The sequence below is a fragment of the Lolium perenne genome, chromosome 4 (genome assembly GCF_019359855.2).
Source record: "Lolium perenne isolate Kyuss_39 chromosome 4, Kyuss_2.0, whole genome shotgun sequence".
Taxonomy (NCBI): Eukaryota; Viridiplantae; Streptophyta; class Magnoliopsida; order Poales; family Poaceae; genus Lolium; species Lolium perenne.
The window spans coordinates 158,358,853-158,430,941 of record NC_067247.2 but is presented as its reverse complement, the minus strand read 5'-3'; the positions used below and the strand labels follow the sequence as shown (position 1 = coordinate 158,430,941).

Genomic DNA, 72,089 nt, shown 5'->3' with positions numbered 1-72,089 from the left:
TAAATTGCTTGAGTGCTACCTTTAAAATTCCATCATTCACCTTTGCAATATATAGCTCATGGGACAAATAGCTTAAAAACTATTGTGGTATTGAATATGTAATTATGCACTTTATCTCTTATTAAGTTGCTTGTTGTGCGATAACCATGTTTACTGGGGAACGCCATCAACTCATTGTTGAATTTCATGTGAGTTGCTATGCATGTTCGTCTTGTCTGAAGTAAGGGCAATCTACTCTGAGTTGAATGGTTTGAGCATGCATATTGTGAGAGAAGAACATTGGGCCGCTAACCGAAGCCATGTTCCATGGTGGAAGTTTCAGTTTTGGACAAACATCCTCAAATCTCTAATGAGAAAATAATTAATTGTTGTTGAATGCTTAAAGCATTAAAAGAGGAGTCCATTATCTATTGTCTATGTTGTCCCGGTATGGATGTCTAAGTTGAGAATAATCAAAAGCGAGAAATCCAAATGCGAGCTTTCTCCTTAGACCTTTGTACAGGCGGCATAGAGGTACCCCTTTGTGATACTTGGTTAAAGCATATGTATTGCGGTGATAATCCAGGTAGTCCAAGCTAATTAGGACAAGGTGCGGGCACTATTAGTACACTATGCATGAGGCTTGCAACTTATAAGATATAATTTACATGATGCATATGCTTTATTACTACCATTGACAAAATTGTTTCATGTTTTCAAAATCAAAGCTCTAGCACAAATATAGCAATCGATGCTTTTCCTCTATGAGGACCATTCTTTTACTTTCAATGTTGAGTCAGTTCACCTATTTCTCTCCACCTCAAGAAGCAAACACTTGTGTGAACTGTGCATTGATTCCTACATACTTGCTTATTGCACTTATTATATTACTCTATGTTGACAATATCCATGAGATATACATGTTACAAGTTGAAAGCAACCGCTGAAACTTAATCTTCTTTTGTGTTGCTTCAACGCCTTTACTTTGAATTATTGCTTTATGAGTTAACTCTTATGCAAGACTTATTGATGCTTGTCTTGAAGTGCTATTCATGAAAAGTCTTTGCTATATGATTCACTTGTTTACTCATGTCATACACATTGTTTTGATCGCTGCATTCACTACATATGCTTTACAAATAGTATGATCAAGATTATGATGGCATGTCACCTTAAATTATCTGTGTTATCGTTTTACCTGCTCGGGACGAGCAGAACTAAGCTTGGGGATGCTGATACGTCTCCGACGTATCGATAATTTCTTATGTTCCATGCCACATTATTGATGTTATCTACATGTTTTATGCACACTTTATGTCATATTCGTGCATTTTCTGGAACTAACCTATTAACAAGATGCCGAAGTGCCGATTCTTTGTTTTCTGCTGTTTTTGGTTTCAGAAATCCTAGTAAGGAAATATTCTCGGAATTGGACGAAATCAAAGCCCAGGGGCCTATTTTTCCACGGAGCTTCCGTAAGACCGAAGAACACACGAAGTGGGGCCACGAGGTGGCGACACCACGTGGCGGCGCGGCCCCGAGGGGGGGCCCGCGCCGCCCTATGGTGTGGCCCCCTGCCCGGCTCCCGACTCTGCCCTTCCGCCTACAAATAGCCTCCGTGACGAAACCCCAAAGACCGAGAGCCACGATACGGAAAAACTTCCAGAGACGCCGCCGCCGCCGATCCCATCTCGGGGGATCCAGAGATCGCCTCCGGCACCCTGCCGGAGAGGGGAATCATCTCCCGGAGGACTCTACGCCGCCATGGTCGCCTCCGGTGTGATGTGTGAGTAGTCTACCCCTGGACTATGGGTCCATAGCAGTAGCTAGATGGTTGTCTTCTCCCCATTGTGCTATCATTGTCGGATCTTGTGAGCTGCCTAACATGATCAAGATCATCTATCTATAATTCTATATGTTGCGTTTGTTGGGATCCGATGAATAGAGAATACTTGTTATGTTGATTATCAAAGTTATGCTTATGTGTTGTTTATGATCTTGCATGCTCTCCGTTACTAGTAGATGCTCTGGCCAAGTAGATGCTTGTAACTCCAAGAGGGAGTACTTATGCTCGATAGTGGGTTCATGCCTGCATTGACACAGGACAAAGGATGAAAGTTCTAAGGTTGTGTTGTGTCGTTGCCACTAGGGATAAAACATTGATGCTATGTCTAAGGATGTAGTTGTTGATTACATTACGCACCATACTTAATGCAATTGTCTGTTGCTTGCAACTTAATACTGGAGGGGGTTCGGATGATAACCTGAAGGTGGACTTTTTAGGCATAGATGCAGTTGGATGGCGGTCTATGTACTTTGTCGTAATGCCCAATTAAATCTCACTATACTCATCATGATATGTATGTGCATTGTCATGCTCTCTTTATTTGTCAATTGCCCAACTGTAATTTGTTCACCCAACATGTCGTTTGCGTCTTATGGGAGAGACACCTCTAGTGAACTGTGGACCCCGGTCCAATTCTCTTTCTTGAAATACAATCTACTGCAATACTGTTTTACTGTTTTCTGCAAACAATCATCTTCCACACAATACGGTTAATCCTTTGTTACAGCAAGCCGGTGAGATTGACAACCTCACTGTTTCGTTGGGGCAAAGTACTTTGGTTGTGTTGTGCAGGTTCCACGTTGGCGCCGGAATCCCTGGTGTTGCGCCGCACTACATCTCGCCGCCATCAACCTTCAACGTGCTTCTTGGCTCCTCCTGGTTCGATAAACCTTGGTTTCTTTCTGAGGGAAAACTTGCTGCTGTGCGCATCATACCTTCCTCTTGGGGTTGCCCAACGAACGTGTGAAATACACGCCATCAGAGATCATTTACTGTTCTTGCATGAATTATGCGGTTTATTCAAGTGTGCAGGTATTGCTATGGATGAAGTGAGGAAGAAACTATTCTCTATATCGCTGTCTGGAAAAGCGGCGCATTGGTATAAATTACTGGATAATGGGGATTCTCTTGAATGGAATGATATTGTGCCCCGGTTTTATCCTCCAAGTGAAATTCACAAGGATCGGAATCGCATATATAATTTTTGGCCTCATGATGGAGAGAGTATTGCTCAAGCTTGGGGGAGATTGAAGTCTTTAATGCTCAAATGCCCCATTCATGAGCTTCCTGGTAATGTTATTATTGATAATTTCTATGCAAGACTTTCTTTTGAAGACAAGACCTTGCTGGATACTTCTTGTTCTGGATCATTCACGCGCAACAAGGAAGAGTTTAAAAGGGACCTTCTTAATCGGATCCAGGAAAATACTGAAGGATGGGAGATCGACAAAGATAGAGAATCAGGTATAAATTATGATTATAAATGCATTGAAGCTTTTATGGATACTGATAAATTTCGTAATATGAGTGCTACTTATGGTCTTGATTCTCAAGTTGCTGCAAATCTTTATAAAGCTTTTGCCTCTCATTATGAATTGCCTAAGAAGAATTTTGATAAGTATCATGAACCGTATAAAGATAAAATTGATTCATCTATTAATAAATGCGTTGTAGTTGAAACTGTTGATCATGTTATTCTTGAAGCTTATATTGAAAAAACTCCTTTCCCTGCTAAAATGAAGGAGTACTCTGTTATAAATAGTGCGGTTCATAAAAGTGAAAAGAAACCTATAGAACCTGAAGAACAAATAAAAGTTGAACCTGCTGTTGCAATAGTTAAAGATCTTGTGACTGAAAATGTGGAGGATGGTCATATTATTTTCTGTGAAGATGCTTCTAATATTGTTTCACATCCTAATAAACCCAAACAAGCTAGTGTTCCTATGCTATCTGTTAGAATTGGTGATCATTGTTATTATGGTTTATGTGATATTGGTGCAAGTATTAGTGCTATTCCTTATGAGCTTTACACGGAGATTATGCACGAAATTGGTTCTTGTGAACTTGAAGATATTGATGTGGTTATTCAGCTGGCTAATAGAGAAACTATTTCTCCAATTGGTATTGTTCGAGATGTGGAAGTTTGATACGTCTCCGATGTATCGATAATTTCTTATGTTCCATGCCACATTATTGATGATATCTACATGTTTTATGCACACTTTATGTCATATTCGTGCATTTTCTGGAACTAACCTATTAACAAGATGCCAAAGTGCCAGTTGCTGTTTTCTGCTGTTTTTGGTTTCAGAAATCCTAGTGAAGAAATATTCTCGGAATTGGACGAAATCAACGCCCAGGGTCCTATTTTGCCACGAAGCTTCCAGAAGACCGAAGAGGAGACGAAGTGGGGCCACGAGGTGGCCACACCCTAGGGCGGCGCGGCCCAAGCCTTGGCCGCGCCGACCTGTAGTGTGGGCCCCTCGTGTGGCCCCCTGACCTGCCCTTCCGCCTACAAATAGCCTTCGTCGCGAAACCCCCAGTACCGAGAACCACGATACGGAAAACCTTCCAGAGACGCCGCCGCCGCCAATCCCATCTCGGGGGATTCAGGAGATCGCCTCCGGCACCCTGCCGGAGAGGGGAATCATCTCCCGGAGGACTCTACGCCGCCATGGTCGCCACCGGAGTGATGTGTGAGTAGTCTACCCTGATACGTCTCCAACGTATCGATAATTTCTTATGTTCCATGCCACATTATTGATGTTATCTACATGTTTTATGCACACTTTATGTCATATTCGTGCATTTTCTGGAACTAACCTATTAACAAGATGCCGAAGTGCCAGTTGTTGTTTTCTGCTGTTTTTGGTTTCAGAAATCCTAGTAACGAAATATTCTCGGAATTGGACGAAATCAACGCCCAGGGTCCTATTTTGCCACGAAGCTTCCAGAAGTCCGAAGACGAAACGAAGTGGGGCCACGGGGTGCCCAAACCCTAGGGCGGCGCGGCCCCCCCTTGGCCGCGCCGGCCTGTGGTGTGGGGCCCTCGTGCCCCCTCCTGACTTGCCCTTCCGCCTACTTAAAGCCTCCGTGACGAAACCCCCAGTACCGAGAGCCACGATACGGAAAACCTTCCAGAGACGCCGCCAACGCCGATCCCATCTCGGGGGATCCAGGAGATCGCCTCCGGCACCCTGCCGGAGAGGGGAATCATCTCCCGGAGGACTCTACGCCGCCATGGTCGCCTCCGGTGTGATGTGTGAGTAGTCTACCCCTGGACTATGGGTCCATAGCAGTAGCTAGATGGTTGTCTTCTCCCCATTGTGCTATCATTGTCGGATCTTGTGAGCTGCCTAACATGATCAAGATCATCTATCTGTAATTATATATGTTGCGTTTGTTGGGATCTGATGAATAGAGAATACTTGTTATGTTGATTATCAAAGCTATGTCTATGTGTTGTTTATGATCTTGCATGCTCTCCGTTATTAGTAGATGCTCTGGCCAAGTTGATGCTAGTAACTCCAAGAGGGAGTATTTATGCTCGATAGTGGGTTCATGTCTCCGTGAATCTGGAGGGGTGACAAGAACCTCTAAGGTTATGGATGTGCTGTTGCCACTAGGGATAAAACATTGGTGCTATGTTCAAGGATATAGTCACTAGTTACATTACGCGCAATACTTAATGCAATTGTCTGTTGTTAGCAACTTAATACTGGAGGGGGTTCGGATGATAACCTGAAGGTGGACTTTTTAGGCATAGATGCATGCTGGATAGCGGTCTATGTACTTTGTCATAATGCCCAATTAAATCTCACTATACTCATCATGATATGTATGTGCATGGTCATGCCCTCTTTATTTGTCAATTGTCCAACTGTAATTTGTTCACCCAACATGCTGTTTGTCTTACGGGAGAGACACCTCTAGTGAACTGTGGACCCCGGTCCAATTCTCTTTACTGAAATACAATCTACTGCAATACTTGTTCTACTGTTTTCTGCAAACAATCATCTTCCACACAATACGGTTAATCCTTTGTTACAGCAAGCCGGTGAGATTGACAACCTCACTGTTTCGTTGGGGCAAAGTACTTTGGTTGTGTTGTGCAGGTTCCACGTTGGCGCCGGAATCCCTGGTGTTGCGCCGCACTACATCCCGCCGCCATCAACCTTCAACGTGCTTCTTGGCTCCTCCTGGTTCGATAAACCTTGGTTTCTTTCTGAGGGAAAACTTGCTGCTGTGCGCATCATACCTTCCTCTTGGGGTTCCCAACGAACGTGTGAGTTACACGCCATCAAGCTCTTTTTCTGGCGCCGTTGCCGGGGAGATCAAGACACGCTGCAAGGGGAGTCTCCACTTCTCAATCTCTTTACTTTGTTTTTGTCTTGCTTAGTTTTATTTACTACTTTGTTTGCTGCACTAAATCAAAATACAAAAAAATTAGTTGCTAGTTTTACTTTATTTGCTATCTTGTTTGCTATATCAAAAACACAAAAAAATTAGTTACTTGCATTTACTTTATCTAGTTTGCTACTACTAAAATGAGTAATCCTGAAGTTGAAGTTCGTACGTTTAAGCAACGAGGGGGAGAATGTTTAAGAGATGCTTGGTATAGAATTAGTGATGCCCATAATAGGTGCACTAAGAAACACTCCACCATTATTTTACTCAGGAATTTTTCTGTTGGTATCTCTAGCTGGAATAGATATGTTCTTGATAGTCTTGCAAAAGGTGACTTCCTAAGTACTCCGGCATTAGAAGCTAGTTGCATTATTGAGAGTCTATTTGGAATACCCCCTGTTGATAAAGTTAAAACTGAAATCTCTCTTGAAGATGTTATGAAAAAATTGGAAACCATAGAGAAAAATTTTCCAAGTATTGAAGCTAAATTGGAAATGTTACTTGATAAAACTGATGAACTTGATAAATCCTTAGGAGGAATTGATGAAAGAATTAGTGTCCTAGGAACTTGTGTTGATCATGATGATCAAATCAATAGGATTGATGAACTTGAAAAAGCTATGAGAACCTTGGGTTCAACATTTTCTTCTCTTAAATATAAGGAGAAAGCTTATGTGGGTAAGGAGCAAAAGTTTATGTATGTCTCTAAAGTGCCTAAACCAAAGAAGTATTACTATAGGCCTAAAATTGACAAAGCCCTTAGTACCACTGCGGATGGGGGAGCTCATAATAACGATACACCACCCTTTGATAATACTTGATATACACTTTCTGCGCCTAGCTGAAAGGCGTTAAAGAAAAGCGCTTATGGGAGACAACCCATGTTTTTACCTACAGTACTTTGTTTTTATTTTGTGTCTTGGAAGTTGTTTACTACTGTAGCAACCTCTCCTTATCTTAGTTTAGTGTTTTGTTGTGCCAAGTTAAGCCGTTGATAGAAAAGTAAGTACTAGATTTGGATTACTGCGCAGTTCCAGATTTCTTTGCTGTCACGAATCTGGGTCTACCTCCCTGTAGGTAACTCAGAAAATTAAGCCAATTTACGTGCATGATCCTCAGATATGTACGCAACTTTCATTCAATTTGAGCATTTTCATTTGAGTAAGTCTGGTGCCATTTTAAAATTCGTCAATACGAACTGTTCTGTTTTGACAGATTCTGCTTTTTATTTCGCATTGCCTCTTTTGCTATGTTGGATGAATTTCTTTGATCCATTAATGTCCAGTAGCATTATGCAATGTCCAGAAGTGTTAAGAATGATTGTGTCACCTCTGAATATGTTAATTTTTATTGTGCACTAACCCTCTAATGAGTTGTTCTAAGTTTGGTGTGGAGGAAGTTTTCAAGGATCAAGAGAGGAGTATGATGCAACATGATCAAGGAGAGTGAAAGCTCTAAGCTTGGGGATGCCCCGGTGGTTCACCCCTGCATATTCTAAGAAGACTCAAGCGTCTAAGCTTGGGGATGCCCAAGGCATCCCCTTCTTCATCGACAACATTATCAGGTTCCTCCCCTGAAACTATATTTTTATTCCATCACATCTTATGTGCTTTGCTTGGAGCGTCAGTTTTTTTTTGTTTTGTTTGAATAAAATGGATCCTAGCATTCACTTTATGGGAGAGAGACACGCTCCGCTGTAGCATATGGACAAGTATGTCCTTGGTTTCTACTCATAGTATTCATGGCGAAGTTTCTCCTTCGTTAAATTGTTATATGGTTGGAATTGGAAAATGATACATGTAGTAATTGCTATTAATGTCTTGGGTAATGTGATACTTGGCAATTGTTGTGCTCATGATTAAGCTCTTGCATCATATGCTTTGCACCTATTAATGAAGAAATACATAGAGCATGCTATAATTTGGTTTGCATATTTGGTTTCTCTAAGGTCTAGATAATTTCTAGTATTGAGTTTGAACAACAAGGAAGACGGTGTAGGTCTTATAATGTTTTAAATATGTCTTTTATGTGAGTTTTGCTGCACCGGTTCATCCTTGTGTTTGTTTCAAATAAGCCTTGCTAGCCTAAACCTTGTATCGAGAGGGAATACTTCTCATGCATCCAAAATACTTGAGCCAACCACTATGCCATTTGTGTCCACCATACCTACCTACTACATGGTATTTTCCGCCATTCCAAAGTAAATTGCTTGAGTGCTACCTTTAAAATTCCATCATTCACCTTTGCAATATATAGCTCATGGGACAAATAGCTTAAAAACTATTGTGGTATTGAATATGTAATTATGCACTTTATCTCTTATTAAGTTGCTTGTTGTGCGATAACCATGTTCACTGGGGACGCCATCAACTACTCTTTGTTGAATTTCATGTGAGTTGCTATGCATGTCCGTCTTGTCTGAAGTAAGAGAGATCTACCACCTTATGGTTAAGCATGCATATTGTTAGAGAAGAACATTCGGCCGCTAACTAAAGCCATGATCCATGGTGGAAGTTTCAGTTTTGGACATATATCCTCAATCTCAAATGAGAAAATTATTAATTGTTGTTACATGCTTATGCATAAAAGAGGAGTCCATTATCTGTTGTCTATGTTGTCACGGTATGGATGTCTAAGTTGAAGAATAATCAATAGCGAGAAATCCAATGCGAGCTTTCTCCTTAGACCTTTGTACAGGCGGCATAGAGGTACCCCTTTGTGACACTTGGTAAAAACATGTGCATTGTGATGATCCGGTAGTCCAAGCTAATTAGGACAAGGTGCGGGCACTATTAGTATACTATGCATGAGGCTTGCAACTTGTAAGATATAATTTACATGATACATATGCTTTATTACTACCGTTGACAAAATTGTTTCATGTTTTCAAAATCAAAGCTCTAGCACAAATATAGCAATCGATGTTTTTCCTCTATGGAGGACCATTCTTTTACTTTCAATGTTGAGTCAGTTCACCTATTTCTCTCCACCTCAAGAAGCAGACACTTGTGTGAACTGTGCATTGATTCCTACATATTTGCTTATTGCACTTATTATATTACTCTATGTTGACAATATCAATGAGATATACATGTTACAAGTTGAAAGCAACCGCTGAAACTTAATCTTCCTTTGTGTTGCTTCAATGCTTTTACTATGAATTATTGCTTTATGAGTTAACTCCTATGCAAGACTTAATTGATGCTTGTCTTGAAGTGCTATTCATGAAAAGTCTTTGCTTTATGATTCACTTGTTTACTCATGTCATATACATTGTTTTGATCGCTGCATTCACTACATATGCTTTACAAATAGTATGATCAAGGTTATGATGGCATGTCACTCCAGAAATTATCTGTGTTATCGTTTTACCTGCTCGGGACGAGCAGAACTAAGCTTGGGGATGCTGATACGTCTCCAACGTATCGATAATTTCTTATGTTCCATGCCACATTATTGATGTTATCTACATGTTTTATGCACACTTTATGTCATATTCGTGCATTTTCTGGAACTAACCTATTAACAAGATGCCGAAGTGCCGATTCTTTGTTTTCTGCTGTTTTTGGTTTCAGAAATCCTAGTAACGAAATATTCTCGGAATTGGACGAAATCAACGCCCAGGGTCCTATTTTGCCACGAAGCTTCCAGAAGTCCGAAGACGAAACGAAGTGGGGCCACGGGGTGCCCAAACCCTAGGGCGGCGCGCCCCCCCCCCCTTGGCCGCGCCGGCCTGTGGTGTGGGGCCCTTGTGCCCCCCCCTGACTTGCCCTTCCGCCTACTTAAAGCCTCCGTGACGAAACCCCCAGTACCGAGAGCCACGATACGGAAAACCTTCCAGAGACGCCGCCAACGCCGATCCCATCTCGGGGGATCCAGGAGATCGCCTCCGGCACCCTGCCGGAGAGGGGAATCATCTCCCGGAGGACTCTACGCCGCCATGGTCGCCTCCGGTGTGATGTGTGAGTAGTCTACCCCTGGACTATGGGCCCATAGCAGTAGCTAGATGGTTGTCTTCTCCCCATTGTGCTATCATTGTCGGATCTTGTGAGCTGCCTAACATGATCAAGATCATCTATCTGTAATTCTATATGTTGCGTTTGTTGGGATCCGATGAATAGAGAATACTTGTTATGTTGATTATCAAAGCTATGTCTATGTGTTGTTTATGATCTTGCATGCTCTCCGTTATTAGTAGATGCTCTGGCCAAGTTGATGCTAGTAACTCCAAGAGGGAGTATTTATGCTCGATAGTGGGTTCATGTCTCTGTGAATCTGGAGGGGTGACAAGAACCTCTAAGGTTATGGATGTGCTATTGCCACTAGGGATAAAACATTGGTGCTATGTTCAAGGATATAGTCACTAGTTACATTACGCGCAATACTTAATGCAATTGTCTGTTGTTAGCAACTTAATACTGGAGGGGGTTCGGATGATAACCTGAAGGTGGACTTTTTAGGCATAGATGCATGCTGGATAGCGGTCTATGTACTTTGTCGTAATGCCCAATTAAATCTCACTATACTCATCATGATATGTATGTGCATGGTCATGCCCTCTTTATTTGTCAATTGCCCAACTGTAATTTGTTCACCCAACATGCTGTTTGTCTTACGGGAGAGACACCTCTAGTGAACTGTGGACCCCGGTCCAATTCTCTTTACTGAAATACAATCTACTGCAATACTTGTTCTACTGTTTTCTGCAAACAATCATCTTCCACACAATACAGTTAATCCTTTGTTACAGCAAGCCGGTGAGATTGACAACCTCACTGTTTCGTTGGGGCAAAGTACTTTGGTTGTGTTGTGCAGGTTCCACGTTGGCGCCGGAATCCCTGGTGTTGCGCCGCACTACATCCCGCCGCCATCAACCTTCAACGTGCTTCTTGGCTCCTCCTGGTTCGATAAACCTTGGTTTCTTTCTGAGGGAAAACTTGCTGCTGTGCGCATCATACCTTCCTCTTGGGGTTCCCAACGAACGTGTGAGTTACACGCCATCATACCCCTGGACTATGGGTCCATAGCAGTAGCTAGATGGTTGTCTTCTCCCCATTGTGCTTAATTGTCGGGTCTTGTGAGCTGCCGAACATGATCAAGATCATCTATCTGTAATTCTATATGTTGCGTTTGTTGGGATCCGATGAATAGAGAATACTATGTTATGTTGATTATCAATTCATGTCTATGTATTGTTTATGATCTTGCATGCTCTCCGTTATTACTAGATGCTCTGGCCAAGTTGATGCTAGTAACTCCAAGAGGGAGTATTTATGCTCGATAGTGGGTTCATGTCTCCGTGAATCTGGAGGAGTGACAAGAACCTCTAAGGTTATGGATGTGTTGTTGCCACTAGGGATAAAACATTGGTGCTATGTTCGAGGATGCAGTTACTGATTACATTACGCGCAATACTTAATGCAATTGTCTGTTGTTAGCAACTTAATACTGGAGGGGGTTCGGATGATAACCTGAAGGTGGACTTTTTAGGCATAGATGCATGCTGGATAGCGGTCTATGTACTTTGCCCAATTAAATCTCACTATACTCATCATAATATGTATGTGCATGGTCATGCCCTCTTTATTTGTCAATTGCCCAACTGTAATTTGTTCACCCAACATGCTGTTTATCTTATGGGAGAGACACCTCTAGTGAACTGTGGACCCCGGTCCAATTCTCTATACTGAAATACAATCTACTGCAATACTGTTCTACTGTTCTCTGCAAACAATCATCATCCACACTATACATCTAATCCTTTGTTACAGCAAGCCGGTGAGATTGACAACCTCGCTGTTTCGTTGGGGCAAAGTACTTGGTTTGTGTTGTGCAGGTTCCGCGTTGGCGCCGGAATCCCTGGTGTTGCGCCGCACTACATCTCGCCGCCATCAACCTTCAACGTGCTTCTTGACTCCTACTGGTTCGATAAACCTTGGTTTCTAACTGAGGGAAACTTACTGCTGTACGCATCACACCTTCCACTTGGGGTTCCCAACGGTCGCGTGTTGTACGCGTGTCAAGCTAAATTTCTGGCGCCGTTGCCGGGGAGATCAAGACACGCTGCAAGGGGAGTCTCCACATCCCAATCTCTTTACTTTGTTTTTGTCTTGATTAGTTTTATTTACTACTTTGTTTGCTGCACTATATCAAAATACAAAAAAATTAGTTGCTAGTTTTACTTTATTTGCTATCTTGTTTGCTATATCAAAAACACAAAAAATTAGTTACTTGCATTTACTTTATCTAGTTTGCTTTATTTACTGTTGCTAAAATGGGTACTCCTGAAAATACTAAGTTGTGTGACTTCACAACCACAAATAATAATGATTTCTTATGCACACCTATTGCTCCACCTGCTACTACAGCAGAATTCTTTGAAATTAAACCTGCTTTACTAAATCTTGTTATGCGAGAGCAATTTTCTGGTGTTAGTTCTGATGATGCTGCTGCCCATCTCAATAATTTTGTTGAACTATGTGAAATGCAAAAATATAAAGATGTAGATGGTGACATTATAAAATTAAAATTGTTCCCTTTCTGATTAAGAGGAAGAGCTAAAGATTGGTTGCTATCTCTGCCTAAGAATAGTATTGATTCATGGACTAAATGCAAGGATGCTTTTATTGGTAGATATTATCCCCCTGCTAAAATTATATCTTTGAGGAGTAGCATAATGAATTTTAAACAATTAGATACTGAGCATGTTGCACAAGCATGGGAAAGAATGAAATCTTTGGTTAAAAATTGCCCAACCCATGGACTGACTACTTGGATGATCATCCAAACCTTTTATGCAGGACTGAATTTTTCTTCGCGGAACCTATTGGATTCAGCTGCTGGAGGTACCTTTATGTCCATCACTCTTGGTGAAGCAACAAAGCTTCTTGATAATATGATGATCAACTACTCTGAATGGCACACGGAAAGAGCTCCACAAGGTAAGAAGGTAAATTCTGTCGAAGAAACCTCTTCCTTGAGTGATAAGATTGATGCTATTATGTCTATGCTTGTGAATGATAAGACTAATATTGATCCTAATAATGTTCCGTTAGCTTCATTGGTTGCACAAGAAGAACATGTTGATGTAAACTTCATTAAAAATAATAATTTCAACAACAATGCTTACCGGAACAATTCTAGTAACAACTATAGGCCATATCCTTATAATAATGGCAACGGCTATGGTAATTCTTATGGGAATCCTTACAACAATAATAGGAATTCACCCCCTGGACTTGAAGCCATGCTTAAAGAATTTATTAGTACACAAACCGCTTTTATCAAATCTGTTGAAGAAAAGCTTGGGAAAATTGATATACTTGCTTCTAAAGTCGATAGTCTTGTTGCTGATGTTGATCTTTTAAAATCGAAAGTTATGCCTAATGAAAATCATCATAATAAAATTGTTACTACAGCAAATGCCATCCAAGTTAGAATTAATGAGAATATAAGATTGATGGCCGAATTACGTGCTAGGTGGGAAAGAGAAGAAAATGAAAAGGAAGATAATATAGCTAAAGTTTGGACTATTACCACCACTAGTAATGCTAATGCTACACATGTTGCTGCACCTCCTATTATTAATAATAAAATAATTGGTGTTAGCAATGTTTCCACTTCTAATGCAAAGCGCGAGAAACTGCCCGAAATCGCTAAAGCTGAAATCGCTGTGATAAAACTGCTGAAATTTTTTCCAACATTGGGGATGATGATCCCATTGCTTTAGATTATAATGGTTTGAATTTTGATGATTGCCACATCTCTGAAGTTATAAAGTTCTTGCAAAAACTTGCTAAAAGTCCTAATGCTAGTGCTATAAATTTGGCTTTCACGCAACATATTACAAATGCTCTCATAAAAGCTAGAGAAGAGAAACTAGAGCGCGAAGCCTCTATTTCTAGAAAGCTAGAGGATGGTTGGGAGCCCATCATTAAGATGAAGGTTAAAGATTTTGATTGTAATGCTTTATGTGATCTTGGTGCAAGTATTTCCGTTATGCCTAAGAAAATTTATAATATGCTTGACTTGCCACCGCTGAAAAATTGTTATTTGGATGTTAATCTTGCTGATCATTCTACAAAGAAACCTTTGGGGAAAGTTGATAATGTTCGCATTACCGTTAGCAATAACCTTGTCCCCGTTGATTTTGTTGTCTTGGATATTGAATGCAATGCATCTTGTCCCATCATATTGGGAAGACCTTTTCTTCGAACTGTTGGTGCTATCATTGATATGAAAGAAGGTAATATTAAATATCAATTTCCTCTCAAGAAAGGTATGGAACACTTCCCTAGAAAGAGAATGAAGTTACCTTTTGATTCTATTATTAGAACAAATTATGATGTTGACACTTCGTCTCTTGATAATACTTGATACACACTTTCTGCGCCTAGCTGAAAGGCGTTAAAGAAAAGCGCTTATGGGAGACAACCCATGGTTTTTACTACAGTACCTTGTTTTTATTTTGTGTCTTGGAAGTTGTTTACTACTGTAGCAACCTCTCCTTATCTTAGTTTAGTGTTTTATTGTGCCAAGTAAAGTCATTGATAGTAAAGTTCATACTAGATTTGGATTACTGCGCAGAAACAGATTTCTTTGCTGTCACGAATCTGGGCTGTTTTCTCTGTAGGTAACTCAGAAAATTATGCGAATTTACGTGAGTGATCCTCAGATATGTACACAACTTTCATTCAATTTTAGAATTTTCATTTGAGCAAGTCTGGTGCCTCGATAAAATTCGTCAATACGAACTGTTCTGTTTTGACAGATTCTGCCATTTATTTCGCATTGCCTGTTTTGTTATGTTCGATGGATATTTCGATTCCATTGACTTTCAGTAGCTTTGTGCAATGTCCAGAAGTGTTAAGAATATGTCACCTCTGAACATGTATATTTTGATTGTGCACTAACCCTCTAATGAGTTGTTCTAAGTTTGGTGTGGAGGAAGTTTTCAAGGATCAAGAGAGGGAGATGATACAACATGATCAAGGAGAGTGAAAGCTCTAAGCTTGGGGATGCCCCGGTGGTTCACCCCTGCATATATCAAGAAGACTCAAGCGTCTAAGCTTGGGGATGCCCGAGGCATCCCCTTCTTCATCGACAACATTATCAGGTTCCTCCCCTGAAACTATATTTTTATTCCATCACAGCTTATGTGCTTTGCTTGGAGCGTCGGTTTGTTTTTGTTTTTGTTTTGTTTGAATAAAATGGATCCTAGCATTCACTTGTGGGAGAGAGACACGCTCCGCTGTAGCATATGGACAAGTATGTCCTTAGGCTCTACTCATAATATTCATGGCGAAGTTTCTTCTTCGTTAAATTGTTATATGTTGGAATTGGAAAATGATACATGTAGTAATTGCTAAAATGTCTTGGATAATGTGATACTTGGCAATTGTTGTGCTCATGTTTAAGCTCTTGCATCATATGCTTTGCACCCATTAATGAAGAAATACATAGAGCATGCTAAAATTTGGTTTGCATATTTGGTTTCTCTAAGGTCTAGATAATTTCTAGTATTGAGTTTGAACAACAAGGAAGACGGTGTAGAGTCTTATAATGTTTACAATATGTCTTTTATGTGAGTTTTGCTGCACCGCTTCATCCTTCTGTTTGTTTCAAATAACCTTGCTAGCCTAAACCTTGTATCGAGAAGGAATACTTCTCATGCATCCAAAATACTTGAGCCAACCACTATGCCATTTGTGTCCACCACACCTACCTACTACATGGTATTTCTCCGCCATTCCAAAGTAAATTGCTTGAGTGCTACCTTTAAATTTCCATTCTCCACCTTTACAATATATAGCTCATGGGACAAATAGCTTAAAAACTATTGTGGTATTGAATATGTACTTATGCACTTTATCTCTTATTAAGTTGCTCACAGCGATAACCATGTTCACTGGGGACGCCATCAACTACTCTTTGTTGAATCTCATGTGAGTTGCTATGCATGTTCGTCTTGTCTGAAGTAAGAGCGATCTACCACTTTATGGTTAGAGCATGCATATTGTTAGAGAAGAACATTGGGCCGCTAACTAAAGCCATGATCCATGGTGGAAGTTTCAGTTTTGGACATATATCCTCAATCTCAAATGAGAAAATTAATTGTTGTTACATGCTTATGCATAAAAGAGGAGTCCATTATCTGTTGTCTATGTTGTCCCGGTATGGATGTCTAAGTTGAGAATAATCAATAGCGAGAAATCCGATGCTAGCTTTCTCCTTAGACCTTTGTACAGGCGGCATAGAGGTACCCCTTTGTGACACTTGGTTAAAACATGTGCATTGCGATGATCCCGGTAGTCCAAGCTAATTAGGACAAGGTGCGGGCACTATTAGTATACTATGCATGAGGCTTGCAACTTGTAAGATATAATTTACATGATACATATGCTTTATTACTACCGTTGACAAAATTGTTTCTTGTTTTCAAAATCAAAGCTCTAGCACAAATATAGCAATCGATGCTTTCCTCTTTGAAGGACCATTCTTCTACTTTTATTGTTGAGTCAGTTCACCTATTTCTCTCCATCTCAAGAAGCAAACACTTGTGTGAACTGTGCATTGATTCCTACATATTTGCATATTGCACTTATTATATTACTCTATGTTGACAATATCCATGAGATATACATGTTACAAGTTGAAAGCAACCGCTGAAACTTAATCTTCCTTTGTGTTGCTTCAATGCTTCTACTATGAATTATTGCTTTATGAGTTAACTCTTATGCAAGACTTATTGATGCTTGTCTTGAAGTACTATTCATGAAAAGTCTTTGCTATATGATTCACTTGTTTACTCATGTCAAATACATTGTTTTGATCGCTGCATTCACTACATATGCTTTACAAATAGTATGATCAAGGTTATGATGGCATGTCACTCCAGAAATTATCTTTGTTTATTGTTTACCTGCTCGGGACGAGCAGAAACTAAGCTTGGGGATGCTGATACGTCTCCGACGTATCGATAATTTCTTATGTTCCATGCCACATTATTGATGATATCTACATGTTTTATGCACACTTTATGTCATATTCGTGCATTTTCTGGAACTAACCTATTAACAAGATGCCGAAGTGCCAGTTGCTGTTTTCTGCTGTTTTTGGTTTCATAAATCCTAGTAAAGAAATATTCTCGGAATTGGACGAAATCAACGCCCAGGGTCCTATTTTGCCACGAAGCTTCCAGAAGACCGAAGAGGAGACGAAGTGGGGCCACGAGGTGGCCACACCCTAGGGCGGCGCGGCCCAAGCCTTGGCCGCGCCGACCTGTAGTGTGGGCCCCTCGTGTGGCCCCCTGACCTGCCCTTCCGCCTACAAATAGCCTTCGTCGCGAAACCCACAGTACCGAGAGCCACGATACGGAAAACCTTCCAGAGACACCGCCGCCGCCAATCCCATCTCGGGGGATTCAGGAGATCGCCTCCGGCACCCTGCCGGAGAGGGGAATCATCTCCCGGAGGACTCTACGCCGCCATGGTCGCCTCCGGAGTGATGTGTGAGTAGTCTACCCCTGGACTATGGGTCCATAGCAGTAGCTAGATGGTTGTCTTCTCCCCATTGTGCTTAATTGTCGGGTCTTGTGAGCTGCCGAACATGATCAAGATCATCTATCTGTAATTCTATATGTTGCGTTTGTTGGGATCCGATGAATAGAGAATACTATGTTATGTTGATTATCAATTCATGTCTATGTGTTGTTTATGATCTTGCATGCTCTCCGTTATTAGTAGATGCTCTAGCCAAGTTGATGCTAGTAACTCCAAGAGGGAGTATTTATGCTCGATAGTGGGTTCATGTCTCCGTGAATCTGGAGGAGTGACAAGAACCTCTAAGGTTATGGATGTGCTGTTGCCACTAGGGATAAAACATTGGTGCTATGTTTGAGGATGTAGTTACTGATTACATTACGCGCAATACTTAATGCAATTGTCTGTTGTTAGCAACTTAATACTGGAGGGGGTTCGGATGATAACCTGAAGGTGGACTTTTTAGGCATAGATGCATGCTGGATAGCGGTCTATGTACTTTGTCGTAATGCCCAATTAAATCTCACTATACTCATCATAATATGTATGTGCATGGTCATGCCCTCTTTATTTGTCAATTGCCCAACTGTAATTTGTTCACCCAACATGCTGTTTATCTTATGGGAGAAACACCTCTAGTGAACTGTGGACCCCGGTCCAATTCTCTATACTGAAATACAATCTTGCACATCGTTTCTACTGTTCTCTGCAAACAATCATCATCCACACTATACATCTAATCCTTTGTTACAGCAAGCCGGTGAGATTGACAACCTCGCTGTTTCGTTGGGGCAAAGTACTTGGTTTGTGTTGTGCAGGTTCCGCGTTGGCGCCGGAATCCCTGGTGTTGCGCCGCACTACATCTCGCCGTCATCAACCTTCAACGTGCTTCTTGACTCCTACTGGTTCGATAAACCTTGGTTTCTAACTGAGGGAAACTTACTGCTGTACGCATCACACCTTCCACTTGGGGTTCCCAACGGTCGCGTGATGTACGCGTGTCAAAGTTCTATGCGGTAAGATTAAATATCCTGCCGACTTTTTGGTACTTGGTTCTGCTGCTAGTGAATATTGTCCTATCATTTTTGGTAGACCTTTTCTAAATACTTGTGGAGCTATTATAGATTGCAATAAAGAGAAAATTTTGACTAAATTTGCTGGTGAATCTTATGAGTTTAACTTCTCTAAATTTACCAAAACTCCTTATAAGCTGATTTGCCTAATGATGATTTTAAAATGGAACAGTGTGCATCTATTGTTCTTGTTCCTAATAATCCTTTGCAGCAACATTTGGAGAATAGCGAGAGTGAAGTTTTTAGGAAAGAAAGAGATGAGCTTGATGAAATTTTTCTTCGCCAACCTATTCTTAAGCATGATTTACCGGTGGAAGATCTGGGTACAACACCGCCACCAAAGGAAGATCTTGTCTTTGATTTAAAACCTTTGCCTGATAATCTTAAATATGCTCATATTGATGATAAGGAAATATATCCTGTTATTATTAGTTCTAAGCTTACAGAGTTTGAAGAAGAAAGGTTATTGGAAATACTGAAGAAGCACCGAGGAGCTATTGGCTACACTCTTGATGACTTGAAGGGGATTTCTCCCTCTATTTGCCAACACGCCATTAATATGGAAGATGATGCAAAGCCTGTTGTTGAACCTCAGCGTCGTCTAATTCCTAAGATGAAGGATGTGGTAAGAAATGAGGTATTAAGACTTCTTGAAGCTGGTATTATATATCCTATTGCTGATAGTAGATGGGTTAGTACTGTGCATTGTGTTCCTAAGAAAGGAGGAATGACTGTTGTGCCTAATGATAATGATGAGCTCATACCTCAAAGAGTAGTTGTAGGGTATAGAATGTGCATTGATTATCGAAAAGTTAATAAAGTTACTAAGAAAGATCATTACCCTTTGCCTTTTATTGATCAAATGCTAGAAAGGTTATCTAAAAATACTCATTTTTGTTTTCTTGATGGTTATTCTGGGTTTTCACAAATTGCTGTTAAAACTAAGGATCAAGAGAAAACCACTTTCACTTGTCCCTATGGAACTTATGCTTATAGACGTATACCTTTTGGTTTATGTAATGCTCCTGCTACTTTTCAAAGATGCATGTCTGCTATTTTTCATGGCTTTTGCGAGAGTATTGTAGAGGTATTCATGGATGATTTTTCTGTCTATGGGAATTCTTTTGATAATTGCTTGCGGAACCTTGATAAAGTTTTGCAGAGATGTGAAGAAACTAACCTTGTTCTTAATTGGGAGAAATGCCACTTTATGGTTAATGAAGGAATTGTATTGGGACATAAAATTTCCGAGAGAGGTATTGAAGTTGATAGAGCTAAAGTTGAAGCAATTGAGAAGATGCCCTATCCTAGGGATGTTAAAGGTATTCGTAGTGTTCTTGGTCATGCCGGGTTTTATAGGAGGTTTATTAAAGATTTCTCCAAGATTTCAAAACCTCTTACTAATCTTCTTCAAAAAGATGTACCTTTTGTTTTTGATGATGATTGTAAGGAAGCTTTTGAAACTCTAAAGAAAGCCTTAACAACTGCTCCTATAGTTGAACCTCCTGATTGGAACTTACCATTTGAAATTATGTGTGATGCTAGTGATTTTGCTGTAGGCGCTGTTCTTGGTGTTATCACCAGAATTTGACCGAGTCAGAGGTGGGCCACGATTGAGATAGACTTGAAGATATACATGGAAGGAAGAACAAGAATTGGCCTTATACACGAAGTTGGGCTGAATTGCCCATGTATCTGTAATATAGTAGATCGCATCTTAGATTGAAAGTTAGAGTTTTACTCGTGCACGGTTAGGTGCACGTCCGAATTAGAAAGTCCCCTGGACTATAAATATGTATCTAGGGTTTATGGAATAAACAACAACTCACGTTCAACCCAAAACAAACCAATCTCGGCGCATCGCCAACTCCTTCATCTCGAGGGTTTCAATCAGGTAAGCGACATGCTGCCTAGATCGCATCTTGCGATCTAGGCAGCACAAGCTCCACGTTGTTCATGCGTTGCTCGTACTGAAGCGTCTTTGATGGCGAGCAACGTAGTTATCATAGATGTGTTAGGGTTAGCATAGTTCTTCGTATAACATGCTTACGTAGTGCAACCCTTGCATGTCTAGCCGCCCTCACGCCTATCTCGGGTGTGGGGCGGCACCTGCTTGTTCATCATCTAGTAGATCTGATCCGTTACGATTGCTCCTTGTTCTGCAAGGATTAGTTTAATATCTGCAATAGTTAGGCCTTACAAAGGGGGGGAGGATCCAGCGGCACGTAGGGTGGCGTTCGCAAGTCCTAAGCAGGATGTTCCGAGGATCAACGTCATGTTGGTTTTTAGGCCTTGTTTAGGATCGGCTTATGAGCACCGTGCGTGGCCGCGAGGCCCAACCTGGAGTAGGATGATCCGATTATGCGGTGAAAACCCTAAATCGTCGTAGATCTCATTAGCTATATCTTGATTAAGCAGGATCACCAAGTATTCGTGCGCCCGTACGAATCATGGGTGGATCGGCTCTTTGAGCCGATTCACGGGATAACCCGAGAGCCGATCGAGGCTCGTATTTAATGTTTACGTGTATGCCATGCAGAACTAAGCGAGGCATCCCCATCACCTTCCTGACCAGGTATAGGTCAGGTGGCACGCCCTTGCACTTCGCATCGCCGCGTGTGACCAGAAGAGCATTGCGGGCCGTCGCTCGGAGGGGTCTCAGCCAGCCGCAGCTCTAGGCTCTTCCCGGCTCTACTAGTGTTGACAGCCGCTGCCCGCCGGTGGGTTTTGGCGATCCAACACATTCTCGCACGCCGGTGGGACAATCGTCTACATCAACCACATCGCCATCTACATCCGAGATGGCGGCGGACGGCACGCCGATCACCTACGAGGAGCTGCCTGCCGAGCTCAAGAAGAAATATGACGAGATCAAGGTCACCCTCGAAGCCGACCTCATCGGCTCTTTTCAGAGAACCCGTTCCCATGGCATCAGATGGAAGGGATTCTCACCGCAAGGTGCACTCGATGGGATAGATCTCTCTGCCCCGTCGGAGGAACGCACCAGAGGCCTACGGCAGGAGATCAACTACTTGGTGGCTCACTCACTACACCGCCACTCTGAAAACTTGGTCAACGTGTTGGAGCGTCTCGCTCTGCGCGTGATCCAGAGATCATGAGCCACCGGTACTCGCCGTCGGGACCAGCTCTCGGGACGCATCAAGGAGAGTTGCCGCTCCAGTCCCGTCCACCGCTGCCATGTGCGTTGGCAGCACCACTGAAAGTGCCGGCTACACCGGCATTCGTCGTCTACAAGATTGGTGGTGACCCTAGTGACTACCAGTTCTTGATCGAGGCGCCTAAGGAGATCCCTCAAGGATACGCGTGCACGTATGTGCCGATTGTGGCAACCGGGCACTCTCAAACCAGGCCACAACATCGGGGACTCCGGCGAAAACAGGAGAAACGTCGCAACGAGCTTGAGAAGCGTACGTGGCTAACTAAGTACGCCACCCCGACGAAACTCCGAGCCCGGCTCCTGCAGCTGGCTCGTAGCTGGAAAAGCAAACATGGCTGGCTAAGTACGCCACCCCGGTGAATCTTCAGAGTGCAACTTCTGCAGCCAGCACAGCGGATCAGATCAGTGCCATACTGAGAGACCAGTTCGGCATGGTGCCGAAAAGAAGGGCAATCGGCTATTCCAAGCCGTGCACTCGACGAGTACGAGATGATCCCGCTGCCACCTAAATATCGGCTCCCCGACTTCTCCAAATTCGATGGATCAGATGGCTCCAGCTCCATCGAGCACGTCGGCCGATATTTGGCGCAACTAGGACCGGCTTCGGTGTCGGATCAGCTACGCGTGAGGCTCTTTTCACGGTCCCTCACAGATCGGCTTTTGGATGGTACACCTCTTTGCCGAGAAACTCCATCCAGTCTTGGAAGCAATTGGAAGAACAGTTCCATATGCAATACCATTCAGGAGCTTCCGAGTCTAGCATTGCCGATCTAGCACAACTACGTCAGAAGCGCGGAGAAACGGTGACAGAGTACATCCAGCGTTTCAGGAACCTTAGGAACCGATGTTATTCGGTTCGTATAACCGAAAAGGAAGCAATCGAGTTGGCGTAGGCTGGCCTTGCAACACAGCTCAAGGACATGGCCTCCCAAGCAGATTATCCTCGCTGGCGCACATGGTTCGTAAACTATCATCATATGAACAGCGCCACCCGGACTCGTACCAAGACAAGTTCAAGCGTGCGATAGTCTTGGTCGATGCGCAGGAAGACGAAGTTCCTGCGGGAGACCAAGAAGTAGCAAGGCTGAGTGGACTCGGGGAGGAGCCCCGTGTCCCGCAAATGGGTAAAGCCACCAGGGCCGCCCAGTGGGATTTGATTTTGACGTGACCAAGACTGAACAAATCTTCGACCTCCTGCTCAAGGAGAAACAGCTTGACGATTCCCGAAGGTCTCAAGTTCCCCACGGCGCAAGAGCTAAACGGAAAGCCGTACCGCAAATTCCACAACTCGCTCTCCCATGCCACCAACGATCGCAGGTGTGGCGTCGGCACATCCAAGCGGCGATAGAGAAGGGGCGTTTAATTTTCAACCAGTACGCCATGAAGGTCGACACCCAACCCTTCCCCGCCGTTAACATGGTGGAAGTCACCTACCCTGAGGGTTGCCAGCCAGGTCCCACGTTCAGCATCAATATGGTAGGACCTGGGAACCACTCTGGCAAAGATGGAGATGAGGGCAGCTGCTCTCATAGCAAGGACACAGAGGAGGCCGCTCCACGCGATCGGCTCCATCATGATGGCAAGCGCTACGTCACAGAGGGAGAAGTGAGGAACATAAGATATCAACGACCTCTCTCTGATCACCTCCTCAACAAATATGTGAGTCAGTATGACCAACGCCGACGGTCCAACTATGATGATGAAGGAGATCGTCTGGCTAGAGAAGCTAGAAGACATCGTCGGCAGGATCGCGATGAGGAGGAGCACGAGCGCCGTGCCACGGACACATCAAGGGAGCAAGATGACAACGCCAGACACTGGGACTGCCCTTTCTTCAGACACTGCTGGGATTCAGGAATGAGCCGATTGCCCACAATCGGCAATTGCCCGTAATGCAACCGTAAGAAGAAGGAGGCAGCCAACGTGTCTGTGTTCAAGCGCTTAGGGCCTCTCCCGCCACAGAGCAAACGTGCTGAGTCACCTCGTTGGGCAGATCTTGAGGATTCCGAAGACGAGGGACTAGAAGAAGAAGAAGACAGGTACCACCGTCCAAGGTGGTGCCCTGACGGACTCAGCCGTTCACAAAAACGCAGGGTTCAGCGGTTGCGCGGCCTGGAGGAAGCCGAAAGGTTATACTTGCACACGCTAAGGAAGGCACGACCTGATCTGGCTGCAAAGGTTCAGCGAGCCCTGGATGAAGAGGGTCATCCACGGAGAATGGAGTGGCGTCCCAAGCAAAAGAAAGCCGATGATGAAACATCGGCTGGCACGAACATGGTGTTCATCCTCCCTTCAGAGTTCAGTGCTCCAGGGTTAGACGAGACATCCGTGGCACAGCTTGACTGCGGCCCACGGCCGGTTATCTGTGAGACGCCACGTGATACGAGCTACAGTGCATCTCAAGGCCCTATACTTGCGAGGGTATATCGATGGGAGGCTCTGTAAATAAGATGCTGGGTGGACACCGGAGCGGCGATTAACATCATGCCGTACTCTATGCTACGTCGGCTGGGACGCTCTAGCTCGGATTTAATCAAGACCAACGTGACATTGAGCGATTTCAACGGCCAAGCGTCCGAGGCACAAGGAGTTACGAACGTGGATCGACCGTAGGAAGGAAAACTATCCCTACAACGTTCTTCATCGTTGATAGCACGACGATTATCTTTGTCTTCTTTGGGGAAGAGATTGGATCCACGCCAACCGTCGTATTCCCTCCACGATGCACCAATGCATAATACAAAGGATGGAGATGAGGTAGAGGTCGTCCAGGCCGATGACTCAGCCGAAATTTCAACGGCTGGCATGAACGCATGGGAAGCAGCAGGCCAAGAACCCCTTTCAGGCATCAACTTGGACGACTGCGAGCGCATCGATGTGACAAAGGGAAGGGTTAAGCTGGTTTTATCCACTGGCCTGACCATGTAGTTGAAGCGAAGCGATGTGCAACTTGGCGAGGCTGATCCTTGTGATCGGCCCCAAAGGTCTATGAAGGGACATTACAGAACCTTCAGTCAGCGCTCCAATCATTATGGAGGCCGATCCCAGCAATCGGCCAAAATTATCCTCACCACATGTTCTGCTTATGTTCACCCTCGACCCTATCAGGAGCCGACGTGCGAATTACAGAGCCGATATCTGCCATTCTTTGACAGCTTAAGCTCGGGGGGCACCTAAACAGGGGAACCAGATGCAGGGGTACATATGTGCAATGAAATACTGGGGGCCGATAGGAAAAAATCGGCCAGTAAAAAAAAAATTTTTTTACAGCCGATGCAAGGGCATCGACTTTAGAATTGAGAGGCAGCCGATGCGCAGCCATCGACTTTAGTGGAATTATGCAACGTTTATCGAGTCTCCACCAAATCCAGACCAACGGTGGTGCCTTCTGTTGCCTCGAGGGAGTATAACAATGGAAACTTCTTCAGCTGCTTCGAGCCGATCCGGGTTCCTGAACCTTTGTTGTCAAGGATTTCCAATCTTTGGGGTTAGTTTAGCTGAAACGGAAGATTATCGGCTGTTGGAGGAAGAAAGAGGATCGGCTGTGGCGCATTCTCTCTGACATTCTCGCCTCGAGTGAGGCTCGGGGGGCAGCAGGCTCGAGTAAGGCTCGGGGGGCAGCAGGCCTAGTGGATACTTTGTTTAAAGAACCGATGGGGATACCATCGGCTGATCCTTCATTGCAACCTTCTTCACAATGATGGGTACTGAAAAGGATTATTGGGTTTGGTTGGAAAAGTTTAAAGGTTTTCCTGAAGATCCTGCATTTTCTGCCAGATTTAGAAAATCATCAGCTGAAGAAGAGAAGGGTGAATTTCAAAGGACCGATGCGGTGCGATCGGCTCATTACGCATTGGCAAAGGGGACGAATCGGCGAGGTCAGTAGAAGAGGGAATCGGCTCAATTAAACTCAGAAGGAATCGGCAAAATCAAAATTGGGGAAAAGTTCTTCATTGATTAGATGAGATTTCTTACATAAAGAGCTAATTGCTCTCAAAAGGGAAATACTAGGGGATCCATTGCCCCATCTACTACTACTGGCCCTATTCTAGAGGCCCTATCTATGGGCCGTCACTCGCCTCGTCGTCGCTGCCGCCACTATCGGCGCTGCTCCCGGCGGCTCGTCGTCGCTCCAATGGCCGCCGTCCGGCCCTCGTTGTCTTCATCTTCTTCGTCAGCGTCGTCCTCGTCGCTGTCGGTCGCTAAGATTGCCCGGCCAAGGGCAGAACCGCTTGGCCGGCGGCTCGTCGGAGGAGCTCTCGTCGTCGTCCTCCTCCTCCTCTTCCTGCTCCTCCTCCCCGGAAGAGGTGAAGTCGCAGGAGAAGCTGTCGTCATCACTCTCCTCCTCCGTTTCCCCAACGGCGAGGAAGCGGAGGTCGCCCTCCCCGTCCGTCGAGGATTGGTCGTCCTCGGACCAGATGGAGAAGTCGTGGTCTGACTCCTCCCCGGCCGCAATGGCGCGGCGGGTGTTCGCCGCGTGGACCTCTGCCGGGTTGTACTCCGGCGTCGGCTCACGGGATGTGGAGGACTCGGCCGGAAGGATCCGATGGAGCGAGAGGAGGAAGAAGACATGGTGGCAGAGGGCTTTTGGAGTGCTAATGTGGAGGAGATGCGAGAGGAGAACTGTTCATGGCGGTTAAATAAAAGGGGATATAGTGGAAATTCAATGCCACAAGAAGTTTCCGAGGAAGTGGTGCCTGAAGAAAAAAACTGCCGCATCACGCGGAGTCGGTGAGAAGGCAGGACATCCTGATGAAGGATACTGCAACGGTTCTGCCACGACATGACCCGACGAAGGAGTGATTTTGGAATTACCAATTCCAAAACCAGGGGGGCATGTGTTATCACCAGAATTTGACCGAGTCAGAGGTGGGCCACGATTGAGATAGACTTGAAGATATACATGGAAGGAAGAACAAGAATTGGCCTTATACACGAAGTTGGGCTGAATTGCCCATGTATCTGTAATATAGTAGATCGCATCTTAGATTGAAAGTTAGAGTTTTACTCGTGCACGGTTAGGTGCACGTCCGAATTAGAAAGTCCCCTGGACTATAAATATGTATCTAGGGTTTATGGAATAAACAACAACTCACGTTCAACCCAAAACAAACCAATCTCGGCGCATCGCCAACTCCTTCATCTCGAGGGTTTCAATCGGGTAGCGACATGCTGCCTAGATCGCATCTTGCGATCTAGGCAGCACAAGCTCCACGTTGTTCATGCGTTGCTCGTACTGAAGCGTCTTTGATGGCGAGCAACGTAGTTATCATAGATGTGTTAGGGTTAGCATAGTTCTTCGTATAACATGCTTACGTAGTGCAACCCTTGCATGTCTAGCCGCCCTCACGCCTATCTCAGTGTGTGGGGCGGCACCGCTTGTTCATCATCTAGTAGATCTGATCCGTTACGATTGCTCCTTGTTCTGCAAGGATTAGTTTAATATCTGCAATAGTTAGGCCTTACAAAGGGGGGGAGGATCCAGCGGCACGTAGGGTGGCGTTCGCAAGTCCTAAGCAGGATGTTCCGAGGATCAACGTCATGTTGGTTTTTAGGCCTTGTTTAGGATCGGCTTATGAGCACTGTGCGTGGCCGCGAGGCCCAACCTGGAGTAGGATGATCCGATTATGCGGTGAAAACCCTAAATCATCGTAGATCTCATTAGCTATATCTTGATTAAGCAGGATCACCAAGTATTCGTGCGCCCCGTACGAATCATGGGTGGATCGGCTCTTTGAGCCGATTCACAGGATAACCTGAGAGCCGATCGAGGCTCGTATTTAATGTTTACGTGTATGCCATGCAGGAACTAAGCGAGGCATCCCCATCACCTTCCTGACCAGGTATAGGTCAGGTGGCACGCCCTTGCACTTCGCATCGCTGCGTGTGACCAGAAGAGCATTGCGGGCCGTCGCTCGGAGGGGTCTCAGCCAGCCGCAGCTCTAGGCTCTTCCCGGCTCTACTAGTGTTGACAGGCCGCTGCCCGCCGGTGGGTTTTGGCAGTCAACACTTGGACATCGAGTAAATAAAAAATTGAATGTTATTCATTATGCTAGTAAAACTCTTGATGCTGCTCAAAGAAATTATGCTACTACTGAAAAGGAATTGTTAGCTGTAGTCTTTGCTTGTGATAAGTTTAGATCTTATATTGTTGATTCAAAAGTTACTATTCATACTGATCATGCTGCAATCAGATACCTTATGCAAAAGAAAGATGCTAAGCCAAGGCTTATTAGATGGGTACTTCTGTTGCAAGAATTTGATTTACATATTGTAGATAGGAAAGGTGCTGATAATCCTGTTGCTGATAACTTGTCTAGATTGGAAAATATTGCTTATGATCCTGTTCCTGTTAATGATAGTTTTCCAAATGAACAATTGGCTGTAATAAAGGTGAGCTCGCGAGACAGTCCTTGGTATGCTGATTATGCTAACTTTATTGTTTCCAAGTACTTGCCTCCAACCTTTTCAGCTCAGCAAAGGAGGAAATTCTTTTATGACTTGAGGCATTATTTCTGGGATGACCCACATTTATATAAAGAAGGAGTGGATGGTATCCTACGAAGATGTGTTCCCGAATATGAACAACAAGAGATATTGAGTAAATGTCATGGTAGTGCTTATGGAGGACATCACGCCGGAGATAGAACCGCGCAAAAAGTTCTACAATCAGGTTTTTATTGGCCGACTCTCTTAAAAGATGCAAGGAAGTTTATTTTATCTTGTGATGAATGCCAAAGGGTTGGTAATATCTCCAGACGCAATGAAATGCCTATGAATTATACTCTTGTTATTGAACCGTTCGATTATTGGGGATTTGACTTCATGGGACCTTTTCCCTCTTCAGAAGGTAACACTCATATACTTGTTGCTATTGATTATGTTACTAAATGGGTGGAAGCCATACCTACAAAAAGTGCTGATGGTGAGACCTCTTTAAGAATGCTTTTAGATATTATTTTTCCTAGATTTGGAGTTCCTAGATATATTATGACTGATGGAGGTTCTCATTTTATTCATGGTGGTTTTAGAAAAACTCTTGCTAAATATGGTATTAATCATAGAATTGCTTCCGCTTATCATCCTCAAACTAGTGGGCAAGTAGAATTATCAAATAGAGAAATTAAATCTATCTTGCAAAAGACTGTTAATAAAACTAGAAAGAATTGGGCTAGTAAATTGAAGGATGCACTATGGGCTTATAGAACTGCTTATAAAAACCCCATGGGAATGTCACCTTATAAAATGGTTTATGGGAAAGCTTGTCATTTACCTTTAGAACTAGAGCACAAAGCTTATTGGGCTGTTAGAGAATTAAATAAAGATCCTAAACTTGCCGGTAATAAGAGGTTGCTACAATTGAGTTCTCTAGATGAATGGAGAAGTGAAGCTTATGAAAATGCTAAACTCTTTAAAGAGAAAGTTAAGAAATGGCATGATAGAAGGATTATCAAAAGAGAATTTAATATTGGGGATAAAGTCCTATTGTATCGGTCTCGTCTCAGATTCTTTGCAGGGAAATTACTCTCGAAATGGGAAGGACCCTATGTTGTTGAGGAGGTGTATCGTTCAGGAGCAATTAAAATTAGCTCTCTCCAAGGCAATGCTACACAAGTGGTGAATGGACAAAGACTCAAGCATTATATCTCAGGTGATATTATAATGTAGATGTTGATATTATTCGAGTGGAAACACCGGAGGCCTTCATCAAAGGTCAAATTGACAGTCCGCCAGAACTCGACTTTGAATAGGTAACAGTACTGGTAATGAAAAGTTCGCGATTTACTTTCCGAACAATATTTTTGTTGTTTTTGGAAAATATGAAAAATTATGAGATCGAAACGGAGTGGAAGAGACGCACGAGGGCGTGCCCCCATAGGCCGGTGCGGGCCCCAGCCAGGCCGCGCCGCCCTATGAGCTGGCCGCCTCGTCGCCCCTTTCCGACTCTGGTTCGACCTGGTACTTTCCTTTTGTCGTGAAATTTTTTGCTATATAATCCCCCGGACCCCTGGAGGTCCGTATATCATTTTCTCGACGTGTTTTGTTTCGAGCTGTTTCTGCCAGGATTTTCTTCGGATCTAGAGCCATCATGTCTTCGTCGGAAACTCCGAAGGACGGCCCCTGCAAGGACGTTGACAACTTGTACATGGAGGAGCTGAGGATGCACCCCAAAGAGTTGCTACTCGTTGAGGGAGAACTGCAGATCAAGGATGTCCAGGGTCCTAAAGGAGAAGGAAGCTTGGAAGACAGGATGGAGAAGCTAGAACAAGAGGTTTTCAAATACAAGAAGATGGCTGAGCGTGAGGTGGATATCTTCCACAAGATTGTGTCTGAACTCATTGCTGAACACGAGAAGGAAACTGCAAAGCTATGGGGCGACATCCTCTCACTTCACGACACCACCAACAAACTCCAAGCTCAACTCTACGACGTTCAGAATCAGAACTGTGAGTATGAAATCAGGTTTAAACACATAAGCCATGCTGCTAGTTTCAGGATTCCCGAGACCAAGATGTCGTTTGTTGATGGAGAGCCTCTTCCTTGGAAGTCTGATGACGGGAATTCATCACCACCATCGGCGAAGGAGTAATTCATCATCGGTATTGGCATCCCCTTGGTTTGTTCCAAGCTTGGGGGAGTGCCGCGGTATCACATCATCACTATCTTTTACTTTTTATTGCCAAGTAGTGTCATATCATGAGTAGGGAAGTTATCATATAAGATGGGTTGCAGTTTGGAAGTATCTCTCCTTTAGCTAGTTGTCTATGTATCCCTTGGTGTGAGTTATCGTTATGGAATATTAATGAGAAGTCTTATCATTTACATGTTGCACATCTTATTCTAGTTTGCAATCTCTATTATATGATTTATCTTGTTGTTAGTATTGGTATCACTTTGGGAGCATTGAATAAATCTATTTGGTTTTGGCAAACTTAGCATTGGTCAATAGCAACAACACTTTGAGGTTTAAGTAGAAAAGAGAAATACATGTAGTTGTTTCATTGTCTTTCTTTCTTGTTAGCTCATAGCTTATTATTCTGAAGTTAAAACTGTTTGTGCTTACAAGGAAGATGCATGATTATTTCTATCACATGTATATTTGTTTGTTTCCTTCGACTCTTATGCTTGCTAATTAACCTTGCTAGCCAAAGACCTGTACTGAGAGGGAATACTTCTCGTGCACCCAAACCTTAACCCAAACCTATGTCATTTGTGTCCACCATACCTACCTACTACATGGTATTTTCTGCCATTCCAAGTAAATACTTCGTGTGCTACCTTTAAACAATTCAAAATTTACTATCTCTTATTTGTGTCAATGTTTTATAGCTCATGAGGAAGTATGTGGTGTTTTATCTTTCAATCTTGTTGGGCAACTTTCACCAATGGACTAGTGGCTTCATCCGCTTATCCAGTAATTTTGCAAAAAGAGCTGGCAATGGGATTCCCAGTCCCAAATTAATTAACCTAAATAGACACTCCTCCATGGTATGTGATTGATGGACGGCACCCGAAGGATTCGGTTAGCCATGGCTTGAGAAAGCAAAGGTGGGGAGAAGTGTCATCATAATAAAACTAAAATAAAAATGCACTCCTTCATGGTATGAGATTGTTGGCAGTGAAAGAAAGGTTGGAAGGAGTGCCATGCAAAATAAAAATAAAATGGGAGCCGCTCTTTGAAGGTTTGTCTGGCAAGGGGGTTAGAGTACCCGCTACCAGTCGTTGACAACAACAAACACCTCTCAAAATGTTACTTTTATTCTCTTTATATGATTTCAAAACTGAAAAAGCTCTAGCACATGATTTAATCCCTGCTTCCCTCTACGAAGGGCCTGTCTTTTACTTTATGTTGAGTCAGTAAACCTATTTCCTTCCATCTTAAGCAAGCATTTGAGTAGTTGTGATCAAACCATTATATTGTGATTTGCTTCATCATGTCTTTTACTTTTCCTTGTTCAGTACAAGTTTTATCTGAATGAATATAGCTTTGCAAGTTATCAATGATCATGAGGAGACCATTATGATTGAGTATGCAAGTTGTGCCATATAAACTTTAACATGAGAGCGCTGCTCAATAAGATAAGTATAATTGTTAATTGTTCTCTGACCAAGAACGAAGTTTGCCATCACCAACTATGATTTCTTATGCACCTTTTATTTGTGATTACCTTATACTTGTTTCAAGTTGAATTATATGAGGAAGTTGTTTACTAGAATGTCTTGTGTGAATGAATATGATGCTTCTTGTCCGTATTTTATTGATCGACTCTTCACTTCATAAACATGTGGTCCTGTTTACCGAGTTCAGTTTCGCTTGGGGACAAGCGAAGTCTAAGCTTGGGGGGAGTTGATACGTCCAATTTGCATCACTATTTTATATCATAATTTGCTGTTATTCATTGATATATTTCATATTTGGACATAATACTTATGTTATTTCATCTATTTTGCATGTTCCATGATTATTGGAGGATCGAGCACCGGAGCCAGGATTCTGCTGGAAAAAGCACCGTCAGAATGCAATATTTCGGAAGATCAACAGCTGACGGAAATTATACCAAAAATCCTATTTTTCCAGATGACGAAGTGAGCCAGAAGGGGGAGCTGAGGGGACCCGACGTGGGCCCAGACCATAGGCCGGCGCGGCCCAAGGGCTGGCCGCACCGCCCTGTGAGGAGGGGGGGCCCACAGCCCCTCTCGCCTCCTTTTCTTCGCGAAATCCTTCGTCCCGAAGACCTAAGCCAGAGAGGATAGCTCGCGAAGAGTTACAGCGGCCTCTGCGGGGCGGAGAACACTAGAGAGAAAAGAGCTCTCCGGCGGGCTGAAATCCGCCGGGGAAATTCCCTCCGGGAGGGGGAAATCGACGCCATCGTCACCGCCATCAAGTTGGACATCATCTCCATCACCATCATCATCATCTTCACCATCATCACCGCCGTCTCCACCGCTGGACATCGTCACCGCCATAGCAATTTGGGGTTTGATCTTGATTGTTTGATAGGGGAAACTCTCCCGGTATCGATTTCTACTTGTTGTTGATGCTATTGAGTGAAACCGTTGGACCAAGGTTTATGTTCAGATTGTTATTCATCATCATATCACCTCTGATCATGTTCCATATGATGTCTCGTGAGTAGTTCGTTTAGTTCTTGAGGACATGGGTGAAGTCTAAATGTTAGTAGTGAAGTATGGTTGAGTAATATTCAATGTTATGATATTTAAGTTGTGGTGTTATTCTTCTAGTGGTGTCGTGTGAACGTCGACTACATGACACTTCACCTTTATGGGCCTAGGGGAATGCATCTTGTACTCGTTTGCCAATTGCGGGGTTGCCGGAGTGATAGAAACCTAAGCCCCCGTTGGTATATCGATGCAGGAGGGATAGCAGGATCTCAGAGTTTAAGGCTGTGGTTAGATTTATCTTAATTATTTTCTTGTAGTTGCGGATGCTTGCAAGGGGTATAATCACAAGTATGTATTAGTCCTAGGAAGGGCGGTACATTAGCACAAGTTCACCCACACAACACTTATCAAAACAATGAAGATTAATTAGCCGTATGTAGAGAAAGCACTAGACTAAAATCCCGTGTGTCCTCGAGAACGTTTGGTCATTATAAGTAAACAAACCGGCTTGTCCTTTGTGCTAAAAAGGATTGGGCCACTCGCTGCAATTGTTACTCTCGCACTTTACTTACTCGTACTTTATTCAACTGCTACATCAAAACCCCCTGAATACTTGTCTGTGAGCATTTACAGTGAATCCTTCATCGAAACTGCTTGTCAACACCTTCTGCTCCTCGTTGGGATCGACATTCTTACTTATTGAAGATACTACGATACACCCCCTATACTTGTGGGTCATCATGGAGCATGCCCTTCCACTAGTCTGCTGAACACCGGAGACTGCTGCAACACGTTGATGTCATTGTGTGATCCCGCCATGCCAAAGAAAGAATGCCAAATCCACAGGTCATAATCTGCCACAGCTTCAAGCACCACACTGCAATATCCACGACGCCCTTTGTATATACCTTGCCAAGCAAACGGGCAGTTCTTCCATGCCCAGTGCATGCAATCGATGCTTTCAAGCATTCCAGGAAATCCTCTGGCAGCATTTTGTGCCATGATCCTTGCAGTCTCTTCTTCAGTTGGCCCCCTCAAGTAGTATTTGCCAAACTTTACCACCACAGCTCGGCAAAACTTGTACATGCACTCAATGACAGTAGACTCACTCATGCGAAGGTAGTCGTCCTGTGTATCGGCAGATGCTCCGTATGCAAGCATCCTCATGGCGGCGGTGCACTTCTGAATCGACGAGAACCCGACAACGCCTACAGCGTTGAGCTTGAGCTTGAAGTAGGGGTCGAACTCTCGAACGCCGTGGAGGATATTCATGAACATCCCCTTGCTCATCCTGTACCGGCGCCGAAAATTGTCGGCATGTGTTGCATCGTCAACGAAGTAGTCGTTGTGCAGCATGGCATGCCCCTCCATCCTCTGCCGGGGCTTGGACTTCCTTCTCCCCGGCCTTGATCCTCCGCGGCGCGGCCTCTTCCTATTCTTTGCATCGGCGTCAAGCATGTCCTGGAGGGACGCGATGATCAGCAAATGCTCCCGGAGGTCGTCGTCGAAGGCTTGCTCATCCTCCAGCAGCAGGGCAACCATCTCATTGTCGCTATCCATGTCTAAAAGCAAAATCAATGGTTAAAATTGCGCCGAGGCAAACGACGCAACGAACATCGGCCAATCGCGCATACCAGGCAAGTCGTCGAGCACCTTGTGTGCACGGAGGTGGGGCGGATTTGACGCCGTGTTCTGGGACGCGATGGCCAAGCGGCGGCGGAACGACCGGCGGGAGCGCCAGCCGCGGCGACGGCGTCGACTCTCAGAAGAGATCAGACGCTCAAACGGCCGGCAAATCCAGCGGCGGCGGAGGGGTGGGAGGCGGGGGAAGGAAGGAGCGACGAGAAAAAAGGCGCGCATCAACGGTTTATGCAACACGTCGCCAACATGTGGGAGCCCGCGTCACTTTTCGTTGTGTCCGGCGTGCCCGGAGCGTCCCCTGTGGGACAGGGACAGCCTCGGGGCGCTGGACATCGTATCGGTGCGAGTTGGACAAAAATGAGCTTTGTGGGACATGGCTGGAACCGTTTTTTAGTCCGGCGCGTCCAAATTGCTTTGGGGGAGGCCACTGAGATGCTCTAAGATACAGGTGTGCGTGTGTACACTGCTGTAGTGCTGTAGGTACGGTTCACTGTAGAAAAAGAGGTTTTCGCCTTCTCTCCACGGCGATTCCACCCAAAGCCAAAAAGGAAAATTTCCGCCACCGCATTTCAAAACCCCCAAATCCCCAAACCCTCGTCGGTTCCTTCCATTCCGGCAGGCGGCAGCGGCGGCGGCGGCGGCGACCTGTCCCCATGGACCGCCACCAGGGGCAGCGGTGCAGGTGTCCCCATGGCCCCCGGTGTACCCGCGGACCGCGCCATGGAGGCCCCGCGGCGGCGGCCCTTGACACCCATGTGCGGGCCTTCCCCATGGACGCCGACGAGCAGGCCCTGTGGAGGGCGTGCGGCATGAACCCGGTGAGCCTCGAGTCCGACGTCACCACCATGCTCACCTGCCTCCACTACATCCTCCCCGGCCGCCCCGTCGTCTCCCACCACGGCGCCCTCTCCGCGCTCCTTCCCCCGCCCCACGACGGCGCCGACCGCATCAGCGACCTCCCCGAGGACCTCCTCCGCAACATCGTCTCCCGCCTCCCCGCCAAGGACGGCGCGCGGACCGCCGCGCTCTCCTGCCGCTGGCGCGGCATCTGGCTCTCCATCCCGCTCGTCCTCGTCGACGCCGACCTCCTCCCCGCCGGACGCGGCTCGGGCCTCCAGGTCGCGCGCGCCGACGCGCGGCGCGTCGCCTCCGCCATCACCCGCATCCTCGAAGCACACCAGGGGCCCTTCCACTTCGTCCACCTCATCTCCTGCTACATGCAGGAGACCCCCGGCCTGCTCGCGCGCTGGCTCCAGCTCCTCGCCGTCAAGGGCGTCCGGCAACTCTTCCTCGTCAACCGCCCGTGGCCGCTCGACATGGCCCTCCCCGCCACCTTCTTCGGCATGGCGACCCTCACCCGCCTCTACCTTGGCGCCCTCGGGTTCCCTCGCACGGCTGGCCTCCCGCGGGCAGTGGCATTCCCGCACCTCCGCGAGCTCGGACTCTGCTGCATTGCCATTCAGAACCGGGACATGGACTTCGTCCTCGCCAGGACCCCTGTGCTGGAGATCCTATGCATCCAAGCCAACATTCTGCTCAAGTGCCTCACCATCGTCAGCCGCAGCCTCCGGTGCGTGCAGATCATAGAAGGCATTGATCTGAATATCGATGTGAAGGATGCCCCACACCTTGAGAGGCTCATCATCTGGACATCATCGGCACGCGATGGCTTGCACAGGAGCCTCAAGATTGGACATGCCCCTGCGCTAAGCATGCTTGGCTATCTGGAGCCGGCACGCCACGTGCTAGAGATCGGCAACACAACCATCAAGGTGCAAACTGCTCTCCTCAAGTTTTCTGTTATTTCAGTTCCACAATACTATATGTCTATCAAGTATGAAATTTGGGTGCACTGCAGGCTGGGATGAGGGCAAGTCATAGTACCATCGTCCCAAGCATCAAGATCCTCAGCTTAAGAGTGTGCTTTGGAATCCGCTACGACGATAAAATGTTGCCCAGCTTCCTCAGATGCTTTCCCAACGTCGAGCGGCTGCACCTCGAGGTGGCACCCCCTCACTTGTGTAGCACCATCTCTGTATATATTGCCGAGGCAACCACGTAAAGCTAAAAATTTTACTGATTTTAAACCAATTTACAGTCCAATGAAGCTCATGAGCCTACTGGCAAGCTCAACACCAAGTGCTGGAAGGAGGCAGGTCCCATCGAGTGCATCCAGTCAAACATTAAGCTGATGATCTTCTATGCCTTCCGAGGGGAGCGGAACGAGCTTTCCTTCCTCAAGTTCATCCTGGAGAATGCGCGGATGCTGACGAAGCTGGTCATTGTGTATTGCAAGGGAAGTTTCAGTTCAATGACCGAGGCAAACTCCAAAGTGAAACCTCTGTTTGCTGCAAAATGGGCCAGTCAAGACTGTGTACTGCAGCTCTTCGAGAGTGCACTTGAAGTAGGAGATGACAAGTGGTTGATGAACTTTGAAACAGGATCTGATTTCTCTACAAGGGACCCGTTTGCTTGCACTGCTGCTCTCCGGGGGTGCAATATCTGAGGAGAAGGCAGGTGTTCACTGAAGATTGGAGAAAGGTTTTGATTTTCTACCTGTGCTCTGGTTCAGTATCTACATGGAAGGCCCTGTTTTGGATCGTCGGCTTTTGATTTTGTCAGAGGTCCTGGTTTTATTTCCATGAAAACCTTTTTAGAAGTTGATCTGAAAAACAAGTGTTGCTCAAATGCAGTTTCTGTATTGTTTAGCTCTGACCTAATGTTTATCAGGTGAGAACTCACAATTTCTGATGAACGTGTTGCGTGATTCTGGCAGACAGGGATATATTCATGAGCTATTTCGTGCTTTACTAATTTCCTTTAGAATGCTCCGTGAAATGTCTGTTCTATCTGATGTACCCTGGATTATTATGCTCGTCTGGAGAGTCAAATTATTATCAGAGCTCAGCTCTTATATGGTCTTTATGAGTTCTGTTATGTGCACTGGAAATCATTTGGGTCATTCATGTGTTGTTCAGTGGTTGAGCAATCTCATATCTGAGTATGTAGAAGGAAGAGGAGAAGGAGCTTTCGCCAAAAAAAAAAAAAATAGTAAGTAGGGATTCTTATCCGAGTCATAGGTTGGAAGAGATTTGTATCCGAAATCCTGTCTATCCTAATTTCTGAAGGATCTAGTCATATCACAGTATATCCAAATAAGTCCAAGCTTCGTGGGTGTCACCAACTGTGATGCAGACACGCAGAGGTTGTTGTAACGCTATTAAGTATGGTGGACGAGGTGAAAATAAGCTCAGCACAACAAATTTTGCTGCAAATGAGAGCAAGATAAATGTCTAAACAGTCAAATTGTCACCAGAGCTCTTTTCTGTGGTCTTTATGGGTTATTCTACTGTTAGATGTGTACAGTAGATCCTTTGCATTACATGCATGAGACTATGAGAGGAAGAGAATAATTTGACACTGCACTTTTTTTTTGATGGGTAGTGATTAAGATCTGGATCCCGCATGTTAGAGTTCAGAACAGGTGTGGGAGGATGCTGCTGCATTTTTGGTGGACGTAATGCTAAAATTATGGATTACCCTACCTTACTTTTTTCTTCTTCTTGTGGACTATGCTGAAGTTTTCCTTTTGGAGATCTTATTTGTTTCATCCAGTAACAGGCATATAAATTCTGAGCTGGAAAACACAAGGAGGCCAGGTGGCCTTCCTGGTTGAAAATTTTCTATGCTCTATTATCTTATTTCAGAAAGAAAATGCATGCTTTCTTCCGCTGGGACTTGAATGCTTGAACTCAATCTACCTGGACATTTCATTTGCAGATTAACATTAATAACTACTGACCTGTAATATAATAAGTTAATTTTACACAGTCGGTCAAATACTTTTCCTTGTCAATGGCCCAAAATATTTAGTTTGTATAAGCTGCAGTAAAGAGTCATTTGAATGATTGAGTGGATGACTAGAGTTTATGTATAATCAGGTGCCTCTGCTGATGTCCTGATGCATTCATGTTTACACATTTGTAATTAATGGATTTTTTATTGTGGTTATAAAAATTTATTCTGTCCATTCTTGTCCTGATTTCTGTGTCTGAACACAGTGAAACTGTTGTTGCATAAGCACAAGGTTTGTCCAATTTTCTGCCGGGACTTGCATTGTGATACTAATTTTATTTGACTTTTGCCCATACTGTACTGAAATCCTTGCTAAGATGTAACACGTCAGTGTTACTTCTGAACACTTCTATGCTGAATTTTGTTTACGGAGTAGTATTTCTTGAGCTCCTATGCTGCGTTATACAGAGAATAGTAGCACAAACTTAACCCCCTGGGTTTTGGTTTCATGCTGTTCTTGACATTAATATGCCTCTTTAGCTGATGGTTCTTTTGGTTTGGTTAGGTTTTTGCTCCCTTATTCCATATTAGCTAAGAGGAATTTTTTAGGTTTCCATGTTAATGCATCTAGGCTTGATAGACTGACCTTTGGCTTCTACCCTTCCTGCTTGTAACCACTGTTTAAGCATTTTCTGGTGCCGTGTGCTTCCTGGCATTACAGGATGTATTTTGTTGTCGGCACGTTTCTGAACTGTTCCCATCTCCAAAGAGGTGCACCTTTTGTTGTTGTTGCAAAGAGGCGCATTTTCTAATTCTCTCTTTATTAGCCACATAGTTTCTTGTATACCTTCTGAGTAAGAATGTCTTGGGTGGGTTAATCACTGCGTATGATTTCTTTCATTTTTGTAAGGTATTCTATCGATCAGTAAATTAGAAATTGCATTAAAATGACCACAAAGAGAACAATTTACAACTCTTTAGTAATTTGTGCATTATTATTATTATTATTTATGCATGTCTGCTATAGCAGATAACGCAAGGTACTTGTGGAATTTGATTTTGAAGACATTTTACATTTGAATATATACTGATGGAGAAAAATGGAGATGCTTGACTCCCGGGTGCCGAAAGATGGTGCTGAGATGATCACTTTTTTTTTCTGGTTTAGTTGATATTGTAGAACTATGGTTGCTACTTCTAGATAAGTTTGATGCTCATTTCTATGCAGTACACCGTCCATTTCATAGTTTTTGTTGCAAATTAAGATGTATCTTGACATATTTTATAAATAGATACATACAAATCTGCAACAAGAGTTGACCGGAGGGAGTAGCATTTACAAGATGAAACTTTCCTTGATGGTGTAAAGATATTAAAGTACAAGTGTATCAGTATGAAGCTAGGCCTATCTCTCACATCTCATCTACAGTATGTTCTATGCATGTAAATGCCCCTCTGCCAGTCTGCCTTTTCTCTTCTTCCTACATTTATCTTGTTTCCGAAAGCAGGGAGCAAAATACAAAAAGTACGTTGAGGTTGATTCTGAATGTCGGATCATGATTGTACAATTCAGAGACCGACCATTTTTGTGCAATATTTAAGGAGAAGGCTGGTGTTTACTGATGACTGGTGAGCTTAATTTACAGGGAAACGCATGGTTAGTGCTGCTCTGTTGCAGTCTCTACATGCAAGAATCATTTGGATCGTTGGCTTGCGTTATTTTGGCAGAGTTCCTGGTTTTATTTGCATGACGACCTTCAGAAGTCGATGCAAAAGACTAGTGTTGTTAAAATCCGGTCTCTATGTGGTTTATTTATTTAGCTCTGCCTGAAGTTGGTCATGTTAGAACTCAAGATTGGTTTGAATCTGTTGCTTGATGCTGGCAGAAAGATATATCCTCAAGCTATTTCATGCTTTACTAAATTCCTTTACCATGTTCCCTGAAATGTCTGTTCCATCTGATGTACCCTGGTTTATTATGCTCGTCTGGAATGTCAAATTATTATCAGAGCTCAGCTATCTTATATGGTACTTATGAGTTATTCTGCTGCTACGTGTACTGAAAATCATTTGCATCATAGATCTGTTATTCTAATGTTATGGTCTGACGTTGATGTTTGAACTCTGGCAGACAGATATATTCCGGAGCTATTTCATGCTTTGCTAATTTCCTGTAGTTAGTTCTGTGGAATGTGTGTTCTGTCTGATGTACCCTGGCTGATTATGCTCGTCTGGAGTGTCAAATTACCATCAATGCTCAGCAGTCTAATATTGATCAAATGAGTTATACTGCTGTTATGTGCACTAGGCTCAGGTCAAGTGCACTAGAATCATTTGCATGCATTGCTGAGACAAGTAGGACACATCTTGCTGAACTGAGAGCAATACGAATCTAAACAAGTTAAATCTATTCTACGACATAAGCAAGATCAATATCACAAAGTAATAAAATCTGCTGAGTTAACACGACAGAAAATCATCTGATATATTATCGAGAACAAGACTGATAGTGTGAACGAAAAGACATCATTACACCGTGTTAGCTTGCTGTTAGCCACTGAGACAACGAAACAGGGCCCCATTTTTTCCTTTTGCTGTGGTGGTAACTATATTGGTAGTATATTATGATCAGCATTGCTGCTAACTGTGCAAAGGAACCGTTAGTTGTTTGCTTCGACAGGGATCTTCGGAATTCATGCCGAGGACACCTTAGAGGCGGTGCTGGTGCTTTGGCTCGCCGTACTGCTGCCCTTCAAAGAACTCACCCAGGAGCTTGTCCACCAGTTCGGGGCTGTATCTGATGTACTTCAGTGGGTTCTTGCCGCTCCCAACAAGATTACTGCATGCCAAAATGGGTAGTACAGTAGTTATTAATTTATTAGAGCATCTGGGAATGTTGGATGGAGTCATGGAGAAGTAAAGAAAGTGTAATTCTCTAAAAAATAAATCTTGGGCCACACCACGTCAGTCAACCACTAAATGGTTAGGGTTTAGAGGATAGACAAATATTAAAACATATTACTAATGGCAACAATAAAAGAATTCGTCTAGAGTGCTAGTTATGATATCATGCAAAGTGATTGGTGCGGTGACTTACCCGAAACGTTTGATGAAAGATCGATAGGCTGGCAACAGAACCTCAGCTACAGCAAGCCTCAAGGATTCACGCAATTCTTGGTCAGGTACAATCCATAGGGATTGCTTCCCGTGAAGCTCTTCAAATTGCGTATTGAACGCTTTAAACCTGCCAAGGAAAAAGCATAAAGTATTGGGAATAATGATTCTTCTATCATGATTGTCCCAAGCAATGCAAACCAAACTGCCAAGGTACTGACCGTTCTTTGATCACGGCTCTTGAAACCCCGCTGCTGCTAAGGTCTGATGCTCCTGAGGAACCAGTGCTGCCTGGTGCACCTTGTACTGAAAGTGTCTGAAGAACCTGAAAAAAGAAATAAAACAGATGCAGCAACTGGTATTTGATATGTCCAACATGCACATACAGCAAGATGACGATGTTAACTACTAAACAACAGGATCTGGAAGAAAACATTGCCAAGCAAAAATAGATGTTAGCAACCATAGTAAATTAAAGTTCTCTGCAGCCCAGCGTTGTCACATATCTTCCTTGCAAAATTGAGTTGAATTAAGAGCGTGTGTGTACTAAGTTTTTTAATACTAGAGGTACAAAAGGAATCCACGGATGTTGACTTTTACTAGAGTTGGCTTTGTAAAAAATCATATTGGATGCAAGCAACTGTGTTTGGGCACAAAATGCAGGTATGAGCAGCACGATATTTATGTGTTTGGATTTGCTTTGCATGTAGTAGACATGAGATGCAGGCAAATGTGATCGCTTCCAACGCTCTGGAGCTGTGTTGAGAACGTAATGGGGTGGGATTGAACGAATAGATATGAAATGAGATAGGGAGTTGGAGGGAGCTCATAATCAAATTAATATAAGACTGTATAAGGACCCTTATTATGACAACACTTCACAATATACCGATTTTCCCTCAACTCTGATTCTACTTCTGGCCAGCCTCTTTTCCTGGCTGAACTACTACTACTCCTAGGTAGTACTACCTCCGGACAGAAAAAAATTGACGCTTCCACCTGCTAAACGCACGAACGGGCAGACCTCCCTCCGCGTCGATTAAATCCGACCGGAGGGAGTATTATCTTGGATGCCAGATTTTGATATAGGTGTCCCCAAAAGGTGTCTATAACAGCTATACTCTTATAAGTGCAAATGAACTGTGATATCTTAAACAGGTAGTTCTCCGTTTTCACATAAATTACCATGCAACAACAACAGAGTTAAAAAGACAACAGCATGGTAAGGCAAAATTGTCCACAGATTTGTAGCATCACGCAACCAAAAGAAACTGGAGGCTTTGATGATACACTAACCTTTGCCCAAGCAACACGTTTGTACTGATTGGCATTTTGCTGCACAATCCTACGATGCCTCTGAATCCAGTCATCACCAAGTATATCCTTCGCTTCTGATCTGGGGCAACACAAGAGATCGCTAAATGAACAGATTGCCAGAATACTCTAGGATGCAGATCTAGAGAAATAAAACCAAGCATACCTGCGGACAGATCTAACCATATAGTGAACATTGTTCATAAGAAATAAGTGAGTCAGTGCAGGATCCTTATACTGTTTGGATTTTCCATCTAGGTTATTCTGCAAGGCTTGCATTATCCTCATAGTAACAACAGCAAGTTGAGATTCTGTTTCGCTACCAGTTTCGAATTCCTGAAACAGAAGCTTCAGCGTCGACTGATAACTGTTCATATGAAATTACATTTGTTAGGTGTGCTATTTGAACAACAGTAGGAGGAAGGCTACCGATAAATAAGATCCTTTTTGGTTAACAAATGAATAAACCAATACAAATCAACTAACTGTAAGCCATAGACATAGTAGAAAGTAAATATGCAAGTCTGTGTCCTCATCTACAGAATGCCCTGCTATGATTTGGCAATTGAAATCTTTTCTAGGACCACAAGAAACCAATGAATACTTTTTCCTTATTGGAGATGAAGTTCAAAATAATTCATGAAGGATATAAACATATAGCCCCAGGTTTACTCGTCTTGGCTAGCGTATCTTTGTCAGAAATCAGGAATTACAGTTCTACACATCCATACATTGACTATTAGGTGAAGAGGGGAATACTTACTCAAATAGGAATTTAACATAATTAATCACATAGCTTGTCAAAGGATGCACAGTTCCATCTTGAACAATAGTCTTTGAAGCATCCTTTTCAACTGCCTCCTCAAAATCAGCGAATGTTTCTTGAGCGGTTTGTGCCAACCGCTTAGTCAAGCCCAATGCAGCCTCTCTCATCTCAGAGCAAGGCTTTCCTTCAAAAATTGCCTCAATCTGATAACAAGTTCAAACAAAGACGGCGCTGAAAGTTTGGTAGTGCTCATCGAAGTCATCATAGTAAAAGTTGAAAAGAAAATGGCAACAACATGAAACCCCACAAAAAAATTCCGCAGGCAGAAGAAAAAGTTATGCATTCGGGAGGCAAGTACAATAAATTACTTCCAGAATACCTCCGACTGAAGTTCCCGCATCACTTCGTACATGTCTAGCAATACAAACAACTTTTCAGGAGACCTTTTACTTTTAGCAACAGCATCTCCAAAGCTGAGAAGGGTCACAACACTATTTGTTGCCATTTCTGCAAAACATTGGTCCTTGTTAAAGTTGACACCATCAAAAATCTGATCGCAGATTTTTCTCTCTCCTGCTAGTAGTAGTTTAACCTGTTCAAAAGCATAATATGTTAGCATGGTTTTTAAGACTAGCACACACAGTATGGGCCTATTTTCAGAATGGCCCTCACCGCAATACGCATAAAGTGTATCCAGTTTCCAATTTTAGCCTCCAAAGCCTCCCATTGCATCTTTTGAACATCATCTTTAGTAAGCTTTTCTACTCCCAGCTTCCGAAGGCTCGACTCTAGCGCTGAACCACGGTAATCTCTGAATAAAAAAAACAAATTATGCTTGACTTTTCCACAGTTAAATGCATGCAGACAGAAATTATTAAGAACCAACGTAGAAAAAGGGAATAGATATGTGAATACCAGACAATCCAAAACCAACCTGTAAATTTTGTAGCATGACTGTTGATTTCCAGCCTGAACCAACTGCTGAGCTATGTCATTCATGAGTGGCAATATTCTTGGAGGAACTAGTGTGGGGGTCCTGTATATAGCAGTCTCCAAGCCTTTGGATGGATGCTCAGCGTTGTTAGCATTCCCTCCATCGGCCCCGCCATCGTCCTTTGACGGCCGTAGAGACTTGGGTAGACAATCAAAGAGGCGATCGGGCTCAATAGGTTTGCTGAAAGAGCAGGCCAGACAACATTCCTGTTATTGACATATAAAAAATAGAACAGGAAGGTAATAACGCAGCGAGTCTGCGAAAAGAACGAGCATCTTACCTGTACGTATTCATCAGCTGCTTAAATTCTTCTTCAATCTTGAGGGAAGACTTTGCTAGCAGATTGTTGACGTGGTTCAGAATCCCGTCACTGCTCCTGAAGTTCTTGTTGGAGGAAAAGAACTTGGCGATTCCTTTGAGCAGGTCCACTGCCTCCAGGTAGCCCTCCAAATCCTCATGGGGACCCCTCAGTATCGTCGCCTCAGCCTAAAGCTCGAAAGCAATGTTTACTCTAAGTTTAGTCAGGTTCCCCAGAGTAAAAGCGTTTTTCAAACAGTTATGTTCACAGTGAGTTCACATACTAGCTATTATTTTCACTCCTTCTCTTTCTGCGAGAACATAACTGCCAATGTCGCATAAGAAGATGATCCAAAAAGGAAACTACTGATGAGAGATCAAACAATCGTCTAACAGTGACCTGAACTAATGACCTAAAAAGGTAACTACTGCTAAGAGATCAAACAATCGTCTAACAGTGACCTGAACTAATGGCCTCAAAGTGGCATAGTAACTCACTCATTCGTTTATCTATAGAACAAGCTGTATGAGTGTTAGTATCCTACTAGGAACCCAAAAAAAAAAACATAATACATTGGTTTCAATGAAGCCAGTGCTATTTAAGGCACATTTCAATGCCCTCGAGATCCATGAAAGGTCTTCCAACAAAAATAACATGACGAAAAATTCACCACCACACCGAGGTAAAACGTTTGAAAATCCGCGGTGGGCGGGTCAGGCGAGTTGATGTACCTTACGGGCGAGGTCGAACTGGGAGAGGATGGCCTCGCCGGACTTGAGCGTCTTGTCGATGTTCTCGTGCGCCATCCGGATGGCATGCGTCCTGACCTGAATGAATTTCCACCCGGCGCAGAAAAATGGAGCTCGGTTACGAAATCGGTTTTTGTGGAAATCGAATGGGAATGAGGGGGAGGGGGAGAGGGGGCTTCGGACCTGGGTGGGGCGCATGGCGGCCTCGAGCGCGGAGAGGCGGTGGTCGAAGGAGCCGAGGATGGCGACCATGCCGTCCGTGTTCCCCTGGCTCCTCTGCAGCGAGTCGCGCAGCATGGTCGCCCGCCGCGTCAGCGCCTCCATCGTCCGCGGGAGCGCCGCCACCGACATCGTAGAGTCCTCAGACTCCGAGATCACGCGGGTGCCTCCCGACCGAGGCCGCGGCGGGGAGATCTCGACGGGAATGCGCGCGCGCGCGCTGCGGGGAGGGTCTCCCTCCTCGGACGCGGGGCGTGGCCGGGAGGGATCCTTGGGGGCAAAGGTTGTGGAAGAAGGCTTGGGGCGTGGCGGGAACGGCGGAGAGGCGCGGTTTGGGTGGGTGGGGTCGTCGGCGACGACGTGGTTGTGTCGCCGCGGAGAGGAGAGGAGAGAAGAATGGTTCGAACGGAGCGCGTGTCTCCGAGATTCGCGCGCGTGTTGACCTCGGACGGCGACGATGGGTTGGGCGCACGGAGTAGGCTGCCCTTGCAGAGAGAGCGCCCGGTCGTTGGGGCACGCCGAGCGGCGGGGCGGTGTGGACCGGGTCCACCGCGCCACTTATCCAGCTCTCTCCATTCTTTTTTTCTTTGATTTTTTTTTTTAAAGGGAATGGCCCCCAGGGGCCTAGAAGCTTTGATTAAACGAACGGATGGTACAAGATTACAAGCAGCCCCCTGAAAGAAAAGGAAAATACAACACAGGGCTGATTTTTTACAACCAACACCCTAGATCTATTCGCGAAAACGCGATCAGGTACTTGGTCGCCGCCGCCGATTTGAACCACCACCTCTAGGCACCGTCGTCGCCACCGGGGAACATGCCACTTGGGACGTCGCTGGCGTTGCTTCCCGGAGTGGGGTTGATGAAGATCCTCGCGCAGAGGATAGAGAGTCGAAGAAGAACAAAGCTTCCCGACATGGAGTGGCTTCTTTCTCCCAAGATAGCTCCGACGTCCCTTCGCCGTCGCTGATGAACTCCAACAAGAACCGCTTCCAGCACGCACACCTCACGCATGCCGATTTCCTTCCAAGAAAGGAGCTGAGCAGCAGCAGTTTGCCTCACAGCATCCCTCCCCTCCGCACCATCGCCATGATGGCCAAAGAGGGAGAAAGATACTACGGGAGCAGAGGCTGTCGCCCAGACACCGAACCTCCACGTCGTCGATGCCGAAGATGAAGCCCAGCATAGCTTCTCCCCCTCGCCTCCACGGTCGTCCAGGAGAAGCTCCACCGGTATGTGATGTCTACTCACGCTTCTTTTCCTGTAGACAGTGGTGGGCCTCCAAGAGCAGAGGTTTGTAGAACAGCAACAAGTTTCCCTTAAGTGAATCACCCAAGGTTTATCGAACTCAGGGAGGAAGAGGTCAAAGATATCCCTCTCAAGCAACCCTGCAATCACGATACAAGAAGTCTCTTGTGTCCCCAACACACCTAATATACTTGTCAGATGTATAGGTGCACTAGTTCGGCGAAGAGATAGTGAAATACAAGTAATATGGATGAATATGAGTGGTAATAGCAATCTGAAATAAATATGGCAGCAAGTAAACATGCAACAGAACAGTAAATAAACGGAGATTCGATGTTCGGAAACAAGGCTAGGGATCATACTTTCACTAGTGGACACTCTCAACATTGATCACATAACTGAAACTACTCTACACTCTCTTGTTGGATGACAAACACCATTCATTGTGTAGGGCTACAAGAGCACCTCAATGCCGGAGTTAACAAGCTCCACAACATTCGGAGTTCATATTTAAGTAACCTTAGAGTGCATGATAGACCATTGCAATTATACCGAGTACTAACATAGCATGCACACTGTCACCGTCAGGCTATGAAAGGGGGAATAGATCGCATCAATACCATCATAGTAATAGTTAACTTCATAATCTACAAGAGATCACAATCATAGCTTATACCAAGTACTACATGATGCACACACTGTCAACATTACATCATGGAGGAGGAATAGACTACTTTAATAACATCACTAGAGTAGCACATAGATGATATTCAACTAGATCACAAAGAGAGAGATGAACCACATAGCTACGGTAGAGCCCTTAGCCTCGGGGGAGAACTACTCCCTCCTCATCATAGGAGACAACAGCGGTGATGAAGATGGCGGTGGTGTCGATGGAGATGGCTCCGGGGGCAATTCCCCGTCCCGGCAGGGTGCCGGAACAGAGACTTCTGTCCCCCGAATTGGAGTTTCGCGATGGCGGCGGCGTCCCTGGAGTCTTTCTAGAGTTTCGTCAATTCGTATCGCGTTTTTAGGTCGAAAGGGGTCTTATAGGCGAAGAGGCGGCGCAAGGAGGCGCCTGGGGCCCCTCACCATAGGCTGGCGCGGCCAGGGGTCCACCCCCGCCGCCATATGGTGTGGGCCCCCTGCTGCCCGCCTCCGACTCTCCTTCGGTGTTCTGGAATCTTCTGGGAAAAATAAGATATTGGGTCTTTGTTTCGTCGAATTCCGAGAATATTGCCCGAACAGCCTTTCTGGAACCAAAAACAACAGAAAACAGGAACTGGCACTGTGGCATCTTGTTAATAGGTTAGTTCTGGAAAACGCATAAAAACATTATAAAGTGTGAGCAAAACATGTAGGTATTGTCGTAAAACAAGCATGGAACATCAGAAATTATAGATACGTTGGAGACGTATCAGTATGCAGGGATGGAGGGTTCTGGTCAGACAAACGGACCTGAGACTCTTGGACGTGGCGACGGCCGAGGTTAGGCGGCTCCATGGGGCGACGAGGACATGAGCTTCGGGCGGTGCAGCGCAACTCGACAGTGCCCTTCGTCCTTGGCGTGTGATAGCGAGTGTGTGGATCCTGTTATGTGTTGGTACACTATGCTGTGCGGTGTCCCCGAACCTGTGCTGTTGTTTGTATGACTTGAGGTACCAGACGTGGTGGTGAGTGCGTTGTATCACCGAATCTGTGATGTGGGGCTATATATATATGGCCGGGCCTTTGACCTTCTGTTGAAATAGAAGCTCCACCGGAATGCAGCCCTCAACCCGCCGCCCCTCCTCCTCGCCGCCACGGCCGGCCAGGAGAAGCTCCGCGTCGAGGATCTCGCGCATCTGGATGTGGATGACGACCATGCTTTTATTCAAGGAGACTGTGTTCCCCTCCGCCGCCGCCAGCTTCGACCGGAGGAGCACCGGCAGAAGAGAGAGAAACCCTAAGCATCTCTGGATATGGCCGCCATGACCCCGAGATCTGCTCCGACTACCGGGCATAGAGCCCAAAACTACCCTACACCTAGACCTAACTACTCCGGCGCCCCTCCTAGCCCAGCTCCGACCAGCTAATCCGGTGGAGAGGGCATCGGAGAGGCCCGGGCGGCGGCGAGAGCCTAGCAAAGAACTGTTCACTCGTGAGAGCTCTGAGGGGGGGGGGGATGAGACCCTCTTTTTTTCTTTGATTGAGGAAGCGCTCTCCACTCCCGAGAGCTGTGTGTTTTGAACAACAAACTCTCTCCGGAGATCACCGGCCAGACGCAATAGATTTAAAATAAAATATTCGGGAAAATGCTATCCAGAAATTAAGATAGGTATACTTTTAGATGTTTATTATTATTTCTCTGCTATCCAGAAATTAAGATAGGTATATATTTAGCTATTTATTGTTTCTCTATCTAAAAATAAGTAACTTCAGTTATTTCTAGATACAAATGCATCTAAAAACGCGTCTACATGCAACCGTATCTACATAAAATTGAGTCTTATTTAGGGGCTGAGGAAGTACTAAAATTTATATAAAATGCACTTTTTAAAAACTTTTGAAAAAGGTTAACCAGGTTTAGTGGTGAAATTTGACGATGAGATAATGAGTTCAAAAGCGAAGCTTGGCTCGACTCGTGAAACCCTCGTTTAATTCCTTACGCATTTAGAAATTTCGCTTATGTACACAATAAACTCTATGAGCATGTATTTATCATCAAAATTGTTATAATTTGATTGCATAGTGAAAAATGGAGATAGAAACTCTACATTACACAATCACCGATGGGCCAGATTAGGGGACACTAGTTTAATGCCCGTGCTCCGCCACGGCCCTCAGCAAATTTATCTAGTTGGTCAAAAAAATCATACGTGTGGAACTAATGGACTCAACTGTAACAAGCAAAATTTATGCTACATCAGGTATTCCATTATTATTAGTTAAGCGTCAAATATATGAAATGACATATGCAACTCATTTTGGTTGTACGATTGGCTACCATTCTGAGGTGTACGGAAAAAATAAAATCAAAGTTGTAAAATCTAGAGTGAATAAATCAATGGATTTGCCACTGTCTTCGCAATTTAGCTTATTTTTTCTAGATTTCTGATAGTGCAATTAGAGCGAGTTTTCCAGATTTTGGACAGTGAAAGCCGATCAAGTAAGAAAATAAAAAAGCAAAAAATCAACAACACATGGAATCAGATATTCTATTCCCGTAAGAGAACAGAAACACCACATTGGAGGAATAAATTTTCTACACAAATTCAACAATGTCTTGGGTTGTTATTGTGCCTTCGCAGCATATAAATTCATTGTCAGCTCAAAGGGTTATTTTTCACAACTTTAGTAGTATTGTGAAACAAGGGATTTAACTTACAGAGCAATGATGTTCTACCTTCATCATCACCTAGTGTAATATCTCCAGGTTAACAATTCATCCACCCTGGGAACATCTTACTTTCATATAAGCAACATTATTTTACATTATAAGCAAAATTATTTTCACTCTGATATTTGAAAGAAATGTTGAGTAATATGCTACAAAGGCGTGTTCTGTAAGATGGCTATTCTCCAAAACTTGTTCGCTAAATACTCGTGTTAGTACAACCAAACCAACTGCAATGTATATTTGATAAAATTAAACAGGGTGCATGCAACTCAAAATAAGAAAAGAGTTTGGCATGTTGAGAGAAGTTTGTCCTACTCGACCGGGGGCATGCCTCACAATGGGCAAGCAACATGTTGTCCTTCTCTTCTGCCACCGTTCAAAACCACCACAATGCCCCTTCGGTTCATGTGTCACTTGTCGCCTGCACTTCCTCATGTGTGAGCATGTATTGTAATTAATTTTAATGCACTTTCCAACTGAAAAAATAAAATTTAGTTTGGCAAGCCTCTCGTACCAGGCATTCGCAGGTTGAAACCTTAATGGTAAAGATTCATCATTACATGTTCTCTTGCGCTCCATGATCATGGTTGCGGAGGGCGCGGTGGCGGTTGCCGCTGCTACTGAATCGACGACATGCACAGTCACAAGGGTCGCGGCGGCAACCGGAAGTGGATGCAACTATGCGAGCGGAGTTGGATCGGGGATTTGGGGTGTGTTGACTTGGGAATAGAGCGAGGAGGAGGTGTATGCGAAACGCTATTTTTGACTTGGCGGTGTTAGTCTTCCGTAACTTGTTGCTTCTCCGCCCTTTGCCGATCCGAGAATTCGCAGAAGTGGTGTTCCGTGTTCTATACATAATTTATAGCCAGCTTCTCGAATCTAGCTTCGCGGAGTTTGGGTGTTCGGTGCTACTCCAGACAGAATTTAGAGAAGCTGGAGGATGGAGAGTTGCCGAATACGCCCTTAGTCAAGCTTCAACGCATCCCCAATGAATGTACCCAGATGCTCTACATTGCTTCAATCATGTCTCGTAGATTACATAGTCCTTCTGATCATATCTTAGAGGTAGGTCGCCTTGCAATCAGACTGCATATGCAAATCTTTTTACTGCATTGCCAACTAAACACCCAGGACAATGGTTACAACCAGCGGATGAAATTTCACTTAATTACCAAGCAGGCTATAAATAATACGATTCAAGGAACTTTAACATCAGCAAAGAACAGTTATTTGTCAAATTTTACCAGGCAGATGCAAATATATAATGATAGTTCTTTTTGTGATCATGACTGTCTTAGGGAATGAAATGCAAGAGGAGGGCAGGGTCCCGCAGGGAGAAACAAATGCAGCCGATATATACAGTAATTCAAGTAAAACGTGCCATACGGAAGAGGATCATGCCAGCCATTTACGGCCAGTAATTGGCACCAGGAGTTGGAACACCATACTTTCCTCGGCTTATCACTGTCTGGAACCAAAAAAAAGGCAGAGGAACTAAGAACCTACTACCAGGTACTGATATCAGTATCTTCTGTAAGCATCACTAAGCAAACTAAAGCTAGCATGTCATCACCTTAGCATATGGTTCCAACATGAATGGCAACTCCAGGCTGTGCTTGTCGTTGCAGACCAGTATCTTGGCATCCATCATCTCGCACTCCTTGGCGTTCAGAGGATTGCCTGCCTTTTGTGGATGCGGACCAAGGCATGGCTGGAGACCAGCTCCAGATTGGGAACGGCCTCACTAAACATTTCAAAAATGTACATGAAACCAAGGGATAAACGACAAATGACTCAGCCCCGGGCATGGGATCATTCAGTTTCACTGAGTTTCAATGTGTTTCTTTGCCTGCGGTTTGTACGAATCAAAATGAAATATGGTGATATGCATACGCACAAATCTCAAAGCTCCAGATGAACAGCTAGAAGATGCATGGGAGGTCCCGTGCATGGGATAATTGCTGCTCTCTGGGACAAACCCCCTTTGCCTGTGAAAGAAGCTTCATTGACTGAAAGGTCTCTTGGAGTCTCCACACAAGCCCGCCAAAGAAGCTGGGATCTTGGAGTCCCGGTTTAAATATGCACCGGGTCCAAAGGTATGTCCACGTGGTACGGGAAAGGTCTCTGCCGTGGCAGAAAACTGTCTTTTCTCTGCCGCGGCACAGGTTTAGGGTGGAGCAGCGTTTCTCTACCACGGCAGAGAAACTAGGCGTTTCTCTGTCGCGCCAGAGTTTCAGCAATGCATACATCAATCAAGAAATTACAAAACATCGTCATGAATATATAGACATCGTCAATAGTATACGTAATGCATGCGTATTTACAATATAAAGTCGGACCTCTTTACTACATCTATCTCACAATAATTCGTAACCACTACGTCGTTCAAGATCTACGAACTTCCGATAGTACTCTCCATTTGGGGCAAGGACCTCGTTAAGAAAGAATCCCGCGAGTTCCTCTTGAATTGCTCGTATGCGATCCTCCGTTATGAGAGTTCCCGCAGGCGTATCATCTATATTAAAAAAGGAGATCAATATATATGAATGGAACTCAATACAATTGATGGTAATAAGATTATTGTGAAATATTTTCACGTACACGACTGTGGTGTATAGCGTCCTCCGCATCCCTGTGAGTTGCCATCTCACGAATAAAGTCGCAGACATAGTATCCACATAAGTTATTCCCGGATTCCTGCCTCATAGACTTTACGAAAAAAATAGTTCGATCAAACTAATAATCAAGCATCGTATTGAAAGAAAATATCAAAGAGATTCACGGACATAGCTATGTATATAGTACTAATTACAGGGTAATCTTTAAATGTAAGCTCCGGTTTCCATTTACCCGGAACAGTATTGATGAATCGTTTCCAAGCCCTGCCCGACAAAGAAAAAATAAGTAAATGAGTTATTGATTAGTTCATGATATCGTCGAACAGATGAAGATGCCGATACGAAATTGATTGAAATTACCTCTGGAGGATGGCAGCCATGTTCGCTCATTCCGCATGTTCTTTAAATGTTACAGGGTAATCTTCAAAGATTACAGGGTAATCTTTAAATGTAAGCTCCGGTTTTCATTTACCCGGAACAGTATTGATGAACCGTTTCCAAGCCCTGCCCGACAAAGAAAAAATAAGTAAATGAGTTATTGATTAGTTCATGATATCGTCGAACAGATGAAGATGCCGATACGAAATTGATTGAAATTACCTCTGGAGGATGGCAGCCATGTTCGCTCATTCCGCATGTTCTTTACGTTTTGAGTCCATGACAAGTACGACTCCTTTCTTAAGCTCCATGATTATGAGAATAAAGTGGAAGCTGCACAACCATAACTCAATGATTAGGAGAATAAAGTGGAAGCTGCACAAACATAATGTATGTTATAACACTCACTTGAAGTTGTAAGGAAAGAATATATCCTCTTTATTTGCTTGATTCTGTAAAAACAGTAGCATGTTATCCTCTGTGTCCTTTGCATAGTCTTGAACCGTAACTTAATGAACAGTGTTTGGGTCAATGAACCCAATGATGTGCGCGAGCTTGCCTCTTTTGCATTCGAGCTTCTTCATTCTGCATAATTAATATATAGCGTACACAAAGAATATAGTGAGGATAATTGTTAGTGCAAATGAATGAGCTGAGCTACAAACTTAATTACATAAATAAAATCACTTAAGTGTGGCTTGATTTGTGTGAACTCAAGTGGCAAAACCTCTTAAGCATTTCATCGAACACCTCTTGTGCATGTGAAGAGAGCAAAAGCAATACACCGCTTTTGTGATAAGAAGTGAAAAAATGGCTAAGTGTGGCTCACACTTGGGCAGAGGCAATGTTATATAGGAAGATGGGAACTTTGTCCCGGTTGGTAATCCAAACCGGGTCCAAAGGGTGGGCCTTTGGTCTCGGTTTGAGATACAAACTGGGACTAAAGGCACCCGAGCCCTGACGCAGCCTGCCAGGCCCTGCCGATGGGACTTTAGACCCGTTTTGAGATACAAACCGGGACCAGTGCCCTATATTGGACCCGGTTTGGTTCAAAACGGGGACATTTGCTTCCAGAGGCTTGGAACGAAAGGCCTCTTCTCCACTAGTGCTAGGTGAACTACGGAATTTTCGTTGAGCTTGGCCCATCTACGTATTCGCGGAGCAAGGGATGCGGGCGGAGCAAACGAAGAAAGACGAAACGAGGACGCAGTAGGTTATGCTGAGATCTCGAGCTTTGGTGAGATATTCTAGGGAGTCTAGCAAAATTAGCGCGAACGTCGACTTGGTTAGTTGCGTGCAGTGGATTTTGCTAGGGAAGAATAATTAATTAGCCCCAGATAGACGGATCTGTGAGGTTGTTAGGATTTAAAACAGGTTGTTGAGCGGGCACGCGGGTGACATTTTTTTCTTTTTTACGGATAATTGTAGAATATGTGACACCAGGCATACACAATTTTCACCTTAATAGTAAAGATGATGTTGACTGAGTTCAATGAGCTAAAGGGTAACTCGTAACTTGGCTTGGTCAATACAAGAGTTCAGATTTAGAACTCAGCTTAGCTCGCTAGTGTCACGAGTTTCAAGAGTTTTTTTTGTCTAGCCCTAACCGTTTCGACCGGGAATGCTCTAGATCTATCTCCACCCTTGTTATCGGATCTAATAAAGTAGACAATACATGATTGTCATGATATTAGATCAAGTACAAAACAAGATGTTAAGCTCAATTGTAAAACATTTTGTGTGGAAATGCAGAGCAACATATTCACAAAACCCCATCAACTGGCAGCAATTTGGCTTTGCCAATAGTGCATGGATTTTTTTTTCATGTGTGCAGAAGATTCATAGCTTTTTTTATGGAATAGAAAGTACCCTCAAGTTCGAACCAATATGGAAATAGTTCTTCCTTTGGATCATATCTCATGCATGGGTGCAATTCATGTCAAGAGAAGTATACCAGGGAATTCTAGATTCTTGCCTAGACTGGTGTTCCCATGAGCGCCTCTAGTAGGTTTGGTTCACACAATCTACCATCTTTTGTGGTCATCAATATGAAAACATTTGTTAAATTAGAAAAATCAAACTGGCTTGTCTCTTAAGTCGTTAATTAACAATATGCATTCAACATTAAATTTGTCTTAACAAGAGTATCAATGATGAATTTATGTCAATCTTGTACACGAGGTTTTCCATTCAAAATAGTGAGTGAGTATAGGTGATACAAGTACTTTATCGGAAAGACTTTGACTAGACCGAGGAGATAGGAGACATGATCGATGTACCCATGTTCAGGTCTCTAGATGGGTAACTTTCATACATCATGCCACCTAGTCTTCTTGCATTCTCTCAATGATTATAATAGTGATGGAAACTAATCCTAGAGAGTTTGTCACTAGTAGAAAAAGGGGCAATAGGCCCGGTCCATTTGGGCCTTCAGTCCCGGTTCCCAAACCGGGACCAATTAGGCGGGACTAAAGGGGGTACCCTTTAGTCCCGGTTCAAAATTGAACCGGGCCTAAAGGCCTCGACACGTGGTGCGGCCAGGGAGCTCGCGGTGGAAGGCCTTTGGTCCTGGTTCGTGGTACGAACCGGGCCTAGGTTTCTCTGCCGCGGCAGAGAATTGCTATTTCTCTGCCGCGGCACAGGTTTAGGCTGTACCAGCGTTTCTCTGCCGCGGCAGAGAAACATGGCGTTTCTCTGCCGCGGCAGAGAAACATGGCGTTTCTCTGCCGCGGCAGAGTTTCAGCAATGCATATATATCATTCAAGAAACCACAAAAAATCGTCATGAATATATATAGACATCGTCAACAGTACACGACATCGTCAACAGTACACACAATGCATGCATATTTACAATACAACATCTCCTCGATGAATATCCTCCGCCGTCACGATCTGCCGATAGTGCTCTCCACCTGGGGTAAGGGCCTCGGTAATAAAGAATCCCGCGATTTCCTCTTGAATTGCTTTTATTTGATCCTCCGTTATGAGAGTGTCCCGCAGACGTATCATCTATATTTAAAAAGGGAGATCAATATATGAATGGAACTCAATACAATAGATGGTACTAATTAAGATTAATTGTGAAAATTTGTTATCGTACACGAGTCTGGAGTATACGGGCATCCCCACCCTTGGGACAGGCCATGTCACGAATGAAGGTGCAGACGTAGTATCCACATAAGTTATTCCCTTGTTCCTGCCTCATACACTTTACGAAAAAATAGTTCGATCAAACTAATAATCAAGCATCGTATTGAAAGTAAATATCATATATAAAGTTTCACGGACATAGCTATATATATAGTACTACTTACAGGGTAATCTTCAAATGTAAGCTCCGGTTTCCATTTACCCGGAACAGTATTGATGAACCGTTTCCAAGCCCTGCCCGGCAAAAAATAATGAGTAAATGAGTAATTGATTAGTTGATGATATCTTCGAATTAGAACAGATAAAGATGCCAATACGAAATTGATTGAAACTACCTCTGGAGGATGGCAGCCATGTCCGCCCATTCCGCATATTCTTTACGTTTCGAGTCCATGACTTTTACGACTCCAAGGCGAAGATCAATGATTAGGAGAATAAAGTGGAATCTGCACAAGCATAGCTCAATGATTACGAGAATAAAGTGGAAGGTGCACAAGCATAATGTATGTTATATATAACACTCACTTGAAGTTGTAGGGAAAGAATATATCCTCTTTGTCTGCTTGCTTCTCTAAAAACATTACGATGTTGTCCTCTGTGTCCTTGGCGAAGTTTCGAACCGTAACTTCATGAACTGTGTTTGGGTCTATGAACCCCAGCGGTAGGAGCTTTCCTCTTTTGTATTCCAGCTTCTTCATTCTGCATAATTAAATGTATAGCGTACACAAAGAATATAATGAGGATAATTGTTAGTGCAAACGAATGAGCTACAAACTTAATTACACAAATAAATCACTTACAGGCAGTAGCAACTGATGACAGCTTTGTCGAGGGTGTCTTGATTGAATAACTGAAACAGTTCTTCTAACTCAAGGTTTATCTCGTCTTTCCCCCGGAAGTAATGCTCATCTCTAAGATACACCGTGAGGTAGGCATCACCTCTTCGACATGCTTTCAGGTACCATTCATGCAAGCTTCGCATCTGAGTCCCTAGACGCGCGAGCTCGCCAGGTTTGATGAGATAAGATCCGTATCTATACTTGTTTACCACTTGATCCGTTGGATAGTAATCTTCATACTCAACTGATGCTCCCTGAGCTCTAGCCGCCCGTTCGATCATCGATGCCGTCTCTGGATCATGATAGGGCTCCACGATAAAGTGGGGTACGGCCTGAATGTCCTGCTGTCCAAGCTGGGCGACTTTTTTTTGCTTCTTTGCTCGCTCTAGAGGACTGTCCAAGAGAGCGGTCATAATCAGCTCTCAGCTCAGGTCTCTTCATTCTTGTCTCGGCAAAGTGCTTCACTGTCTGCGGTGGAATAAACATCTTCCTCGGCGCAAGAAACACCTTTTGCTCTTCAGTCTGCTCATGTGGTAACAACTCTGGAGTCTGTGCCCTCATTGGAGTTGATGATCTCTTCGGAGCTGTAGGAGGTGCCGCGGACCGCTTCCTCTTTTGCTTAGGTGGAGGCGGCGGAGTCTCCTGACGAGGAGGAGGAGGCGGCGGAGTATTTTCACGCGGAGGAGACTGGTCATGGATAGGGAAATCATCATCGCGCAGAGGAGAATCATCACGCAGAGGAGACTGCACAGGTGGCGGAGGAGGCGGAGGTGGCCTGCTTGTTGGCTTCTCACCTGGAAACACAATGTTCTCCTTCCGCCATCGCACGGTGGTTCTACGGGCTTCTCCCAGTTCTTTGATTTCCCCATCTTCACCTGCAGGGTGCTCAAGCACCAACCCCTCATAATCTCTCAACACTCCATCCACCATCACAACAGCAAAGTCGTCTTGGACCGGACGGCAATGGTAAGACCTTGTAGGTAAGAGGATGCCGACCGCCGCCTTGAAGGATAGGTTGAAAACTTTAACATGCAGCTCACAAGGACGGCTCTCAGTGAGATCATCCACGGGGGGGTAGCGAGGAGGCTCGACCACCTGGTCATCATCATCATCATTATCCACCTGCTGAGAGGAAGCCACGCTGCTTTTCCGGTGTGGTTGAGATTGCAGCGGGGCGAGGGCATTGAGCAATGCAGGATCTACAGCCTGCCCCTGAGCCATCTGAGATGTAAGTACTTGGGTTACCATGGTTAATTGGGCTTTCATGGTGCTCATACCCTCCTCTAAGTTAGCCAGGCGGTCTGTTTCCCTTGCCTTCCTCCTCTCATGGCTTTTATCAGGAAATCTCTTCCTTTCCGCAGGAAAGCCATACTTCCACGGAACGGAGCCTTCTGTGCCTCGTGTTCGTCCGGCGTGTTCTTTGTTCCCAAGGGCGCGTGTCAGCTCATCGTTCTCTCTTTCGGGCTGGAACAACCCCGCCTCCACGTCCCTATGTGCTCTTTCCAGGGCATCAATGGGAACCTTCAGATGAGCTTTCTTATAGATGCACTTCCTTGTTTACGGATCCACCGTTCCCCCAATACCTAAGAAACACTCCTTGCACCGTTCGATCCAACCGTGTGTCCCTAATCTGATCCCTTTACTGGTCAGTTCCGCCTTAGCTGCCTGCCACTTAGGATGGTTAGCCCTATATCCACCTGGACCCAGAATTTGGTGATATAGCTTCAACGCAGCATTTGCCTTATTTATTTCCGACCTTCTCTTAAATTCTTCTGACTCCGTGTTGTACTTCACGAATTCGTCCCAGTGATTTTTTACCTTCTCACTGTCCGGAGTCTTCTTTATCTTGATAAGGCGGCGCAATCTTTTCTTGTGGTGCTTGAATAGTTCGGCCATCTTCTTCTTGCCAAACTCGCGGAGGGCCTGCTCCATCTTGGCCTTTTCAGCGTCACCCCCCTCTTCGGGTACTATGTTGAAATGTGACATGAGCTTGTTCATAATGCTGTTTTTGGCTACATCATCGATATAAAGACCTTGAGCTTCTTCCTCTGCAGACAGCACTAGTCCCTTCGGCTTGTGCCATTCTCGAACGGTGATCGGGACGTGGTCCCTAACAAGCACTCCGTATTGAGCTATAAATTCCTTTGCACCTTTCTCTGGAGCAATCGGTTTACCATCCTTTTCGATGTGGGTGATGTCGTGCCTAACACCGTCATCCAACTTTTTGGCCGGGCCTCGCTTCCTCGACTTTACAGAAGAAGTGCTCGATCCGGAGGGCTAAAAGAAATAATTCATAGTCAGTACAATTTAATTAGTTAATGCATCTAGTCGATCAACAGCGGCTTAATTAATTTATATACCTCGGTGATAACTACAGTTCGGGAGCCATTATGATGATCTTGTTCCTCACCGGCGCCACTAGGATCTTCTTCCTCAATATTCTCCGCTCCCTCACCGGAGTCATTCAAATAAGTTGCGGTGACATCATCACCGCCATCATCTGGAATAACGTCGTCGTCGCGATCATCCAGAGTACCGTTTGCTATGAGTTCCTCCATGAAATTTTCTTGAATTTCATCTCTGTCCATGCTTTCTACAACGACCTGCAAGCTATACATAGGAACCATCATATGATCAAATTAAGGATAATGCAGAAAACTGAAAATGGAGTTACATATGTAGTTCTTAACTAAGGATCGATAATATAGTGCTGAAAGCAGATAGTGCAGTTACATGCATACATAGATCGGGTTCATGTTTATTTAACCCTAATACATATCAATCACTACTACAACCACTCAACCGCGCAGACCGGGTCCTAGAGGCGGCGGCCGGGTCTGAGCCGTCTTGGGTGTGCCCCAAAGCCACGGAACAACAACGGGAGCATAGCTAACATGAGATCCCCGCATAACGCTCCATCCGGTCCTATACATGTTGTCTAACGCGTACATGTAACGGCGAACGTGCTGGTCCTCCGCTTCAATGCGCTGAGCTACCTCCTCCGGCGGGGCCGGCTCCCTCTGAAACGACCGTGGCCCATAAGACCTCCACCAAAGAGTATCCGGGTCGACAACGGGACCCGGATTCCGCACCAAGGTGCGCGACCCGGAAGCTAAGACCTCCCAATGCCACCCCGGCGGAGCCCAGTCCCGGACCTCCCCCATCTGCTCCATCTCCTCTAGAAGAGTCAGACCACGGCGCGGCGGCTGTCGCGGCATCGTAGCTACGAAAACAAATCATATATATATGTACCAACGTTAACATAAATTAAAAAATAACTTCACTATATGTTAGTCGGCGCCGGCACTACCATTTGGGGGGCGCCAGCACTACATACTCTATTTTGGGGGCGCCGGCAGGGGCGCCGGCACTACCGCGTAAGGGGGCACCGGCACAACATCCTCTATTTGGGGGCGCCGGCAAGAGCGTCGGCACACCACGCAAGGGGGCGCCGGCACAACATCCTCTATTTGGGGGGCGCCGGCAAGAGCGCCGGCACTACCGCGTAAGGGGGCGCCGGCGTACATCCTGTATTTGGGGGGCGCCGGCAAGAGCGCCGGCACTACCGCGTAAGGGGGCACCGGCGTACATCTCTATTTTGGGGGCGCCGGCGTACATCTCTATTTGGGGGGCGCCAGCGTTTTTGCGCGCTAACTATTTTACACTAACACACTAACTATTTTTCTAACTATTGTTTTAACTAAAGTTCTAACTATTTTTCACTAACACACTAACTAAATATTTTACTAACTAATTTTACTAATTAATTTTCTAACTATTGTTTTAACTAATTTTTCTAACTTAACAAACTAATCTAATTTTTCTAACTTAACAAACTAATCTAAAAAAAAGACTAAAAAAGAAAAAAAAAGGAGAAGGGGCCGGTGGGGCGGCGGCTCTTACCGGAGGAGGAGGCGCGGTCGACGAGGAGGCGGCGACGGCAGCGGTTGCCGGCGGAGAGGAGGCGGCGGAGACGGCGGCGGTTGCGCGCGGTGGAGACACGGCGGCGGTTGCCGGCGGAGATGAGGCGGCGGAGACGGCGCGCGGCGGTTGCGTGCGCGCGGCTGAGGAGGAGGCGGCATCGTGCGGCGGCGGCGGAGGTTGCGTGCGGCAGGGGCGGCAGCGATGGCACGCGAGTTCGGCAGCCTGGCGGCGTCGGTTCGTTCGTCTCCGCGGGATTGATCTCCGCGCGGAGACGAAGGACCAGTTATATACCCCCCCCCTTTGGTCCCGGTTGGTGTTACAAACCGGGACCAGAGGCCCCCCTTTGGTCCCGGTTTGTAATACAAACCGGGACTAAAGGTCTTTTTTGCTGCGTTTTCGCTGCGCGCGCAAAAAAGGCCTTTAGTCCCGGTTTGTAATACAAACCGGGTCCAAAGGCCACTTTTTTAAAAAGTTTCATTCCCGCTTTATTTCAAATGAAAAAAAAAAGCCACCGCACTGCAACACGTGTCCACCGCCGCCACCGCCATGCATGTACAGGCCACCGTCGCCACCGCCGTGTACTGGCCACCGTCGCCACCGCCACCGCCTAGCCACCACCGTCACCGCCATGTACGGGCCACCGCCGTGTCTGCCCACCACCGCCACCGCCTGGCCACCACCGTCACCGCCATGTACGGGCCACCGCCGTGTACTGCCCACCACCGCCACCGCCATGTACAGGCCACTGTCGCCACCGCCGTGTACTGGCCACCGTCGCCACCGCCGTGTACTGGCCACCGTCGCCACCGCCACCGCCTGGCCACCACCGTCACCGCCATGTACGGGCCACCGCCGTGTACTGCCCACCACCGCCACCGCCATGTACAGGCCACCGTCGCCACCGCCACCGCCTGGCCACCACCGTCACCGCCATGTACCGGCCACGTGCCTCGCCCCGCCGCCACCACCGTGCAACGTGTAGATCCCGCTTCCACGTGCCACGCCCCGCCGCTTCCCCGCGCCACCTGTTGCCGCCGCTTCCACGTGCCACGCCCCGCCGCTTCCCCGCGCCACCTGTCGCCAAACTTGCCGCGTCGCTGTGCTATAAAGCACCGCGTGCGCGCGGAACCACACGTTGCCGTCGCCTCCGTTCATTCGTCGTCGGGATGCCGCCGCGCCGTCGCGGCTCGTCCGGCTTCCGTGGCGTCCGAGCGCGTCCGAACGGTAGGTTCTACGCCGAGATGCGCGCCGGTGGCTTCCGGCTCACCCTCGGCACGTACAACACCCCGGAGCTGGCGGCGCGCGCTTACGACGCGGCCGCATGGCGATTTCGGCGGCCACAGTGCGACATGAACTTCCCAGACGTCGAATCGCTAGAGGAGGCGGAGTTCCTCGCGCCGACGCCGTGCCTCGTCGACGACGAGGACCGTCGCCGCCACCGCCAGGTGCAGCGCCGGATCGCAATCGCCGAGCACGACGAGGAGTTGATGCGCCAGTGGAGGGCGCAGTTCCCCAACGACGTCGACAACACCGCCGCGTTCTTCGCTGACCTCCAGGCACAACGCAGGTCCAACAGGCGCCACCGTCGGGCCGTCGCCGTGTTCGAGCTCGACAACCCGAATACAACTTGGGCCGACAACGACCCTCGGTGGGACGACATTTGGACCGAGACAACCTCCGACGACGAGTAGATCGACTAGACTAGTTGTTTATCTATTTTAATTGTATTTTCAATAAAGTCGTTGTGGCGACTGATGATGAGAAAAGTTTCCCGCCAGATTACATGTGGAATTAAAGTACAGAGCTCAACTGAAAATTAATTAAGATACATGGCCAGATAGTACTCGTGCCTAGCCCTATAGTACTCGTGCCTAGCTCAATTGAAACTTAATTAAGATACATGGCCAGATAGTACTCGTGCCTAGCCCTATAGTACTCGTGCCTAGCTCAACTGAAAATTAATTAAGATACATGGCCAGATTCGACTGTTCGAGTCATTCAGTCATACTCGTGCCTAGCCCTATAGTACTCGCCACTGTAGTCGTCGTAGTCGCCGTCATCATCGTCGCTGGCATCGGGGTCGCGGTAGTCAAACCTCGGAGGGACAGCACGCGTGGGCTGGGACTGAGGGTAGCGCAGGCGGGGGCCACGGTGGGCCATGACGCCCTGGAGAGTCCGGTCGCGCCACCACAGCCGACGGCCGGCCTCGTTGAAGTTCGAAGGAGGCGGGCCGCCCTCCTCGTGCCTGGCGAGCGCCCTCTCACGCCGATTGATGAAGAAGCTTTCCCAAGTCGGGCTGTAGTCGGGATGCCACTGGGGATTCCTCCGCCGCTCTGGCGTGAGCTCGAAGTAGTAGTGGTTCGTGATGGCCATCTCGCGCGCCACACCTAGAGGGACAGGAGGGAACGGTACGCCTCCGACGCTCAGCAACCAGCCGGTAGGGACGCGGTAGCCCGGCGGGCAGGGGTAGTTCGACGCGCAAAGCGCCTCTGCCTCCCGGAGGGTTAGAGATACGATGGAAGCCATGTGAACTGGTGATGAGGTTTGCAGATATGAGTCTAGATGTGATATGTAAATGGAGGCCAAGCCAACATATATATAGTGAAAAAATGGCGGGAGGACGGAGGCGGGAAGCAGTGGAAAGCGCGGGAAGAAAAATAGGCGGGAACGCAGTGGCGCCCAAAACTGTCGGTGGGATAACCTTTAGTCCCGGCTGGTGGGTACAACCGGGACTAAAGATCCTTTTTTGTGTCATCTAACAAAACTGTCGGTGGGATAAGGACGTGTGGGTAACCTTTAGTCCCGGCTGGTGGGTACAACCGGGACTAAAGATGTCGGCAGGATAAGAACGCATGGGTGGACGCACTGCTCGATGAGATAAAGCATGTAGCGCACGACGCCCCGTCGAAGGAACAAGACAAAGTAGAAGAGGTGCCGTGCCTATAAAAGGAGCATCGATACGCCTTGCCAAGCAGATCAACAAGCCAAGCAGAGTTTCATTCCCATGGATGAAGGGAAGGGTTGGGAAATCTCCCGTGGCGCAGCTTCTCGAAGATGTCGTTGGTGCACACGCCCTACGACATCTTCGGAAGCTGCTCCTCGGAATTTTTCCCTGCAAGCCCCTAAACGACTACATCTCATCTAACAGTGTTGGGGAAAGGGTTGGGAAATCTCCCGTGGCGCAGTTTCTTGAAGATGTCGTTGGTACACACGCCCGACGGCATCTTCAGAAACTGCGCCTTGGAATTTTTTCCTGCAAGCCCCTGAACGACTACATCTCATCTAACAGTGTTGGGGAAAGGGTTGGGAAATCTCCCGTGGCGCATCTCCACTTTTAATATCTTACATACAGTTACATGATTACACAAAAATAAATGGGAAATTGATTGCCATGTTGAGATACTCATTTGTGCCATGAGAACATTCTTCAATTAACTTGATGATGGAGCATCTTCATCATTTAATTAATCTTCTTCGGCCGTAACCATGGAGCATCTTCATCATTTAACTTGATGCTTGGATCAATGTTCACTCTGAAGGGTGGAATTTCATCAAACTGATTATAATCTTCTGACATGTCTGTCTTGTCCTCCACTCCCACGATGTTTCTTTTTCCAGAAAGAACTATGTGACGCTTTGGCTCATCGTTTGATGTATTTGTTTCCTTATGTTTCCTTTTTCTTGGTTTGGTAGACATATCCTTCACATAGAAAACCTGGGCCACATCCTTGGCTAGGACGAATGGTTCGTCTCTATACCCAAGATTGTTGAGATCCACTGTTGTCATTCCATACAACTTGTCTACCTGAACCCCGCCTCCTGTTTTGTTGACCCATTTGCACCTAAACAAAGGGACCTTAAAAGAAGGTCCATAGTCAAGTTCCCATATATCCTCTATGTAACCATAATATGTGTCATTTGGGCCTTCATTCATTATTGCATCAAACCGGACACCACTGTTTTGGTTGGTGCTCTTTTTATCTTGGGCGATCGTGTAAAATGTATTCCCATTTATCTCGTACCCTTGGAAAGTCACTACAGTCGAAGATGGTGTCTGGGCCAGCAAGTACAACTGATCTTCAATATCTTTGTTATTCAGGAGATGTTTTTGCAACCAACCGCCGAAAGTCGACATGTGTTCACGTCTAATCCAATCGTTCGACTGCCACGGGTTCTGGGAGCGTAGAAAGTTCTTGTGGTCACCGATATACGGAGCCACCAAGGTGGAACTTTGTAGAACTGTGTAGTGTGCTTGAGTCAAAGAAATCCCGTCCCTACATATCATTGATTTCCTTCCTGGCGTGCCTTTTCCACTTAGTCTCCCTTCATGCCGCGATTCAGGAACACCAATCGGCTTAAGGTCAGGAATAAAGTCAACACAGAATTCAATGACCTCCTCTGTTCCATAGCCCTTGGAGATGCTTCCTTCTGGCCTAGCACGGTTATGAACATATTTCTTTAAGACTCCCATGAACCTCTCGAAGGGGAACATTGAAGGAGATATGCCCTAGAGGCAATAATAAAGTGGTTATTATTTATATCTTTATGTTTATGATAAATGTTTATATATCATGCTATAATTGTATTAACCGAAACATTAGTACATGTGTGATATGTAGACAACAAGAAGTGAATGTCTACCGCAGCAACAAGAGCCTCCTCTTGTAGGCTTTGGAATCTCTTCAAGGGTGAGACTCGATAAACCCCTCGTTGCTACCGTCTTCTAGATTGCATCTTGGCTTGGATTGCGTGTTCGCGGTAGGAATTTTTTTGTTTTCTATGCAACGTTATCCTACAGTGGTATCAGAGCCGTGTCTATGCATAGATGGTTGCACGAGTAGAACACAATGGTTTTGTGGGCGTTGATGCTCTTGTTATCTTTAGTTTGAGTACTTTGCATCTTTGTGGCATAGTTGGATGAAGCGGCTCGGACTAACTTTACATGACCGCGTTCATGAGACTTGTTCCTCATTCGACATGCAACTTGTATTGCATAAGAGGCTTTGCGGGTGTCTGTCTCTCCTACTATAGTGAAGATTCAGTTTACTCTTCTATTGAAAACATTAGTATCAACGTTGTGGTTCATGTTCGTAGGTAGATTAGATCTCTCTCGAAAACCCTAAATCACGTAAAATATGCAAACCAAATTAGAGACGTCTAACTTGTTTTTGCAGGGTTTGGTGATGTGATATGGCCATAATGTGATGATGAATATGTATGAGATGATCATTATTGTATTGTGGCAACCGACAGGAGCCTTATGGTTGTCTTTAAATTTCATGTTGAGTAGTATTTCAAAGTAGTTGTAATAGTTGCTACATGGAGGACAATCATGAAGACGGCGCCATTGACCTTGACGCTACGCCGACGATGATGGAGATCATGCCCGAAGATGATGGAAATCATGTCCGTGCTTTGGAGATGAAGATCAAAGGCGCAAAGACAAAAGGGCCATATCATATCACATATGAACTGCATGTGATGTTAATCCTTTTATGCATCTTATTTTGCTTAGATCGCGACGGTAGCATTATAAGATGATCCCTCACTAAAATCTCAAGATAATAAAGTGTTCGTCCTTAGTAGCACCGTTGCCAAGACTTGTCGTTTCGAAGCATCTCGTGATGATCGGGTGTGATAGAATCAACAAGTGCATACAACGGGTGCAAGACAGTTTTGCACATGCGGATACTAAGGTGGCCTTGACGAGCCTAGCATGTACAGACATGGTCTCGGAACACGTGATACCGAAAGGTAGAGCATGAATCATATGGTTGATATGATGAACACTTTGAGTGTTCGCCATTGAAATCACACCTTGTCTCGTGATGATCGAACATAGGTGCGGTGGATTTGGTTCGTGTGATCACTAAGACAATGCGAGGGATATTGTTTTGAGTGGGAGTTCACCTAGATTTTTAATTATGTTGAATTAAAATTTGAACTCAATTTGTCATAAACTTAGTCTAAACTTTTGCAAATATATGTTGTAGAGATGGCGTCCCCAATCAATTTTAATCAGTTCCTAGAGAAAGAGAAACTTAAGAGCAACGGTAGCAACTTCACCGACTGGTTCCGTCATGTGAGGATCTTCCTCTCTGGCGGAAATCTGCAAGATGTGCTTGATGCGCCGCTAGGTGACCCTCCTGCAGAAACTGAAACCGATGAAGTAAAAGCTGTTTACGAGACTCGAAAAATTCGGTGCTCTCAAGTTTAGTGTGCCATCCTGTGCAGTCTGGAATCTGATCTTCAAAAACGTTTTGAGCACCACGATCCTCATGAGTTGATGAAAGAGCTGAAAGCTATTTTTGAGACTCATGCGGCCGTGGAATGCTATGAAGCATCGAAACAATTCTTCAGCTGCATGATGGAAGAAGGCAGCTCCGTTAGTGAGCACATGCTCGCCATGACCGGGCATGCGAAGAAACTCAGTGACTTGGGAATAGTGATTCCTAACAGACTGGGGATTAATCGTGTTCTTCAATCACTGCCACCAAGTTACAAGAACTTTGTGATGAACTACAATATGCAGAACATGAACAAGGAGTTACCTGAACTCTTTGGCATGCTAAAAGCTGCTGAGATTGAGATCAAGAAAGAGCACCAAGTGTTGATGGTCAACAAGACCACCAGTTTCAAGAAACAGGGCAAGTCTAAGGGAAAATTCAAAAAGGGTGGCAAGAAAGCTGCCACGCCTCCTATGAAACCTAAGAACGACCCTAAGCCTGATGCTGAGTGCTATTACTGCAAGGAGAAGGGACACTGGAAGCGTAATTGCTCCAAGTACCTGGCTGATCTGAAGAGCGGCCTTGTCAAGAAGAAGAAAGAAGGTATATCGATATACATGTTATAGATGTTTATCTCATCGGTTCTCGTTCTAGTACAGGTATTTGATCTTGGTTCGGTTGCTCATATACGTAACTCGAAACGGGAACTAAAGAATAAACAAAGACTAAGAAAGATGAAGTGACGATGCGCGTTGGAAATGGATCCAAAGTCGATGTGATCGCTGTCGGCACACTTCCTCTACATCTACCTTCGGGATTAGTTTTAAGCCTAAATAATTGTTATTTTGTACCCGCGTTGAGCATGAACATTATATCTGGATCTTGTTTAATGCAAGACGGTTATTCATTCAAGTCTGAGAATAATGGTTGTTCTATTTTTATGAATAATATCTTTTATGGTCGAGCACCACAAAAGAATGGCTTATTTCTGTTAGATCTCGATAGTAGTGATACGCATATACATAACATTGATGCTAAGCGAATTAAATTGAATGATAATTCTACTTATATGTGGCACTGTCGTCTTGGTCATATTGGAGTGAAACGCATGAAGAAACTCCATACTGATGGATTACTTGAATCACTTGACTTTGAGTCACTTGATAGATGCGAAGCATGTCTAATGGGAAAAATGACAAAGACTCCATTTTACGGTATGATGGAGCGAGCCTCTTGACTTATTGGAAATCATACATACCGATGTATGTGGACCAATGAGCGTAGCATCGCGCGGTGGTTATCGTTATGTTCTAACCTTCACAGATGATCTGAGTAGGTATGGGTATATCTATTTCATGAAACATAAATCCGAAACTTTTGAGAAGTTTAAGGAATTCCAAAGTGAAGTAGAAAATCAACGTAACAAGAAGATCAAATTTCTACGATCTGATCGTGGAGGTGAATATCTGAGTTATGAGTTTGGCATGCATTTAAAGAAATGCGGAATACTTTCACAATTGACACCGCTGGGAACACCTCAACGTAACGGTGTGTCCGAACGTCGTAATCGAACTCTCTTAGATATGGTTCGTTCTATGATGTCTCTTACTGATTTGCCGTTATCATTTTGGAGTTATGCATTAGAGACAGCCGCATTCACTTTAAATAGAGCACCATCAAAATCCGTAGAAACGACACTGTATGAATTATGGTTTAATAAGAAACATAAGCTGTCGTTCCTGAAAGTTTGGGGTTGCGAAGCCTATGTAAAGAAGTTAAAACCGGACAAGCTAGAACCCAAAGCGGAGAAATGCGTCTTCATAGGATACCCTAAGGAAACTATAGGGTATACTTTCTATCACAAATCCGAAGGCAAAATCTTTGTTGCTAAGAACGGAACCTTTCTTGAGAAAGAATTTCTCACTAAAGAAGTGACTGGAAGAAAAGTAGAACTCGATGAGATTGATGAATCTATACTCGTTGATCGAGTAGCGCGATGCGGAAGTTGTGCACATACCGCCTACACCGGCAACAGAGGAAGCTAATGATAATGATCATGAAACTTCGAATGAGGAAACTACTGAACCTCGCAGATCGACAAGGGAACGTACCACTCCTGATTGGTATGATCCTTGTCTAAATGTCATGATTGTGGATAACAATGATGAGGACCCTGCGACGTATGAAGAAGCGATGATGAGCCCAGATTCCAACAAATGGCAAGAAGCTATGAAATCCGAAATGGGATCCATGTATGATAACAAAGTATGGACTTTGGTAGACTTACCTGATAGCCGAAAGGCTGTCGAGAATAAATGGATCTTCAAGAGAAAAACAGATGCAGATGGTAATATTACTGTCTATAAAGCTCGACTTGTCACAAAGGGTTTCCGACAAATTCAAGGAGTTGACTACGATGAGACTTTCTCACCTGTAGCGAAGCTAAAATATGTGAGGATTTTGTTAGCAATAGCTGCATTTTTCGATTATGAGATTTGGCAGATGGATGTCAAAACGGCGTTCCTTAATGGAGACATTGAGGAAGAGTTGTATATGGTACAACCCAAAGGTTTTGTCGATCCTAAAAATGCTGACAAAGAATGCAAACTTCAGCGTTCAATTTATGGACTAAAGCAAGCATCAAGAAGTTGGAACCGACGCTTTGATAAGGTGATCAAAGACTTCGGGTTTATACAGTGTCATGGAGAGGCCTGTATTTACAACAAAGTGAGTGGGAGCTCTGTAGCATTCCTGATATTATATGTAGATGACATATTGTTGATCGGGAATGATATAGAACTATTAAGCAGTGTTAAAGGTTATTTGAATAATAGTTTTTCAATGAAAGACCTTGGTGAAGCATCGTATATATTAGGCATCAAGATTTATAGAGATAGATCAAGACGCCTAATAGGGCTATCACAGAGTACATATCTGGACAAGATTCTAAAGAAGTTTAGAATGGACGAAAGTAAGAAAGGGTTCTTACCTATGTTACCAGGCAAAGTCTTGAGTAAGACTCAAGGACCGGCTACGGCAGAAGAAAGAGAAAGGATGAGTAAAATCCCCTATGCCTCGGCAGTAGGATCTATCATGTATGCCATGCTATGTACTAGACCGGATATAGCACATGCTGTTAGTTTGACTAGCAGATATCAAAGTGATCCAGGAATGGAACACTGGACAGCGGTCAAGAATATCCTGAAGTACTTGAAAAGAACTAAGGATATGTTTCTTTGTTATGGAGGTGACCAAGAGCTCGTTGTAAGTGGTTACACCGATGCAAGTTGGAACAACGATCCTGATGACTCTAAGTCACAATGCAGGTACGTGTTTATATTGAATGGTGCTTTGCGATAAGCTAGGCAAGCTCGAAGCGGTGCACGGTGGCGAAGTCTTCAACGAGAATCGAGTACATAAGCGGCTTCGGAGGCTTCATCGAAGCGGTATGGATGAAGAGGTTCATTGTAGAGCTCGGTGTGGTTCCTAGTGCATTGGACCCATTAATCATTTCTTTGTGATAACATGGGTGCCATCGCCAATGCACAAGAGCCAAGGTCACACAAGAGGTCAAGCATATCAAGCTGCGTTACCACTCGATTCGCGAGTACATCGAAGATGGAGAAGTAAAGATTTGCAAAGTACACACTGATCTGAATGTAGCAGATCCGTTGACTAAAGCTCTCCCTAGGGCAAAGCATGACCAACACCAGAATTCCATGGGTGTTAGGTATATTACAATGTAATCTAGATTATTGACTCTAGTGCAAGTGGGAGACTGAAGGAGATATGCCCTAGAGGCAATAATAAAGTGGTTATTATTTATATCTTTATGTTTATGATAAATGTTTATATATCATGCTATAATTGTATTAACCAAAACATTAGTACATGTGTGATATGTAGACAACAAGAAGTCCCTAGTATGCCTCTTAAACTAGCTTGTTGATTAATGGATGATTAGTTTCATAATCATGAACATTGGATGTTATTAATAACAAGGTTATGTCATTGTATGAATGATGTAATGGACACACCCAATTAAGCGTAGCATAAGATCTCGTCATTAAGTTATTTGCTATAAGCTTTCGATACATAATTACCCAGTCCTTATGACCATGAGATCATGTAAATCACTTATACCGGAAAGGTACTTTGATTACACCAAACACCACTGCGTAAATGGGTGGCTATAAAGGTGGGATTAAGTATCCGGAAAGTATGAGTTGAGGCATATGGATCAACAGTGGGATTTGTCCATCCCGATGACGGATAGATATACTCTGG

At 44.9% G+C, this 72,089-nt stretch overlaps 2 protein-coding genes across 2 annotated transcripts; one reads left to right on the top strand and one right to left on the bottom strand.

Moving 5' to 3' along the window:
* Positions 1-35,288: 35,288 nt before the first annotated feature.
* LOC127294285 (FBD-associated F-box protein At5g60610-like) lies at positions 35,289-37,709 on the top strand. The gene is made up of 3 exons (XM_051324069.2): positions 35,289-36,560; positions 36,647-36,790; positions 36,887-37,709. Exons 1-3 carry the CDS (start codon positions 35,442-35,444, stop codon positions 37,292-37,294), a joined length of 1,671 nt encoding a protein of 556 aa, XP_051180029.1. The 5' UTR covers positions 35,289-35,441; the 3' UTR covers positions 37,295-37,709.
* Positions 37,710-41,018: 3,309 nt separating this feature from the next.
* On the bottom strand, positions 41,019-46,485 carry LOC127294284 (exocyst complex component EXO70A1). The gene is made up of 12 exons (XM_051324068.1): positions 46,002-46,485; positions 45,801-45,896; positions 45,052-45,257; positions 44,712-44,951; positions 44,450-44,588; positions 44,157-44,369; positions 43,775-43,980; positions 43,178-43,378; positions 42,994-43,093; positions 41,919-42,022; positions 41,681-41,827; positions 41,019-41,422 (listed from the first exon to the last, which is right to left on the bottom strand). The coding sequence occupies exons 1-12, from the start codon at positions 46,167-46,169 to the stop codon at positions 41,293-41,295; spliced, it is 1,950 nt and encodes a 649-aa protein (XP_051180028.1). The 5' UTR covers positions 46,170-46,485; the 3' UTR covers positions 41,019-41,292.
* Between the last annotated feature and the right edge of the window lie 25,604 nt (positions 46,486-72,089).

Coding starts and splice junctions, on each gene's coding strand:
- LOC127294285 (XM_051324069.2), top strand. CDS start 35,442: ATGGACCGCCACCAGGGGCAGCGGTGCAGGTGTCCCCATGGCCCCCGG. Junction 36,561..36,646: donor TCGGCAACACAACCATCAAG/GTGCAAACTGCT, acceptor GGTGCACTGCAG/GCTGGGATGAGGGCAAGTCA. Junction 36,791..36,886: donor TCGAGCGGCTGCACCTCGAG/GTGGCACCCCCT, acceptor ACCAATTTACAG/TCCAATGAAGCTCATGAGCC.
- LOC127294284 (XM_051324068.1), bottom strand. CDS start 46,169: ATGTCGGTGGCGGCGCTCCCGCGGACGATGGAGGCGCTGACGCGGCGG. Junction 44,952..45,051: donor CAGCTGATGAATACGTACAG/GTAAGATGCTCG, acceptor CTGCTCTTTCAG/CAAACCTATTGAGCCCGATC. Junction 44,370..44,449: donor TACACTTTATGCGTATTGCG/GTGAGGGCCATT, acceptor GCTTTTGAACAG/GTTAAACTACTACTAGCAGG.